This window comes from Ambystoma mexicanum, chromosome 3p (assembly GCF_040938575.1).
Source record: "Ambystoma mexicanum isolate Mex_15411 chromosome 3p, UKY_AmexF1_1, whole genome shotgun sequence".
Classification (NCBI taxonomy): Eukaryota; Metazoa; Chordata; class Amphibia; order Caudata; family Ambystomatidae; genus Ambystoma; species Ambystoma mexicanum.
Window position 1 is genome coordinate 411,272,929 of NC_090925.1, and position 70,817 is coordinate 411,343,745.

A 70,817-nucleotide genomic window follows, 5' to 3' on the forward strand; every position below is an offset into this window, starting at 1 on the left:
AGGTTACCTTTCTGATTAAAGTGATCTGTGCTTTTCTTAAAGTGGTGCAAGTAAACAAAAGCACGTCCACTGTCTTTTATGTACTTGCGCCACTATTGAGAATCTGCCCTGCTATGTTTAATAAAAACGAGTGGACCTGCACTTCCGTGTTTCTCTTGTCCAATCTGCTAAGGCCTTTACACAGTATTGGGTAGCTAGATTTAAAAAACGAATACATGGGAAGATTGTCAAAACCGTCCCAGCGATGGTATGTACATGTTTGCATTCCCTTGTCCATTTAGATACCTGCACATGCTCTGACAAAAGCATCAGATTGTTTGTGTATATGAGCCATTGTTTAAAGAAAGACCAACATCGGTCATGGTTGTCCAACTCCAGGCCGCGAGGGCAGGATCCAGTGCATAATTTGTGTGGGGTGTTTGCCAGGGATCAGTTCCTATTTCTGAGCCCCAGTGGTGTTTTTTATTTAAAATGATCATTGTGTTTAAAGATGCACTTAAACTTGCCATGTCAAGATATGACAGGTATGTTATTTTATGTCTATGTTGATTGGCATTTGTAAATAACACTTCTGCCATAGTGAGTACATCCGTCAACCACAATAAGCTGGCGGGAGTTTCAGCTTTAACCCCATATATGTTGACAGTGTTAGGGAGAATTTTCCAGAATGGCTAATTTCCCTTACCTATTGAGTCCATCAGCAGCTTTGCTGGATTTCGAGGATTTATTTTTTTCACCTGGTAAGAGTGTGAGCCTTTTATCCCACTCTTACATGTGTTTTGCTGACTGTTTTACATTTGTGTGTTCACAGACTGTGGAGTCTCACCTACTCCATAGGCATCATCATTTTACTGTGTGTCACACAGCACCTTTAGTGCAGTGACGCAGGGTTGTCTTTTTCAGACTTCCCACTTTAAACTCCATTTTCTGGGACTGACTACTGTCTCCCAGAACATGTAAAGTTGCCATTGACTTTATTAGACTTTTTAAATTCATACACTCAGTACAAACTATCTTACATAGAGTACTGGAAAGAGTTAATAGTTATCCATTTGTGTCTGTCTCTCATAGAGCATTATTTAGTTCCCCTTTTGGTTGGGGGCAGTGGTATCTACCATATTTTCCTACCGCGGTCTATGAAAATAGCCTTGGTACTATTTTAGGCTATCTTGGTAGCCTCGAACTTTAATCCGCTGGGTCTCATTTACTTTTATTTGGTTCCGGCTGGGTTTATTCACCATTTCTTTTAGTAAAGGTCTTTCTCGTGTTTTACTCTGCGCACCAAACCAGGTTTGGTTCCTTTGTTCACCGTCCTTCGGCGGGCTTCTGCACAGAAGCTGTCCTTAGGCACCTGAATGTCTGGGTTGACAGGATGTGAGGGAGGGGTTTGAGGAACCCTGCACAGGGTCTCCTTGGAGACCCAAGTCACACTCTTCTTTGATTGGCTAGGTGACTATCCTGCCAGGGCAGCCAACCTGCTGTGTGATTGACAGACAGGCTGTGTGAATGGGGGAAAACTGCATAAAAAGCATGTCTCTGGGACCTGGAAGGCAGAGTCGCCACTGGATTGAGAGAACCGAAGAGAAGCTGAAGGAAGAGGACTACTACCACGACTGAACCTCCCGGTGAAGCCCTGCTGCGGGCCCAAATCTCCTACACTTCGACGACAGAGAAGATCTGCAAGGAATCTTCTTCCCTTGAGCTGGTGGGACCAACCAGTGCACCAAACACCAAGCAAGGCCTCCCTCCTCTGGTCGAATTTTCTGTGCATCGCTGCAGTGAACCAGATAGCCAGGAGGACCGGACCCTGTTTGGGTTTTACCGAACACACCTTTTATTCATTGCTTTTCTCTGCTGCTGGTTTATTCCCTGGGCAGTGCAGGACCCTCCAGTCTTCCTACTTTGTGTGAGTCCGACAATCGCTTCAGGAACCGTGAGCCTGCAGGACCTGCCAGGAACTTCTGCCTCAGCTACAGCCTTCTTCTTCATTTAAGGTACTGTTCAAATCCGTTCGTTCATTCGTTCCGTCCGACTGCGGTGGAAGTGTTTGAAATCTTTCACCAAACCGAGGGCTTGTCCTTCTCAATTTTTTAAGTAACTTTTCTTCCAACCAACTTCGTTTCGAACTCTGGCCAAAGACTTAACCGCAAACTACTTTAGACTGTGTGATCCTCTGCAAAGACGCTGAACCATTAACATTGACCCAGCCCTATTGATTTGTATCCTAGTTGTAGTAAGCCTTTTCTAGATTGCCCTGCCTACTTGTGTGTTGGTGCTGCTTGATTTTGAATAACCTTTTCTTTTTCTCCCTTTTTAAATTAATGGATTGCCTTTTTTCTCACACTTCATTTTGAGCTCAACTCAAGATTGTGATTTTCTGCTGCTTTATAATAGTGAATTGTTTAATAACTGATAGTGTAAATAAATGTATATTCTTTTACTCAGAAACCTTGAGTCAGTGTTTGTTTGAGCCATAGTAATTGCTGTCCTTTGTGTAACTTCTGATACTGCCCACTTTGCTCTTGAGATAAGTCTGGCTGCTCAGCCATCGCTATCACTTTACTGTGTAGTCCAGGCTTGTACCAAAGGCGAATTTGTACTTACACTTGTAGTTTTAATTGTGTGTGGTGTTCCCAAAGGGTACTGCATATGATTCCGCCTAACACACAGCATGGGGAGAAGCTGTGGGTGGTGGAAACAGTGACGTGCCATGTGCGTGTTCAAATATATTTGAGCACCAGCACTCATTTCTTTTTTACAAATTAAGCACTGTTCACAGCGTATAATTCAATTTTCCATTAAGTCACTCATGAGGAGGTGCTGCAAGACACACGCTTTCCAAATCATCAACAACCTATACATGCCCTGTTCATGATACCCCCAATGAGCAAGGCACAATTTCTCTTTGAAATGCCAAAACCAAACAATAATCACCAGGACACCTACAAAATGTTGTTTGCTACCTATCCAAAGGTAAACTTAACCAAACAAATATATCTTTCTAGAATGCTAAAGAAATGCAATGTTGCACTGTAAATCCAATAATACCAAAGAAATAATTCTCTCTTTGCAAAACCCAAAGGTATAAGCAATGATAACCAATGGTAAATACTGCAAACTATTTTAGAAGTGTACTACTCAAAAATGCAATAATGCAAACCATTATGCAAGTATGAAACATAAGGATGAAAAGCCAGAGTATTCAAATTCAAGTAAAGCTAATACGCAGCAAATAAACATTTTGAATTTCTGCTTCTGAATTTGAGTAAGACATTCCCTGTCAATAGATGGGGCCTGTCAAGGTATGACAGACTCTTCCGGCTGCTTCCTCAGCTACTCCTTATCAGGACAGTCGGCATGCCAGCTTTGTTGATCAGCTGGTCAGTTGGTCAGCTTGACAATCTGTCAGCTTGCCAGTGTTCTTAAAGAAGGCTTGCATACCATTTTTAGACCTTTTTTTGATGGGAACAAAACCAGGAATCTACTTGCATTTCGTCTGATGGACATCCCTCAGAGTCTGGTATTCCTACTGCAATCCTATGAAGCAGGAACTTTGAAACCCTGCCTGTTAAGGTATGATGTATAATAATATTCACTAGTTACACCCCTCCAACTCCTCAAGTTGGTCACCAACTTCAGGTTTGTTAAACAATCCCAAGTTTAGAAGACATATCTGTCTGATGCAAATATAACTGCCTTCTGTCTGGAGTTAGGCAACAAGAGCTTTTTGTATCTTAAGGACATGCGCTTATCGTGTGCCTATAAAGATGCTTTTGGTGATTACGTGTTGTCATCTGCTATCACCAACAACTGTTTTTTCCCTGTATAAAAGACAAGGACATATTACATAGCTTCTCTTGTGCGCTACTCTAAAATCCTGTTTGGAAGGAATAAAAAACGAAATGGGGTTTTCTCTTGCTGCTTCACTCTACACGTTATAATTCTATGCAGAAAAAAATGAAGAATAAAGAAAATACTCTTAAAGCACATACCTCACTGCCAGTTGTTTTGCAAAGGTAAAGAAAACTCATTCAGGTTACCTTTCAGCATTGAACATGTTTCAGTATTATTAAAAATATAAGTCGTTCCTTATTAGGAAAAGCACGAAGAAGGCAGTTACTTAGAACTCAATTGTCAACTTTTCAATAAATCAGTCCAAGATTTCTACTTCAGAATTAAAATGTGTATTATTGTTATTTATTTTGCGATTCATATCTTCATCATCAAAATAAATCTATAGAGATTTCTTAAACAAAATTATGAGCAGCTCCTTGGCGAGTCCCTTTCTTAAATCAAAATTATCCTTGGCTGTCATTGATTACAGCAACACCTCACATTTCAACAGCACTGCTACACACGTGCTTCACCATCCTTTGGTGGATCCACACGAGGGTTGATAAGTTCATTATTAAAGCAAATATAGTAATCTGTCAAAATAAAACAAAATGAGAACAATAATCAAAAATAGAATTTTCCCTTGGCACCATAATCACAAATAATTTGGTTTGAGGACTTGGGTCTGGTGTTTGGGTTTGAATTTGCTTAGGTGTTTGGCTTTGAGCTGGCTTGGGCTGGGGATTAGGCTTTGGGTTCAGTTGGCTCGGGCAGCGGGTTTTGGGTTTGGGGTTTGGGTTGGTGTATGGGCTGGAGTTGGCTTGGGTTGGGGGTTTAGGTTGGAGTTGGATTGGATTGGGGATTTGGGTTTGGGCTGGAGTTGGAGTTGAATTGGGTTGTGGGTTGGGTTGGAGTTGGATTGGGTTGGGGTGTGGGTTGGATTTGGGATTGGTTGGGGTTTTGGGTTGGGGGTTTGTGTTTGAATGTGTTTGGGGGTTTGGGTTGAGTTGGACAGTTTGGGTGTGCATGAATTGGTGGATTACAGTCCCTTGGATTGGGGGTTTTGATTTGAGTTTGCCTGGGTTGGAGGTTTGGGTTTGAATTTGCTTGAGTTGGGGGTTTGTGTTTGCATTTGCTTGGGATGGGGGTTCGTTGTACTTGGCTTAGGGGTTTGGGTTTGAGTTGACATGGGGGGTTCGAGTTGGCTTGGCTTGGAAGTTCTAGTTGGCTTGGGGATTCAAGTTGGCTTGGCTTGGGAGTTGGAGTTGGCTTGGGGGTTTGGGTTGAAGTTTGGTGTGGGTTGAGAGTTTGGGTTTTAGTTGGGGGTTTGGGTTGGAATTGGGTTTGGGCTGGGGGATTGGAGTTGGGGTGGTTTTGGGCATTCAGATTTACTGGGGTTTGAGTTGACTTGGATGGGGGCTTGAGGTTTCAGTTGACATGGATGGGTGCTTTGGGTTTGAGTTGGCTTGGATGGGGGTTTTGCGTTTAAGTTGGGTGTTTGAATTTGGGTTGACTGGAAGGTTTAGGTGTTAGTTGGCTAGGAGGTTTGGGTCTGAATTGGCTTGGTGGTTTGAGTATGCTTGAGTTGGTGATTTTGATTGGCTTCAGCGGCATGGGTTGGGGGTTTGGTTTTGAGTTTGCTTGGATTGAGGTATGAGTTTGAATTTGCTTGGGGTTTGTGTTTGAGCTGCCTTGGGTTAGGGGTTTGGCTTTTGAGTTGGCATGGTACTGGGGTTTTGGCTTTGAGGTGGTTTTGGTTTAAGTTGGCTTGGGTTTGAGTTGGCCTGGGTTTTGGTTTGAGTTGGGAAGGGTTTGGGTTTGAGTTGGCTTGGGTTTTTGTTTGAATTGGATTGGATTTGAGTTGGCTTGGGTTTGGGCTTTATTTGGCTTGGGTTTGGGCTTTAGTTGGCTTGGGTTTGAGTTGGCTTGGGGTTGGGTTGGTTTAGTTTTGATTGGCTTGCGGCTCAGGGCTGGCTTGCAGGTTTGGGTTGGCTTGGGGGTTGAGTTGGCGTGGGGGATTGGGTTGGCTTGGGTTGGGGTTTTGTATTAGAGTTGGGTGTGGGTTGGAGGTTTGGGTTGGAGTTGGGTTTAAGATGTGTGTTTGGGTTTACTTGGGATTGAGTTGGCTTAGATGGGGCTTTGGGTTTGAGTAGGGGTTTGGATTAGAAATGACTAGTTGGTTTAGGTTTGAGTTGGCTAGGGTTTGGGTTTGAGTTGGCTTGGTGGTTTGATTTTGCTTGAGTTGGTGGTTTCGGTTGGCTTGGGTTTAGGTTTGAGTTGCTAGGATTTCAGTTGGTTTGTGTTTGGGTTTGAGGTGGCATGGGTTTGGGCTTGAGATGTCTTGGGTTTGGGTTTGAGTTGGTTCAGGTTTGAGTTGCTTTAGGGGTTTGGGTTTGATTGTCGGCTTGAGTTAGCTTGAGGGTTTGGGTTGGCTTCGGTTGGGTGTTTGCTTTGGAGTTTGGTGTGAGTTAGGGGTTTGGGTTTGAGTTGGGTGTGGGTTGGTGGTTTGGGTTTTCTTGGGTTGGCTTGGATGGGGGCTTTAGGTCTGAGTTGGCCTTGATGGGGCTTTGGGTTTTGGTTGGATTGGGCAGGGGGTTTGGGTTTGGGCTTGGGTTGGAGTTGGATTGGGTTTGTGGTTTGGGTTGGATTAGGGTTGGGGTTTTGGTTGGTGTTTGGGTTTCAATTGGGTTGGGGGAGTTGGTTTGGGTTGGGTAGTTTGGGTATGCTTGAGTTGGTGGTTTGGATTGGTTTGGGGCTTGGGTTGGAGGTTTGCATTTGAATTTGCATGGGTTGGGGTTTTGGGTTTGAATTTGTTTGTGTTGGGGGTTTGGGTTTGCCTAGCTTTGGGATTTAGGTTTGAGTTGGAATGGGGGTTTGAGGTGGCCTGGGTTGGGGGTTCCTGTTGGCTTGCGGGTTCAGATTGGAGTTTGTTGTGGGTTGGGGGTTTGTGTTAAGCTGGAGGTTTGGTTTGGAGTAGGGTGTGGGTTGGGGGAATGGATTTGAGTTGGGTTTGAGTTGGGTGTTTGGGTTGGGGGCTTTAGGTTTGAGTTGGCTTGGATGGGTCTTTGGGTTTGAGTTGGGGTTTGGATTTCAGTTGGCTAGTTGGTTTAAGTTTGAGTTGGCTTGGTGGTTTGAGTTTGCTTGAGTTGGTGGTTTGGATTGGCTTGGGTTGGGGGTATGAGGTTGCTTGGGTTGGAGGTTTGTGTTAGAATTTGCTTGGGGTTTGGCTTTGAGCTATATTGGGCTTGGTGTTTGAGTTTGAGCTGGCTTGGGTTGGGGGTTTAGCTATTGAGTTGGCTTGGTTTGGGGTTTTGGCTTTTGAGTTGGTTTTGGTTTAAGTTGGCTTGGGTTTGGTTTTGAGTTGGCCTGGGTTTGGTTTGAGTTGGGCTGGGTTGGGGATTGAGTTGGCTTGGGTTTGGGTTTGAATTGGCTTGGATTTGGGTTAGCTTGGGTTTGGGCTTGAGTTGGCCTGGGTTTGGGTTAGTTTAGGTTTGAGTTAGCTTGGGGCTCAGGGTTGGCTTGCAGGTTTGGTTTGGATTGGGCAGTTGAGTTGGCATGGGGGTTGGGTTGGGCGTTTGGATTGGGGTTTGGTGTGGGTTGGGGGTTTGGATTGGAGTTGGGTGTGGTTTGGGATGGAGTTGAGTTTCAGCTGGGCGTTTGAGTTTACTTGGGATTGAGTTGGCTTGGATGGGGTTTTGGGTTTGAGTTGGGGGTTTGGATTGGGGGCTTTAGGTTTGAGTTGGCTTAGATGGAGCTTTAGGTTTGAGTTGGGGTTTGGATTTCAGTTGGCTCGTTGGTTTAGGTTTGAGTTGGCTTGGTGTTTTGAGTTTGCTTGAGTTGGTGGTTTGGATTGGCTTGGGGGCTTGGGTGGGGGTATGCAGTTGCTTGGGTTGGAGGTTTGGGTTTTAATATGCTTGGGTTGGGGGTTGGGTTTGCTTAGCTTAGAGGTTTGGGGTTGTGATGGCTTGAGTTGGTGGTTTGGATTGGCTTGGGGCTGGGGTTGGGGATTTGGGTTTGAGTTGGCTTGGGGTTTTGGCTTTGAGCTGTCTTGGGCTTGGTGTTTGGGTTTGAGCTGACTTGAGTTGGGGATTTGGCTTTTGAGTTGGCTTGGCTTAGTGTTTTGTCTTTTGAGTTGGTGTTGGTTTAAGTTGGTTTGGGGTTGGGTATAGGTTGGCTTGGGTTTGGGTTTGAGAGGGCTTGGGTTTGGGTTTGAATTGACTTGGATTTGAGTTGGCTTGTGTTTGGGCTTGAGTTGGCTTGGGTTTGGGTTGGTTTAGGTTTGAGTTGGCGTGAGGGGTTGGGTTGGCTTGCTTTGGGGGTTTGGATTGGAGTTTGGTGTGGGTTGGGTGTTTGGATTGGAGTTGGGTGTGGGTTGGGGGTTTGGTTTGAAGTTGGGTTTGAGCTGGGCACCTGGGTTTACTTGGGATTGAGTTGGCTTGGATGGGGCATTGGGTTTGAGTTGGGGGTTTGGATTAGAGTTGGCTAGTAGGTTTAGGTTTGAGTTGGCTAGGGGTTTGGGTTTGAGTTGGCTTGGTGGTTTGAGTTTGCTTCAGTTGGTGGTTTGGGTTTCAGTTGGCTAGGATTTGGGTTTGAGTTGGTTCAGGTTTGAGTTGGCTTGGGGGTTTAGGTTTGCTTGTGGGCTTGAGTTGGCATGGTGGTTTGGGTTGGCTTGGGTTGGGGGTTTGCGTTGGAGTTTGGTGTGGGGTAGGGGTTTGGGTTTCAATTGGGTGTGGTTTGGCTGTTTTTGTTTACTTGGGTTTGCTTGGATGGGGGCTTTAGGTTTTAGATGGCTTGGATGGGGACTTTGGGTTTTGGTTGGATTGGGCTGGGGGTTTGGGGTTGGGCTTGGGTTGGAGTTGGATTGGGTTTGTGGTTTGGGTTGGGGTTTGAGTTTGAGTTGGGTTGGGGGGGTTGGTTTGAGTTGGGATGGGGAGTTTGGGAATGCTTGTGTTGGTGGTTTGGATTGGCTTGGGGGCTTGGGTTGGAGGTTTGGGTTTGAATTTGCTTGGTGTTAGGCAGAATCACATGCAGTACCCTTGGGGAACACTACATGCAATTAAGACTACAAGTGTCAGTACAATTTCACCTTTGGCACAAGCCTGTACTACACAGTAAAGTGGTAGCAGTGGCTGAGCAGCCAGACTTATCTCAAGACTTCAAGTGAGCAGTAGAACAAGTTACACCAAGGACCAACTAATACAGTGATTCAAATATACACTTACTCAAGGTTTCTTTGTAAAAGAATATACATTTATTTACACATTCAGTTGTAAAACAATCCACTAGTAAGATCAGCTCAGTATCACACACTAATATACTAGAATACACACCACCAATATGTTACTAAACATGTTCAGCTCTGATACACTTCAGGCTTCCCCGCGGGCCTCCTTGCAGAGTACGACTTCTTTACAGGCTCCTCTATGGACCAGATACAGGCTACCATGGCGTCTGTACAAACTTCTACAGACTCCAGGTCAGCTGACACGTCTTGTACATGGAAGACGTACGGCAAGACACGCTCCTCTTACGACTATAAAACCACCGTCTTCCAAGGGGCTCGTTGCTGCTAATTAGCGTTACAAGCTACACGCAGTTTCGTCCGTTATTTCTTCTTGTCTTCCTACACGATTCCTCATCTGAACTCCTGGTTTTGACCTTTGCCTGACTACTGTATTGCCTTGTCTCCTCCTTTTAATCCTGTTGTGCTCGTTTGGTTGTTTGACTCGGAACGTTAGTGGATCCGGCACCCTTCTGTCTCTTGTGGTACTTCATTCCAGGTTACCGCTTCTGCACTCGGAACCAAATTGCTGTCGACTATCTGGAACTTTTCTACAGCTACTCTGGATACATGTGTGCTCAGGTCCATACTTAATTGGCTATCCCCATCTCTGCTACTATTTATCTCCACGACTTTTTTGGATATTTGTCTTCTGTTGGATTCTGGGACATTGAGTGACTTTCCTGTGAGATTGTCATTAAGTGAATACAAACGCTTTCCTGAAAACTGCACCAACCCGGCACTAGTGCGACCCTCGTGCCGTCCGGGGCTACTTCCCTATACTAACATCCCTGTTTGTTATTTTCTCCTGTCGTTGTCTTTTGTTTCCTGGATTCCTTTCCTCAATATATCCTTATTCAGGTTAGTTGTTATCAATTCTATATATAGTTGGGACCAATATTGAATTAGACCATTTCCACTCATTTTTGTATTATTCCTTATAGAGCCACCCCGGGAAGCTCCACTCCAATACCTATCTAGGTAGTTGCCCATTTAATTCAACTGTTCTAATCACTTGCATTTACCTCAACACTGTCTAATATCTTTGTATTCCTTTGCAGCATTGGTATTGGCGGTGTGTGTTCTCCCCGCTCTTTTATTCAATTGACACCTCTGTCTGTCCCAACTGAAACAGCAGAGAGGTACATTGTGGAAAAGAGCCCCTCTTTGAGGAAGCCTGAGTCTTGTACTCAGGGGAGCTGGGATGGAAGGCTGAATATTAATTCTTGTACCACCATCATCTCCAAGGTCACTTCTCTGCATCTTCGGCCTATTTTGGAGTGGTGAGTAACAAGCTCCCCTGAAGTGGGAGCAAAATGTCACTTCAGTTACTCAAAAACGGGGTAAAAAGACCAGGTTATAAGAAATGCAGTCCAAAAACTTTCTTTGGCAGGGCAAAGGTTTTTAGTTAACTACAACCAGAAATTAAATTCAATAGGCCTGGGCCAAAGTCAATAGTTCAGGGTCTTTGATTAGGAGAGCACAGTTCTGGTAGATAACTGTTAAGTCTTTGCCACAGATTTTTAAAGAATTTGGCTAGGAGAAAAGTTTGACGAATTTTCAGGGAAGGACAAGCCTTCAAAGAGGGGAAAGAGCCACAAACTTTCACAATGCCCGAAAAGATTTTCGGACCACGTTTTCACAGTCCCTTTTCAATGAAGAAGAGCTGTAGCTGAGGCAGTTGTTCCTGGCAGTTCAAGCAGACCTCGCTGTTCCTGAGATTCAGTCATGGGGACAAGAAGGAGGACGTCGGGAGGTACCTGCACTGCCCAGGGAAGAGGCCACAAGCTTGGCTCAAACATCGCTTTAAGGTGTGAGTGCCTTAAAGACCAGAAACGGGTGTCCTTCCCACTGGCTATCCGGTTTTCCCCAGCACTCTGCAGAAAATTCGACCAGGTGGGGATAGTTTCCAGGTGGCTTCTGAGATGGTTGGTCCCACCAAAATCAATGGAAGAAGTTAACCTCGAAGGGCTTCTCCGTCGATGGAGTTTCAGGCAATTCAGACCTGCAGCAGGGCTTCACCGGTCGTCCAGGAGTTGCAGCAGTCCTCTTCCTTCCTCTCATCTTTGATCCTTTCGTTCCAGTGGTCGACTCTGCTTTCAAGTTGCAGAGACCTGCTTTTAAGCAGTTTTCCCCCATTCATTCCAGCCTGGCTGTCACTCACACAGCAGGGTGGCTGTCCTTGCCGGACAGCCAGCCAGCCAATCATGCCAGAGTGCATTCAGGTCTCCTAGGAGACTAAGCACAGGCGGTTTCCCTCACATCCTGTCCACCCCAGACACCCTGGCGCAAGAGGAGGGCTTCAGGACTGAAGCCTCCCAAAGGCCAACAAACAAAGGGACCAAACCTGATTTGGCGCGCAGAGACAAACACAAGAAGGACCTTTCCTAAAAAAAACAGCAAAAAAAGTCGACCAAAGTCTGTTTTTACAGATAGGTCTTGGGCGCCATATTGGAAAACATGGCTGACCCGATTTTCAGCTACTGTTGATCGCAGTCAGGAAAAATCATGGTAGTTTGATCTAAACCACTGCCACCAGCCATTTAAAGTAGGCAAGGGTAACATTTGACTGTTACATGAGTGTTTTGACTCAGGGGAAGCTAAGCAACCTCTCCAGCACTCTATAGGAAGATAGTGTGTGCTCGGTCAGTAAATTTAAAGAGACTGGTAAAGTCAATTTAACTTTACATGCTCTGGGAGACAGTAGTCGGTTCCAGAGAAGGTGTTTAAACCTTGGGGAGTCTGAAAGACACCCCTGTGCCACTGCACTCAAGGTGCTGTGTGACACACAGAAAAAGATGATGCCTATGGAGTTGTTTTAAAACTCCATAACCAAAGACCACAAAAGTAAAACACACTGAAAATTAAAAGTTCAAAGCCCGAAAATATAGCAAAAGAGCTGGAGGGCTTTAAGGTAGAGGGAATTTAGCACTTGTGTGAGAAATCTCCCTAACACTTGGGTTTGGGGTTTGGGTTTGAATTGGTTTGTGTTGGGGGTTTGGGTTTGGCAGGTTTAGGGGTTTGGGATTTAGTTTACATAGGGGTTTGAGTTTGATTTGCTGTGGGGGTTTGAGTTTGCTTGGGTTGGGGCTTCCAGTTGGCTTGGCTTGGGGTTTCAGGTTGGAATTTGGTGTGGGTTGGGGATTTGGATTAAGCTGGGGGTTTGGGTTGGAGTTGGCTTGATGGGGGCTTTAGATTTGAGTTGCCTTGGATGGGGCTTTGGGTTTGAGTTGGCTTCTATAGGTTTGAGTTGGGGTTTGGATTTCAGCTGGCTAGTTGGTTTAGGTTTGAGTTGGCTTGGTGGTTTCAGTTTGCTTCAGTTGGTGGTTTGGATTGGCTTGGGTTGGAGGTTTGAGGTTGCTTGGGTTGGAGGTGTGGGTTTGAATTTACTTGGGGTTTGGCTTTGAGCTGTCTTGGGCTTGGTGTTTGGGTTTCAGCTAGCTTGGGTTGAGGGTTAGGCTTTTGAGTTGGCTTGGGTTTGGGGTTTGGCTTTTGAATTCGCTTGGGTTGGAGTTTTGGCTTTTGAGTTGGTTTTGGTTTAAGTTGGCCTGGGTTTGGTTTTGAGTTGGCCTGGGCTTGAGTTTGAGCTGGGCTGGGTTTGGGTTTGAATTGGCTTGGATTTGGATTAGCTTGGGTTTGGGCTTGAGTTGGCCTGGGTTTGGGTTAGTTTAGGTTTTAGTTAGCTTGGGGCTCAGGGTTGGCTTGCAGGTTTGGTTTGGATTGGGCAGTTGAGTTGGCATGGGGGTTGGGTTGGGCGTTTGGATTGGGGTTTGGTGTGGATTGGGGGTTTGGATTGGAGTTGGGTGTGGTTTGGGATGGAGTTGAGTTTCAGCTGGGCGTTTGAGTTTACTTGGGATTGAGTTTGCTTGGATAGGGTTTTGGGTTTGAGTTGGGGGTTTGGATTGGGGGCTTTAGGTTTGAGTTGGCTTAGATGGCGCTTTAGGTTTGAGTTGGGGTTTGGATTTCAGTTGGCTCGTTGGTTTAGGTTTGAGTTGGCTTGGTGTTTTGAGTTTGCTTGAGTTGGTGGTTTGGATTGGCTTGGGGGCTTGGGTGGGGGTATGCAGTTGCTTGGGTTGGAGGTTTGGGTTTTAATATGCTTGGGTTGGGGGTTGGGTTTGCTTGGCTTAGAGGTTTGGGGTTGTGATGGCTTGAGTTGGTGGTTTGGATTGGCTTGGGGCTGGGGTTGGGGATTTGGGTTTGAGTTGGCTTGGGGTTTTGGCTTTGAGCTGTCTTGGGCTTGGTGTTTGGGTTTGAGCTGACTTGAGTTGGGGATTTGGCTTTTGAGTTGGCTTGGCTTAGTGTTTTGTCTTTTGAGTTGGTGTTGGTTTAAATTGGTTTGGGGTTGGGTATAGGTTGGCTTGGGTTTGGGTTTGAGATGGCTTGGGTTTGGGTTTGAATTGACTTGGATTTGAGTTGGCTAGTGTTTGGGCTTGAGTTGGCTTGGGTTTGGGTTGGTTTAGGTTTGAGTTGGCGTGGGGGGTTGGGTTGGCTTGCTTTGGGGGTTTGGGTTGGAGTTTGGTGTGGGTTGGGTGTTTGGATTGGAGTTGGGTGTGGGTTGGGGGTTTGGTTTGAAGTTGGGTTTGAGCTGGGCACCTGGGTTTACTTGGGATTGAGTTGGCTTGGATGGGGCATTGGGTTTGAGTTGGGGGTTTGGATTAGAGTTGGCTAGTAGGTTTAGGTTTGAGTTGGCTAGGGGTTTGGGTTTGAGTTGGCTTGGTGGTTTGAGTTTGCTTCAGTTGTTGGTTTGGGCTTCAGTTGGCTAGGATTTGGGTTTGAGTTGGTTCAGGTTTGAGTTGGCTTGGGGGTTTAGGTTTGCTTGTGGGCTTGAGTTGGCATGGTGGTTTGGGTTGGCTTGGGTTGGGGGTTTGCGTTGGAGTTTGGTGTGGGGTAGGGGTTTGGGTTTCAGTTGGGTGTGGTTTGGCTGTTTTGTTTTACTTGGGTTTGCTTGGATGGGGGCTTTAGGTTTTAGATGGCTTGGATGGGGACTTTGGGTTTTGGTTGGATTGGGCTGGGGGTTTGGGGTTGGGCTTGGGTTGGAGTTGGATTGGGTTTGTGGTTTGGGTTGGGGTTTGGGTTTGAGTTGGGTTGGGGGGGTTGGTTTGAGTTGGGATGGGGAGTTTGGGAATGCTTGTGTTGGTGGTTTGGATTGGCTTGGGGGCTTGGGTTGGAGGTTTGGGTTTGAATTTGCTTGGTGTTAGGCAGAATCACATGCAGTACCCTTGGGGAACACTACATGCAATTAAGACTACAAGTGTCAGTACAATTTCACCTTTGGCACAAGCCTGTACTACACAGTAAAGTGGTAGCAGTGGCTGAGCAGCCAGACTTATCTCAAGACTTCAAGTGAGCAGTAGAACAAGTTACACCAAGGGCCAACTAATACAGTGATTCAAATATACACTTACTCAAGGTTTCTTTGTAAAAGAATATACATGTATTTACACATTCAGTTGTAAAACAATCCACTAGTAAGATCAGCTCAGTATCACACATACTACAATACACACCACCAATATGTTACTGAACATGTTCAGCTCTGATACACTTCAGGCTTCCCCGTGGGCCTCCTTGCAGAGTACGACTTCTTTACAGGCTCCTCTATGGACCAGATACAGGCTACCATGGCGTCTGTACAAACTTCGACAGACTCCAGGTCAGCTGACACGTCTTGTACATGGAAGACGTACGGCAAGACACGCTCCTCTTACGACTATAAAACCACCGTCTTCCAAGGGGCTCGTTGCTGCTAATTAGCGTTACAAGCTACACGCAGTTTCGTCCGTTATTTCTTCTTGTCTTCCTACACGATTCCTCATCTGAACTCCTGGTTTTGACCTTTGCCTGACTACTGTATTGCCTTGTCTCCTCCTTTAATCCTGTTGTGCTCGTTTGGTTGTTTGACTCGGAACGTTAGTGGATCCGGCTCCCTTCTGTCTCTTGTGGTACTTCATTCCAGGTTACCGCTTCTGCACTCGGAACCAAATTGCTGTCGACTATCTGGAACTTTTCTACAGCTACTCTGGATACATGTGTGCTCAGGTACATACTTAATTGGCTATCCCCATCTCTGCTACTATTTATCTCCACGACTTGTTTGGATACTTGTCTTCTGTTGGATTCTGGGACATTGAGTGACTTTCCTGTGAGATTGTCCTTAAGTGCATACAAACGCTTTCCCGAAAACTGCACCAACCCGGCACTAGTGCGACCCTCGTGCCGTCCGGGGCTACTTCCCTATCCTAACATCCCTGTTTGTTATTTTCTCCTGTCGTTGTCTTTTGTTTCCTGGATTCCTTTCCTTAATATATCCTTATTCAGGTTAGTTGTTATCAATTCTATATATAGTTGGGACCAATATTGAATTAGACAATTTCCACTAATTTTTGTATTATTCCTTGTAGATCCACCCCGGGGAAGCTCCACTCCAATACCTATCTAGGTAGTTGCCCATTTAATTCAACTGTTCTAATCACTTGCATTTACCTCAACACTGTTACTCACCGGAATGGAGAGTACGTAAACAGGCCGGACCTCTATTGCTGGGGAGTTGCTTGAAGGAGCAAGGGTTGGAGCCTCCACCCAAGCCTCCTCTCTGTGAGGGAATGAACTCTTTAAACCGATATGACCACCTGCTGAACTGTACAGACAAGGGGACCGATCGATCAAAAGAGCGGGGAGAACACACCGCCTCGAACCCAGGCTGTAAAGGAAAGGATAACAAGTTAAACAATCTGCCAATACTGAAACTGGTTTTCCCAAGACTATTCCCCTTCAGTAGTACCTGGTTTAACTCCCCTTAAGCCAAAAGAACCGGAGCAACCTATGAAGTAAAGAGGCTTTAGAATATAGCTAAAGGTGTAACTCTCCAGTATTGAAAACCAAGAAAACTATACTTTACCACTGATGGAAATAGGATTGATGTAAAGAGTCCTGGGAAACAACGAAAGTATAAAATAAAAAAAAGGGAAGGTTAGTAAGGCAGCTATCCCCGAGCGGAACGAGGGTCGCACTGGTTTCGGGATGGTGCACCACAGAAAAGTTTTCAGAAAGATGCACTTTAGGAATGAAGCCAAAATCCACAGATAATGACAGTCTGATGAATGAGTCCAATTATAAAGTTGTTCTTACCAGAGTAGTCACTATCCAAGAGTCCAGGAAGCAGGCAAGGGGTCTGGTACACGGGCGGTCAAGAAACACAGCAGAATCAGTATCCAAGAGTTCAGGAAACAGGCAAGGGGTCTGGTACACGGGCGGTCAAGAAACACAGCAGAATCAGTATCCAAGAGTTCAGGAAGCAGGCAAGGGGTCTGGTACACGGGCGGTCAGAAAACAATTCAATCGAGGATTCAGAAGAAGGAGTCCGTGTGCAGGCAGGGTCGGTACACGGGAAAACAAGGACTTCAAAATTCAAGATACAGAGAGAGCACTTCGGAAAGTAAGCCGGTTGTAACTTTAAACAGAAGCAGCGTTCTGTATGCCTCTGTGGAATAAGTAACAACAAAGAGGCGTGCCGTTTGGGAATGAGGTTCCCGTCTCAACGCCGGGAACTACAACTCTTTAACAGGTTTTCTGGATAATGTAGTTCGTGTAGCAATTTTCCACGGCAGCTGCCAGCGCGATAAGAAGGGCGCATGCCGGCGCCGTAACCCTTTATGAAGGGCGATCACTTTCCTGTCCCTTATTCTGGCGTTACCTGGAACTCCCCAATTGTTCTTGCGTAAACGGGAGCAACGAGGCAGAACCCGGGGAACGTGGTGCGGCTGAGGGTGAGGTGTAACAGCATCCACCCCCAAAGGCAGCGCAGACCCCCTCCGAGCATGGAAATGGCGCAAGAGAGCCGGAGAATGTATATTGCATAAGGGCTCCCAGGACCTGTCCTCGGGACCGTAACCCTTCCAATCCACCAAATAAAAGGGGCGCCCCCTACGGAGACGAAAATCCAGGATGTCCGCCACTTCATATTCATCATCCCCATCCACCCGAACCGGAGGAGGGCGGTCGGGCAGCCGAACAGAAGGTGGACAAGGCTTCAGGAGACAGACGTGAAATACAGGATGTTGATTCCAAGAGGTAGGTAAAGAAAGGCGTACAGCCACCGGATTTATAATCTCAATAATGGGGAAAGGACCCACGAATTTAGGTAACAGCAAGCGTTTGCCAGGAATTCGCAAATTACGGGTGGACAACCAAACTTTCATGCCCACCTTATAAGTAGGCGCCGGTTTTCTGTGACGATCAGCATATTTCTTTGCCCTCGCCTGTGCTTGAAATAGATGTGAGCGAACCATACTACGGGTCGTCACCAGTTCCCTGACACAGTCCCGAGCCGCCGGGTTATCAATGGGAAGGGTAGGATCAAAAGGCAATGATCGTGGATGGTAACCATATAGGGCAAAAAATGGCGAGACCCCTGAGGCAGTATGCATGGAATTATTGTAAGCGAATTCAGCAGAAGGAAGCATCATCAACCAGGATGCTTGAAAACGAAGGCAGAGACACCAGAGAAATTGTTCAAGGGTGGCATTTACTCTTTCAGTTTTCCCGTCCGTCTGAGGATGATAAGCAGAACTGAACCGATCGTCAATACCCAATGAAGCAGTCAAAGCCCTCCAGAAACGTGATGTAAATTGAGAGCCACGATCCGAAATCAAGATAGCAGGCAATCCAAAGAACCGGAAAACGTTCTGGAGAAAAAGGGAAGCCAAAACAGGAGCAGAAGGCAGACCTGTACAGGGAATGAACAATGCCATCTTGGTGAAATAATCAATGACTACCCAGATAGTGTCAAGACCTTTCACAGGAGGTAGATCCACAATAAAGTCCATAGAAACCATGTACCATGGTTTGTGAGGCACAGGGAGAGGGCGTAACAGACCCACAGGTTTCGAACGGGAGACTTTGCATTGAGAACATACTGAACAGGATGCCAGATAGTCAATCACATCCCTTGACATAGTAGGCCACCAGGACCAACGGCGTAATGCCTCCTGCGTCTTTTGCTGACCCAGATAAGCCGCACATAGGGAATCATGAGACCAAGCCAGAGCACGCAATCGTGCCTGTCCTGGAGGCACAAACAAGCGTCCTTGGATGTAGGGTAGGCCTTGAACCACATCAAGATTGAGAGTTTCACATTCTTCCCTATGCGCGGAGACCCAATCCGAAATCAAAGTCTGCAGGCTAGGTTGAGGGGTGCAGGCACAAACAACGTTACCAGGTAACAAGAGAGGTTTGTCAGAGACATTGTTGTCAGAATGGAAGGCAATGCGTGACAAAGCGTCTGCACAAGAATTCAATCGGGCCGGTCGATATGTGATTGTGAAATAAAACTGGGAAAAGAAAAGATGCCAACGAGCCTGTCAGGCAGTAAGACATTTCATTGATTTAAATGCCAAAAGGCTCCGATGATCCGAAAAAACTGGGACCTGATGTCGAGCCCCCAAAAGATGGTGCCTCCATTCGGAAAAAGCGTCTTTTATGGCTAGGAGTTCTCGTTCTGTGATTGGATAATTGCGCTCATAAGGCGTCAATTTCCTTGAAAAGAATGCAATCGGATGGATTTCCCCCGAGTCTGGACATCTCTGGGATAGAACTGCCCCAATAGCCGAGCCAGAAGCATCGGCCTCCACCAAAAATGGGAGCAAGGGATTAGGGTGCTGTAACACTGGAGCGGAAGTGAAGGCTGCTTTAAGGGTATCAAAGGCTTTTTGTGCCTCCTGGTTCCATTGATAGGATTTCTTAGAGCTGGTCAAAGCCGTCAGCGGCGCTGATATAGAAGAAAAAGAACGGATGAAGCGCCTATAGAAGTTCGAGAACCCCAAAAAGGATTGCAAGGCTTTAATCGATGTAGGAACGGGCCAATCCAAGACAGCCTTAACCTTAGAGCGACTCATTCTTATACCCCTACTAGTTAGGTCGTAACCAAGAAACTCCACCTCAGTGGAGTTGAAGACATACTTTTCAGCTTTGACAAATAGGTGGTTTTCCCTCAACCGTTGCAAGACAATTTGCACGTGCCTCGTGTGTTCCTCTCTGGAGGGTGAATATATGAGGATATCGTCCAAATATACTACAACAAACTGATCCAAACAGTCATGGAATATATCATTCATGAATGCCTGGAAAGTGGCCGGGGCGTTACAGAGACCAAACGGCATAACCAAATATTCATACAATCCGTAGCGTGTTTTGAAGGCGGTCTTCCACTCGTCCCCTTTCCGAATTCGAACGAGGTTATATGCACCCCTAAGATCCAGCTTAGTAAAGACTACAGAAGAACCGAGCTGGTCTAAGAGCACTGAAATAAGCGGGAGGGGATATTGGTTTTTTACCGTCACCGCGTTTAATGCCCTATAATCTATACAGGGGCGGAGGTCGCCCTCCTTTTTAGGGACAAAAAAGAGCGGAGAAGCCGCAGGGGACCTGCAAGGCCTAATGAACCCAATGGCCAATGCCTTGTCAATGTACTCCTTCAATACCTTATCTTCTGGAACCGTAAGGGAATAGACCCTACCCGCCGGGACCTTAGCACCTGGCAGTAAGTCGATGGGGCAGTTGTAAGGCCTATGAGGTGGCAATTGGTCTGCCCCTCCCTTGTCAAACACATCACAAAAAGACTTGTATTCAGGAGGGATTTCGGTTTCGGGAGATTTAGTGATGGCTCCAATTATAGACATAGATGCTACCAAGGCTTGACAAGAAGACTCAGAGGACACACTAGTGTCTAAGAAACACTTTTCATTACACTCAGTGGAAGGAAACTGCATGGTTTTCCTCGTCCAATCGATGGCCGGATTATGATGTTGCAACCAAGGGATACCCAAGATGACCTGGAATTGAGGGGCTTTAATTAGATCGAAGGAGATCGACTCAGCATGTCCTTCCTCGGTTTGCATATGAATTAAGGAGGTATTTTGTGTAACTAGGCCAGAGACCAAGGATGTACCGTCCACAGCGTGAACAGCCTCGGGTTGGGCTTTAGAGACAATTGAAACATTCTTACTTGTGGCGTAATCGTAATCCATGTAATTCCCGGTGGCCCCGGAATCAATGATCGCCAAAGAAGAAAAAGTACTACCATCAGTGGTAAACACCACAGGAAGGCTAACATGACCAGAAACAGCACCATGAGAGTCCAAGGAAAGCACCCCCGGCGTAGGGACCCTGTCTATCGCCGGGTTCTGGCGTTTCCCGGCTTTTTGACAGGTCTCTTAGGGCAATCCTTCAAGAGGTGTTCAGCAGATCCGCAATACATACATAAATTATGTGATCTGCGATAATCTCGTTGTGCAGAAGTCAAAGGACCTCTTACTGCCCCGATTTGCATAGGTTCCGGAAGCGAAGTAGAAGGAGAAGACTGGTCCACGTGCAGAGTAACAGGGACTGGCGACTTGCGTTCACCCCTTCTTTCGGTTCTTCTAGCGTCTATTTGTAATACCAGGTCTAACAGTTCACCAAACGTGGTAGGAACCACTGGTACTGTGGCCAAAACGTCCTTTAATTCGTCTGACAACCCTTTGTAAAACACGGCTGATTTTTTCTCTTCCGGCCAATCAGTTTCAGCTGCCAACTGATTGAATTTAGTAAGGTATGAAAACAAAGAGGATGTGCCTTGACGCAGATTGAGGAACTCCAGGTCAGTAGCTTGGGATTTATAGCGGGTGTCAAATACTCTGTTCATGGCAGTGATGACAGCATCACAGTCATAAAGGACGTAGCTATTGGATTCCAGTAACGGATTAGCCCAAGCGGCTGCTGTACCCCCCAGATGAGAGAGAACAAAGGCTGCCTTAGTGGTAGAATTAGGAAAAGCAGTGGGCCGACAGAGAAAATGTAATTTGCACTGGTTGATAAACATGCGATAATGTTTAGGATCCCCAGAGAAACGTTCTGGGGGGGCCAGTGGGAATTGAGTAGCCATAAGCACCGGGGTAGTCGTAAAGCCAGAGGCAGAGGGTGTAGGACCGGTTGAACCTGATGCCGTAGGAGCAGACGTATCCACCCCGAGGGTGTGGGGGCTTGGAAAACTCTGCAAAGTGTCAATCCTTTGATGGATAGCACTATGTGCGACTGTCATATCAGAACGAAGTTCAGATACCAAGCGAACCAAGGTGGTTAAAGGATCAACTTCTTCCATGGCTTCTGTTTTTGTTACTCACCGGAATGGAGAGTACGTAAACAGGCCGGACCTCTATTGCTGGGGAGTTGCTTGAAGGAGCAAGGGTTGGAGCCTCCACCCAAGCCTCCTCTCTGTGAGGGAATGAACTCTTTAAACCGATATGACCACCTGCTGAACTGTACAGACAAGGGGACCGATCGATCAAAAGAGCGGGGAGAACACACCGCCTCGAACCCAGGCTGTAAAGGAAAGGATAACAAGTTAAACAATCTGCCAATACTGAAACTGGTTTTCCCAAGACTATTCCCCTTCAGTAGTACCTGGTTTAACTCCCCTTAAGCCAAAAGAACCGGAGCAACCTATGAAGTAAAGAGGCTTTAGTATATAGCTAAAGGTGTAACTCTCCAGTATTGAAAACCAAGAAAACTATACTTTACCACTGATGGAAATAGGATTGATGTAAAGAGTCCTGGGAAACACTGAAAGTATAAAATAAAAAAAAGGGAAGGTTAGTAAGGCAGCTATCCCCGAGCGGAACGAGGGTCGCACTGGTTTCGGGATGGTGCACCACAGCAAAGTTTTCAGAAAGATGCACTTTAGGAATGAAGCCAAAATCCACAGATAATGACAGTCTGATGAATGAGTCCAATTATAAAGTTGTTCTTACCAGAGTAGTCAATATCCAAGAGTCCAGGAAGCAGGCAAGGGGTCTGGTACATGGGCGGTCAAGAAACACAGCAGAATCAGTATCCAAGAGTTCAGGAAACAGGCAAGGGGTCTGGTACACGGGCGGTCAAGAAACACAGCAGAATCAGTATCCAAGAGTTCAGGAAGCAGGCAAGGGGTCTGGTACACGGGCGGTCAGAAAACAATTCAATCGAGGATTCAGAAGAAGGAGTCCGTGTGCAGGCAGGGTCGGTACACGGGAAAACAAGGACCTCAAAATTCAAGATACAGAGAGAGCACTTCGGAAAGTAAGCCGGTTGTAACTTTAAACAGAAGCAGCGTTCTGTATGCCGCTGTGGAATAAGTAACAACAAAGAGGCGTGCCGTTTGGGAATGAGGTTCCCGTCTCAAAGCCGGGAACTACAACTCTTTAACAGGTTTTCTGGATAATGTAGTTCGTGTAGCAATTTTCCACGGCAGCTGCCAGCGCGATAAGAAGGGCGTATGCCGGCGCCGTAACCTTTTATGAAGGGCGATCACTTTCCTGTCCCTTATTCTGGCATTACCTGGAACTCCCCAATTGTTCTTGCGTAAACGGGAGCAACGAGGCAGAACCCGGGGAACGTGGTGCGGCTGAGGGCGAGGTGTAACAAACACTGTCTAATATCTTTGTATTCCTTTGCAGCATTGGTATTGGCGGTGTGTGTTCTCCCCGCTCTTTTATTCAATTGACACCTCTGTCTGTCCCAACTGAAACAGCAGAGAGGTACATTGTGGAAAAGAGCCCCTCTTTGAGGAAGCCTGAGTTTTGTACTCAGGGGAGCTGGGATGGAAGGCTGAATATTAATTCTTGTACCACCATCATCTCCAAGGTCACTTCTCTGCATCTTCGGCCTATTTTGGAGTGGTGAGTAACAAGCTCCCCTGAAGTGGGAGCAAAATGGCACTTCAGTTACTCAAAAACGGGGTAAAAAGACCAGGTTATAAGAAATGCAGTCCAAAAACTTTCTTTGGCAGGGCAAAGGTTTTTAGTTAACTACAACCAGAAATTCAATTCAATAGGCCTGGGCCAAAGTCAATAGTTCAGGGTCTTTGTATAGGAGAGCACAGTTCTGGTAGATAACGGTTAAGTCTTTGCCACAGATTTTTAAAGAATTTGGCTAGGAGAAAAGTTTGACGAATGTTAAGGGAAGGACAAGCCTTCAAAGAGGGGAAAGAGCCACAAACTTTCACAATGCCCGAAAAGATTTTCGGACCACGTTTTCACAGTGCCTTTTCAATGAAGAAGAGCTGTAGCTGAGGCAGTTGTTCCTGGCAGTTCAAGCAGACCTCGCTGTTCCTGAGATTCAGTCATGGGGACAAGAAGGAGGACGTCGGGAGGTACATGCACTGCCCAGGGAAGAGGCCACAAGCTTGGCTCAAACATCGCTTTAAGGTGTGAGTGCCTTAAAGACCAGAAACGGGTGTCCTTCCCACTGGCTATCCGGTTTTCCACAGCACTCTGCAGAAAATTCGACCAGGTGGGGATGGTTTCCAGGTGGCTTGTGAGATGGTTGGTCCCACCAAACTCGATGGAAGAAGTTAACCTCGAAGGGCTTCTCTGTCGATGGAGTTTCAGGCAATTCAGACCTGCAGCAGGGCTTCACCGGTCGTCCAGGAGTTGCAGCAGTCCTCTTCCTTCCTCTCATCTTTGATCCTTTCGTTCCAGTGGTCGACTCTGCTTTTCAAGTTGCAGAGACCTGCTTTTAAGCAGTTTTCCCCCATTCATTCCAGCCTGGCTGTCACTCACACAGCAGGGTGGCTGTCCTTGCCGGACAGCCAGCCAGCCAATCATGCCAGAGTGCATTCAGGTCTCCTAGGAGACTAAGCACAGGCGGTTTCCCTCACATCCTGTCCACCCCAGACACCCTGGCGCAAGAGGAGGGCTTCAGGACTGAAGCCTCCCAAAGGCCAACAAACAAAGGGACCAAACCTGATTTGGCGCGCAGAGACAAACACAAGAAGGACCTTTCCTAAAAAAAACAGCAAAAAAAGTCGACCAAAGTCTGTTTTTACAGATAGGTCTTGGGCGCCATATTGGAAAACATGGCTGACCCGATTTTCAGCTACTGCTGATCGCAGTCAGGAAAAATCATGGTAGTTTGATCTAAACCACTGCCACCAGCCATTTAAAGTAGGCAAGGGTAACATTTGACTGTTTCATGAGTGTTTTGACTCAGGGGAAGCTAGGCAACCTCTCCAGCACTCTATAGGAAGATAGTGTGTGCTCGGTCAGTAAATTTAAAGAGACTGGTAAAGTCAATTTAACTTTACATGCTCTGGGAGACAGTAGTCGGTCCCAGAGAAGGTGTTTAAACCTTGGAGAGTCTGAAAGACACCCCTGTGCCACTGCACTCAAGGTGCTGTGTGACACACAGAAAAAGATGATGCCTATGGAGTTGTTTTAAAACTCCATAACCAAAGAACACAAAAGTAAAACACACTGAAAATTAAAAGTTCAAAGTCCGAAACTATAGCAAAAGAGCTGGAGGGCTTTAAGGTAGAGGGAATTTAGCACTTGTGTGAGAAATCGCCCTAACACTTGGGTTTGGGGTTTGGGTTTGAATTGGTTTGTGTTGGGGGTTTGGGTTTGCCAGGTTTAGGGGTTTGGGATTTAGTTGACATAGGGGTTTGAGTTTGATTTGCTGTGGGGGTTTGAGTTGGCTTGGGTTGGGGCTTCCAGTTGGCTTGGCTTGGGGTTTCAGGTTGGAGTTTGGTGTGGGTTGGGGATTTGGATTAAGCTGGGGGTTTGGGTTGGAGTTGGCTTCATGGGGGCTTTAGATTTGAGTTGCCTTGGATGGGGCTTTGGGTTTGAGTTGGCGTCTATAGGTTTGAGTTGGGGTTTGGATTTCAGCTGGCTAGTTGGTTTAGGTTTGAGTTGGCTTGGTGGTTTCAGTTTGCTTGAGTTGGTGGTTTGGATTGGCTTGGGTTGGAGGTTTGAGGTTGCTTGGGTTGGAGGTGTGGGTTTGAATTTACTTGGGGTTTGGCTTTGAGCTGTCTTGGGCTTGGTGTTTGGGTTTCAGCTAGCTTGGGTTGGGGGTTTGGCTTTTGAGTTGGCTTGGGTTTGGGGTTTGGCTTTTGAGTTCGCTTGGGTTGGAATTTTGGCTTTTGAGTTGGTTTTGGTTTAAGTTGGCCTGGGTTTGGTTTTGAGTTGGCCTGGGCTTGAGTTTGAGCTGGGCTGGGTTTGGGTTTGAGTTGGCTTGGGTTTGGGTTTGAGTTGCCTTGGGTTTGGGTTTGGGTTTGAGTTTGAATTGGCTTGGATTTGAGTTAGCTTGGGTTTGGGCTTGAGTTGGCTTAGGTTTGGTCTTGAGTTGGCTTGGGTTTGGGTTGGTTTAGGTTGGAGCTGGCTTGGGGCTTTGGGTTGGCTTGCAGGTTTGGGTTGGCTTGGGGGGTTGAGTTGGTGTGGGGGTTGGGTTGGCTTGGGTTGGGCATTGCGATTTGGGTTTGATGTGGTTTGGGGTTTTGGGTTTGAATTTGTTTGTGTTGGGGGTTTGGGTTTGCTTGGCTTAGGGGTTTTGGGTTTAGTTGTCTTAGGGGTTTGGGTTTGTGTTGGCATGGGCTTGCGTTGGGGGTTCCAGTTAGATTTGGGGGCTCAGGTTGGAGTTTGGTGTGGTTTGGGGGTTTAGGGGCTGGAGTTGGGTTTGAGTTGGGTGTTTGGGTTCACTTGGGTTTGAGTAGACTTGGATGGGGGCTTGAGGTTTGACTTGACTTGGATGGGTGCTTTGGGTTTGAGTTGGCTTGGATGGGGTCTTTGGGTTTCAGTTGGGTGTTTGGATTTCAGTTGACTAGTAGGTTAAGGTGTGAGCTGGCTACAGAGTTTGGGTTTGAGTTGGCTTGGTGGTTTGAGTATGCTTGAGTTGGTGATTTCGATTGGCTTCAGCGGCTTCGGTTGGGGGTTTGGTTTTGAGTTTGCTTGATTTGGGGGTTTGGGTTGGGGTTTGCGTTAGGTTGAGGGGTTTGGGTTGGATTAGGGTTTGGGTTGAGTAAAGGTTTTGGGTTGAGTTGTTTTTTTTGGTTTGAGTTGGTTTGGGTTTGAGTTGGCTTGGATTTGGGTTTGAATTGGTTTCGATTTGAGTTGGCTTGGGTTTGGGGTTGAGTTGGCTTGGTGGTTTGGGTTGGCTTGGGGCTTTGGGTTGGCTTGCAGGTTTGGGTTGGCTTGGGGGGGGTTGAGTTGGCATGGGTGATTGGGTTGGTTTGGGTTGGGGGTTTGGATTGGAGTCGGGTGTGGGTTTGGGTTTGGGTTGGAGTTGGGTTTGAGCTGGGCATGTGAGTTTACTTGGGATTGAGTTGGCTTGGATGGGGCTTTGGGTTTGAGTTGTGGGTTTGGATTAGAGTTGGCTGTTAGGTTTAGGTTTAAGTTGGCTAGGGGTTTGGGGATCAGTTAGCTTGGTGGTTTGAGTTTTCTTCAGTTGGTTGTTTGGGTTTGAGTTGGCTTTAATTAGGGGTTGAGTTGGAGCTGGCTTGGGTTTGGGTTTGAATTGGCTTGGATTTGAGTTGGCTTGCAGGTTTCGGTTGGCTTGGGGGTTGACTTGGCTTGGGGGTTTTGGTTGGCTTGGGTTGGGGGTTTGCATTGGATTTTGGTGTGGGCTAAGGGTTTGGGTTTTAGTTGTGTGTGGGTTGGCGGTTTGGGTTTACATGGGTTTGCTTGTGTGGGGGATTTAAGTTTCAGTTGGCTTGTATGGGGGCTTTGGGTTTTGGTTGGATTGGGCTAGGGGTTTGGGCTTGGCTTGGGCTTGGGTTGGAGTTGGATTGTGCTTGTGTTCTGGGTTGGATTAGGGTTGGGGGTTTGGGTTGGGGTTTGGGTTTGAGTTGGGTTGGGGGGTTGGTTTGAGTTTGGTTGTGGAGTTTTGGTATGCTTGGGTTGCTGGTTCAGATGGGCTTGAGGGCTTTGGTTGGAGGTTTGGGTTTGGATTATAATTGGCTAGTATGTTTAGGTTTGAGTTGGCTAGGGGTTAGGGTTTGAGTTGGCTTTGGTTTGGGTTTAAGTTGGCTAGGATTTGGGTCTTAGATAGTTCGAGTTTGTGTTGGCTTGGGGGTTTAGGTTTTCTTGCGTGCTTGAGTTGGCTCAGGGGTTTGGGTTGGCTTGGTGGTTTGAGTTGGCTTGGGTTGGGGGGTTGGCTTGGGTTGGGGTTTAGCTTTTGGATTGGCTTGGGTTCTGGGTTGGCTTGGGTGTTTGGGTTTGAGTTGGCTTGGGCGTTGGCCTTTGAATTTGGTCGGGGGGGTCTGGGCTTGGCTTTGGGTTTGCTTGGGGATTTGGGTCTGCTTTTGGGTTTACTTTTGTGTTTGGGACTGGCTTACTTAGGGTTTTGGGTTAGCTTGGGGGTTTGGTGTTGACTTTTGAGTTGGCTTGGGTTTGGAGTTGGCTTTTGGGTTGTCTTCGGTCTAGGGGTTAGCTTTTGGGTTTGACTTTGGGTTTGCTTAGGTTTGCCTGGGGTTTTGAGTTGGCTTGGGGATTTGAGGTTTGGGTCAGCTTGGGGGCTTGGGTTGGGTGTTTGTGTTTGCTTGGGTTGTGGTTTGAGTTTGCTTGGGTTTGGGTTTGAGTTGGCTTGGGTTTGAGTTGGCGTGGGTTTGGGTTTCAGCTGGCTTGGATTTGAGTTGTCTTGGTTTGAGTTGGCTTGGGTTTGAGTTAGCCTGGGAGTTGGCTTGGGGTTGGGGGTTTGGGGTTTGAGTTTGATTTGGCTTTAGTTTTGGGGTTTATTTTGAGCTGGCTTGGCTTGGGAGTTTTGGGTTTGCAAAGCTGCTGAGGGACTCAGTAGGTAAGCTAAATAAGCCATTTTGGAGATTTCTCCCTAACACAGGGTTTGGGTTGGCTTGGGGATTTGGGTTGTCTTGGGATTTGGGATGGCTCAGGGGTTTGTGTTAGCTTGGTGGTTTGAGTTGGCTTTGTGGTTTGAGTTGGCTTGTGGGTTTGAGTTGGCTTGGGAGTTTGAGTTGGCTTGGGTTGGGGGTTTGCCTTTTGGGTTGTCTTCAGTGTGGGGGCTGGCTTTTGTGTTTGCCTGGGGGTTTGCTTTGGCTTTGCTAAAGTTTGCCTGGGGTTTTCAGTTGGCTTGGGGCTTTGGGTCATCCGGGGGCTTTGGTTGGGGGTTTGGGTTTGCTTGGGTTGGGGTTTGAGTTTACTTGGGTTGGCATTTGGGTTTGAGTTTGCTTGGGTTTAGGTTTCAGTTGGCTTGGGTTTGGGTTTAAGCTGGATTGGGTTTGAGTTGGCTTGGGTTTGAGTTGGCTAGGTCCTCTTGGGTTGGGGGTTTGGGTTTGAACTGGGTTGGGTTGGGGGTATGGGTTTATGTTGGTGTGGGCTCGGGATTTGGGTTTTATTTGGCTTTGGTTAGGGATTTTATTTTGAGTTGGCTTGACTTGGGGTTTAGGTTTGCTTCAGTTGGGGGTTTGGGTTTGTGCTGGCTTGGATTAGGTGTTTGGGTTTGAATTAGCTTGGGTTAGGGGTTTGGGTTTGAAATGGCTTGGGCCAGGGGTTTGGGCTTGAGTTGAATTTTGTTGGGGGTTTGAGCTGGCTTTGGTTGGGGTTTGTATTTTGAGTTGGCATGGGTTGTTGGTTTGACTTTTGAGTGGTTTGGGTTTAAGTTGGCTTGGGTTTGAGTTGGCTTGGGTTTGGGTTGGCTTGGGTTTTAGTTTGTGTTGCTGTGGGTTGGCGTGGGCTTTTGTGTGAGTTGACTTGTGTTTGGGGTTGAGTTGGCTTGGGTTTGGGCTTGGGTTTTGGTTTGAGTTGGCTTGGGATTGAGTTGTCTTGGGGTTTTGGGTTGGCTCAGGGGTTCGGGTTGGCTCAAGGGTTTGGGTTCGCTTGCTGGTTTGAGTTGGCTTGTGGGTTTGTGTTGGCTTGTGGATTTGAATTGGCTTGTGGGTTTGAGTTAGCTTGGGGCTTTGCGTTGGCTTGGGGGGTTGAGTTGGCTTGAGTTTGGGGTTGGCTTTTGAGTTGGCTTGGGTTGGGGGATTAGCTTTTGGGTTGGCTTGAGGTTTTGGCTTTGGGTTTTGGTTTGGCTTGGTTGTTTGGGTTTGACTTGGCTTGGGGTTTGGGTTTTAGTTAGCTTGGGGTTTGGATTTGTGTTGGCTTGAGTGTTGGCTTTAGGGTTTGGTTGTGGGGTTTGGGCTTGGCTTTGGGTTTGCTTGGGGATTTGGGACTGCTTTTGGGTTTGCTTTTGTGTATGGGTCTGGCTTACTTGGGGTTTTGGTTTTGGGTTGGCTTGGGGGTTTGGGTTTGACTTGGCTTGGGGTATGGGTTTTAGTTGGTGTGGAGTTTAGGTTTGAGTTGGCTTGGTGTATGGGTTGGCTTGGGATTTGAGTTTGAGTTGGCTTGGGTGTGGAGTTTGGGTTTGAGATAGCTTGAGATGGGGTTTGGCTTGGCTTGGAGTTTTGCTTTTGGGTTGGCTTAAGGGCTTGGGTTGGGAGTTTGAGTTTTACTTGGGTTGGGGGTTTAGGTTCGAGTTGGCTTTGGTTCGGGTATTTGTTTTAGTTGGCTTTGGTTTGTGGTGTAAGTTTGAATTGGCTTGTGGTGGGGCACGGGTTTAAGTTGGTTTTGGTTGGGGTTGGAGTTTGGGTTTGAGTTGGGTTGGGGGTTTGGTTTAGGGTTTGAGTTAGGTTGGGGGTTTGGGTTGGGTTGGGTTGAGTAAGGGGTTTGGGTTGGGGGTTTGTGTTGTGTGGGGTTGGCGGTTTGGGTTGTGGTTTGGGTTGGAGGTTTTGGGGTTGGGGGTTTAGATTTGAGTTGGCTTGGGTGTTTGTGTGTTAGGCTTTGGCTTGGCTTGGGTTAGTGGTTTGGCTTTTGAGTCGGCTTGGGTCAAGGGTTTGGCTTTAGAGTTGGCTTGGGTTGGGGGTTGATTTTTGAGTTGGCTTTGAGGTTTGGGTTTGCTTGGGTGTTTGGGTTTGAATTTGTTTGGGGGTTTGGCTTTGAGTTTTCTTGGGGGTTGGCACTTGAGTTGGCTTGGTTTGGCGGTTTGGCTTTTGATTTGGCTTGGTTTGGGGGTTTGGATTTTGAGTTGGCTTCGGGATTTGGCTTTGGGATTTGGGTTGGCTCGGGGGTTTGGGTTTAACTTGAGTTGGGGCTTAGGTTTGAGTTTGCTTGATTGTTTGGGTTTGAGTTGGCTTGGGGTTTGGGTTGGCCTGGTGGCTTGGGTTGGGGGTTTGAGTTTTACGTGGGTTGGGGGTTTGGGTTTTGTTTTGAGTTTGCTTGATTGTTTAGGTCTGAGTTGGCTTGGGGTGCGTGTTTGAGTTGGCTTGGTGTTTGGGCTTGTGTTGGCTTGGGTTAGGGTTTTGGCTTTGAGTTGGCTTGGCTTTGGGGTTTAGCTTTTGAGTTGGCATTGGGTTTTGGGTGTCTTTGGGTGTTTGGGTTTTAATGTGTTTGGGGGTTTGGTTTTGGGTTGGCTTTGGAGTTTGGCTTCTGAGTTGGCTTGGGTTGAGGGTTTGGCTTTTGAGTTGGCTTGAGTTCCGGTTTTGGTTTTGAGTTGGCTTGATTTGGGGGCTCTGATTTCTTGGGGTTTTGGCTTTGGGGTTTGGGTTTGCTTGGGATGGGTTTTTGGGTTTTACTTGGGTTGGGGGTTTGGGTTTGAATTAGCTTGATGTGTTGGGTTTGAATTGGCTTGAGGTTTGAGTTGGCTTGAGGTTTGGGTTTGAGTTAGCTTGGAGTTGTATATGGATTGGGTTTGTGTTTGAGTTGGCTTGGGTTGGGGTTTTGGCTTTGGGTTTGCAGGATGGTTTGGGTTTTCCATGTTGGTTTGCCTGTTGTTTTGGGTTTGCTTGGGGGTTTGAGTTGGCGTGAGTTGGGGGTTTGGCTTTGAGTTTTGGCTTTGGGTTTTGGGTTTACTTGGGGGCTTGCATTGGGGTTTGAGTTGTACTTGGGTTGGGGGTTTAGGTTTGAGTTGGCTTTGGTTGGGCTATGGGTTTGAGTTGGGTTTGTGGGTTAGGTTTGAGTTGGCTTGGGGGTGGTGTATGCGTTTGAATTGGCTTGTGTTTGGGTTTCAGTTGAGTTGGGGCTTGAGTTGCAGATTTGAGTTTGAATTGGGGATTTGGGTTGGGGGTTTGTGTTGGGTTGGGGGTTTTGGGTTGGGTTAGGGTTGGTTTGGGTTTTGGATTGGTGGGTTGTGGGGCTGGATGTTTGGTTTTCAATTTGCATGGGTTGGGTGTTAGGATTTAAGTTGGCTTGGGTTGGGGGTTTGGCTTTGGGTTTGCTTGGGGATTTGGGTTTGAATGTGTTTGGTGGATTGGCTTTGAGTTGGCTTTAGAGTTCAGCTTTTGAGATGGCTTGGGTTGGGAGTTGGGGTTTTGAGTTGGCTTGGTTTTTTCGCTTTGGATTGGCTTTGGTTTGGGAGTTTTAGTTGAGTTGGGGGTTTGTTTTTGAGTTTGCGTTGGGTTGGGGTTTGTGTTTGAGTTGAGTTGGGGTGGTTTGTATTGCGAGTTTGGGATTAAGTTAGGTGGGGGTTTTGGTTGAGGGTTTGAGCTGGGTTGGGGGTTTGTACTGGGTTGGTGGTTTGGGTTTTAGTTGGCTTGGGTTTGGCTTTGAGTTGGCTGGGGATTTGGCTTTTGAGTTGACTTGGGGGTTTGGCTTTTGAGTTGGCTTGGGTTTGGGGTTAAGCTTTTGAGTTAGCTTGGGGTTTTGGCTTTGGGTTTGTGTTGGGGGTTGGATTTTACTTGAGTTGGGGATTTGGGTTTGAGTTTGCTTGATTGTTTAGGTTTGAGTTGGCTTTGGGTTTAGGTATGTGTTGGCTTTGTGTGTGGGTGTGAGTTGGCCTGGGCTGGGGTGTGAGTTTCCTTGGGTTGGGGTTTGGGTTTGAGTTGGCTTGGGTTGGGGGTTTGGCTTGGGTTAGGGTTTTACCCCATGAGTTGGATTTGGGTTTGGAGTTTGTCTTTGGGTTTGCTTCAGGGTTTGGGTTTGAATTTGTTTGGGGATTTGGCTTGGGGGTTTGTGTGTTAGGCTTTGGGTTAGCTTGGGTTAGTGGTTTGGCTTTTGAGTTGGCTTAGGTTGGGGGTTTGGCTTTAGAGTTGGCTTGGGTTGGGTTTTGACTTTTGAGTTGGCTTTGGGGTTTGGCTTTGGGTTTTCTTGGGTGTTTGGGTTTGAATTTGTTTGGGGGTTTGGCTTTAAGTTTTCTTGGGGGTCGGCGCTTGAGTTGGCTTGGATTGGCTTTTGATTTGGCTTGGTATGGGAGTTTGGATGTAGAGTTGGCTTGGAATTTGGATTTGGGTTGGCTTGGGTTGGCTTGGGTTGCGGGTTTGGCTTTGAGTTGGCTTGGCTTTGGTGTTAAGCTTTTGAGTTTGCATTTGGTTTTGGGTATCCTTGGTTTGGGTTTTAATGTGTTTAGGGGTTTGGCTTTGGGTTGGCTTTGGGGTTTGGCGTTTGAGTTGGCTTAGGTTGGAGTTTGGCTTCTGAATTGGCTTGGGTTGAGGGTTTGGCTTTTGAGTTGGCTTGGGATTTGGATTTGGGTTGGCTTGGGTCAGGGTTTGGGTTTTACTTGAGTTGGGGCTTAGGTTTGAGTTTGCTTGATTGTTTGGGTTTGAGTTGGCTTGGGGTTTGGGTTTGAGTTGGCTTGGTGGCTTGGGTTGCGGGTTTGAGTTTTACTTGGTTGAGGGTTTAGGTTTGAGTTGGCTTGGGTTGGGTTGGGGTAAGGGTTTGAGGTGGCTTGTGTTGGGGTTTAGGTTTGAGTTGGCTTGGGTTGGGGTATGGGTTTGAGTTTGGTCGGCTTTGAGTTGGCTGGGGGTTTGGCTTCTGAGTTGCCTTGTGTTGGGGGTTTGGATTAGCTTGGGGGTTTGGTTTTGGATTTTGGGTTTGGGTTAGGTTTTACTTGGGTTGGGGGTTTGGGTTTCGTTTTGAGTTTGCTTGATTGTTTAGGTCTGAGTTGGCTTGGGGTGTGTGTTTGAGTTGGCTTGGTGTTTGGGTTTGTGTTGGCTTGGGTTGCGGGTTTGGCTTTGAGTCGGCTTGGCTTTGGTGTTTAGCTTTGAGTTTGAATTTGGTTTTGGGTGTCCTTGGTTTGGGTTTTAATGTGTTTGGGGGTTTGGTTTTGGGTTGGCTTTGGGGTTTGGCTTTTGAGTTGGCTTAGGTTGGAGTTTGGCTTCTGAGTTAGCTTGGGTTGAGGGTTTGGCTTTTGAGTTGGCTTGGGATTTGAATTTGGGTTGGCTTGGGTCAGGGTTTGGGTTTTACTTGAGTTGGGGGTTAGGTTTTTGTTTGCTTGATTGTTTGGGTTTGAGTTGGCTTGGGGTTTGGGTTTGAGTTGGCTTGGTGGCTTGGGTTGGGGGTTTGAGTTTTACTTAGGTTGAGGGTTTAGGTTTGAGTTGGCTTGGGTTGGGGTAAGGGTTTGAGGTGGCTTGTGTTGGGGTTTAGGGTTGAGTTGGCTTGGGTTGGGGTATGGGTTTGAGTTTGGTCTGCTTTGAGTTGGCTGGGGGTTTGGCTTCTGAGTTGTCTTGTGTTGGGGGTTTTGATTAGCTTGGGGTTTTGGCTTTGGATTTTGGTTTGGGGTCAGGTTTTACTTGGGTTCAGGGTTTGGGTTTCCTTTTGAGTTTGCTTCATTGTTTAGGTCAGAGTTGGCTTGGTGTTTGGGTTTATGTTGGCTTGGCTTTGGGGCTTTAGCTTTTGAGTTGGCATTGGGTTTTAGGTGTCCTTGGTTGTTTGGGTTTTAATATGTTTGGGGGTTTGGCTTTGGGTTGGCCTTGGGGCTTGGCTTTTAAGTTGGCTTAGGTTGGAGTTTGGCTTCTTAGTTGGCTTGGGTTGAGGGTTTGGCTTTTGAGTTGGCTTTAGTTCGGGTTTTGGCTTTTGAGTTGGCTTGATTTGGGGGTGTTAGGCAGAAACCTGTGCAGTTCCCTCTGGGTCCACGGCAAAATATTTAAGACTACAGGTGTTTGGCAGTAAACCCACTTGGTAGCAGTCTGTACCACACAGATTCACTTGGTAGCTGTGGCTGAGCAGTCAGACTTCCCTCAAGAAGAGTTAGGCAGTATACAGAGTATTCACAATAGGTCAAAAGAGCACAGTAGAACAAGTAAACACTGACCAAAGCTTGGTGTAAAAGAGATATAATTATTTATTTAAAAACCACATCTAGAAAAACACACAGGCACTAATGTTAAGCAGTTCAAAAACACAGTCGCTAAAAGATATACACTCCCTTAAAAGAATATTAGACAATTCTTAAGTAAAGCCCCACTTATTTTCAGACAGCGGTGAGCGCTTAACGCAGATGGCACTCTAATAATTTGTTTTAAAAGGGAGAGAAAAGCAGAGTATAATTTGAAACAGATCCCAACACTTTCACAAGAGCAAAACAAGGGAGGAAGGCAAGTAAAACCGTGAAGTTAGAGTTCAGTAGGCCGGATCCACTTTAAGAGGATCAGAACGAAATGTGTCCAAGGTCACACGGTTGAAGTGCACAAGAGTCTTGCAAAGGTTCAAAAAGAGTTGGGCCAAAAGAAAGGGACCAGTTAGAAGGTCAAGGCGGCCAGCCCAGTCCAGAAGGTTAAGAGATTATTATTACCTTGCAGCAATCTTAAGAAAGGGAGGCCTGGCGGACACGGTACCTTAAAGTGGTGAGAATACTCCAGCGGGGGAAGTTTTTCCTGGCAGCGGATGCAAGTCGGTGCTTCGTCCGGGGAAGAGAGGATCTCGTCAGGGAGGAAGACAGGAGTCTGTTGCACTGCCAGGGAAGAAACAATCCGCGGAGTTCTCAGGTAAAAGGAGCGGTCCTTTTATTTGCGGTCCAGTGGTAAGTGGCTATCCGGTTGCCGGGGTGCTTGGCACGGGCAGTTCGACCACAAGACGTCCTGGGATGCGAGGAAAAGAACGTAAACTGGTTGTGCCCACCAGTCAGGGGAAGAAGCCTCTCCAGCCGGGAGATCTTCTCTGTCGTCGGGAAGTGGTGAGTCGGTCCCGCAGGGCTGCACCGGTGGTGTCATCGTGGTAGGTTGGCTCAGCTTCTCCCTCATCAGATTCTCAGGTCCTGTGGTGACTTCTGAAGTTCCAGTCCCCAAAGCCCTGCTTTTATGCAGCACACCCCCATTCACTCAGCCTAGCTGTCAATCAAACATGCCACGTGGTGAGCTGGCCAGCTCACCACCTGGGCCAATTACACAAGAGTGTGACTTGAGTTACCAAGGTAACTCAGTCCAGGGTGCCTAAACCCCCTCCCACACCCCCTGTGGTACCCAGACAGAGTGGCACCACTTTTGGAGGCTTCTGTGGAGAAGCCCGCCAAAAAGTGGAACAAAGGGCTCGACTTGGGTTGGAGTCACAGAAGAGAACACAAACGCCATTTTAGAATCGAGTCCTGGCAAAAAATACCAACCGCCGAATTAATATTAAATAAATAAACCGGCGGTATGTTCGAGGCTATGAGAATTAAATAATTAAAGTTGGTAGCCTCGAACAATGGGAAAATCCCATAGGGATATATTCGCGGTCGAATATAAAAAGTAGCATCCACTGCCACCAGCCAAAACTCGATCAGGTCGGACGGAGACGTGCCCCCTCGACTAACAGACCCCGGGGCAATCGAATTGCCCCGACCAGTACATCCACAATATGATGGTTTGTACTGGTTTCTGTTCATAATTTGGGACTAGTAAAGCCAATGGTGACTTTACATGCCCTGGGAGACAGTAGTCAGTCCCAGGGTATGGAGTCTATGGTGGGGTGTCACTATGACACCCCTGTGTTACTGCACGGAGGGTGCTGTGTAACACACATAGTAAAAACATATGAGACCCTATGGAGTAAAGGACCCCATAGCCCATAAAACACATTAACAGTCAAAGGAACACCATAAATCATGTCCAAGAGTGGGAGAAAATGAGTCTCACTCTTGGCAGGAGAAGAAAACAAACTCCAGAAATCCAGCAAAGCTGCTGGGGGACTCACTAGGTTAGGAAACGCAGCCTAAAGAGAGAATTCTCCCTAACAAGGGGCTTTCATTTGCTTGGGGTTTTGGCTTTGGGGTTTGGGTTTGCTTGGGATGGGTGGGTGGGTTTTACTTAGGTGGGGGGGTTTGGCTTTGAGTTAGCTTGATTTGTTGGGTTTGAATTGGCTTGGGGTTTGAGTTGGCTTGAGGTTTGTGTTTGAGTTGGCTTGGGTTGGGGGTTTGGCTTTGGGGTTGTAGGAGGGTTTGGGTTTGCATTTGGGTTTGCTTGGTGTTTTGGGTTTGCTTGGGGGTTTGAGTTGGCTTGAGTTGGGGGTTTGGCTTGGCTGGGAGTTTCGGCTTTGGGTTTTGGGTTGACTTGGGGGGCTTGGGTTGGGGTTTGACTTGTACTTGGGTTGGGGGTTTAGGTTTGAGTTGGCTTTGGTTGGAGTATGGGTTTGAGTTGGGTTTGTGGGTTAAGTTTGAGTTGGCTTGGGTTGGCGTATGCGTTTGAGTTGGCTTGGGTTTGGGTTTAAATTGGGTTGGGGTTTGGGTTGCAGATTTGAGTTTGAATTGGGGATTTGGGTTGGGGGTTCGTGTTGGGTTTGGGGTTTTGGGTTGAGGTTGGGTTGGGTTTTGGATTGGTGGGTTGTGGGGCTGGAGGTTTGGGTTTGAGTTTGCTTGGGTTGGGGGTTAGGATTTAAGTTGGATTGGGTTGGGGTTTGGCTTTTGAGTTGGCTTTAGGGTTGGGGTTTGGCTTTGGGTTTGCTTGGGGGTTTGGCTTAAGGTTTGCTTGGGGATTTGGGTTTGAATGTGTTTGGGGGATTGGCTTTGGGTTGGCTTGGGAGTTTGGCTTTTGAGATGGCTTGGGCTGAGGGTTTGGGTTTTGAATTGGCTTGGTGTTTTCACTTTGGCATTTGGGTTGGCTTCGGTTGGGGTTTGGGGGTTTCAGTTGAGTTGGGGGTTTGGTTTTGAGTTTGCGTTTGGTTGGGGTTTGAGTTGGGTTGGGGTGGTTTGTGTTGGGGGTTTGGGATTGAGTTAGGTTGGGAGTTTTGGTTGAGGGTTTGAGTTGGGTTGGGGGTTTGTACTGGGTTGGTGGTTTGGGTTTTAGTTGGCCTGGGTTTGGCTTTGAGTTGGCTGGGGATTTGGCTTTTGAGTTGGCTTGGGTTGGGGGTTTGGCTTTTGAGTTGGCTCGGGGTTAGGCTTTCGAGTTGGCTTGGGGTTTTGTCTTTGGGTTTGTGTTGGGGTTTGGATTCTACTTGAGTTGGGCATTTGGGTTTGAGTTTGCTTGATTGTTTAGGTTTCAGTTGGCTTTGGGTTTAGGTATGTGTTGGCTTTGTGTGTGGGTGTGAGTTGGCCTGGGCTGCGGTTTGAGTTGCCTTCGGTTGGTGTTTGGGTTTGGTTTGGCTTGGGTTGGAGGTTTGGCTTGGGTTGGGGGTTTACCCCCTGAGTTGGATTTGGGTTTGGAGTTTGTCTTTTGGTTTGCTTGAGGGTTTGGGTTTGAATTTGTTTGGGGGTTTGGCTTGGGTGTTTGTGTGTTAGGCTCTGTGTTGGCTTGGGTTAGTGGTTTGGCTTTTGAATCGGCTAAGGTTGGGGGTTTGGCTTTAGGGTTGGCTTGGGTTTTGACTTTTGAGTTGGCTTTGGGGTTTGGCTTTGGGTTTTCTTGGGTGTTTGGGTTTGAATTTGTTTGGGGGTTTGGCTTTGAGTTTTCTTGCGGGGTCTGCGCTTAATTGGTTTGGAGGTTTGGCTTTTGATTTGGCTTGGTTTGGGGGTTTAGATTTAGAGTTGGCTTGGGATTTGGATTTGGGATTTGGGTTGGCTTGGGTTGGGGGTTTGGGTTTAACTTGAGTTGGGGCTTTGAGTTTGCTTGATTGGGTTTAAGTTGGCTTGGGGTTTGGATTTGAGTTGGCTTGAAAGCTTGGGTTGGGGGTTTAGGTTTGAGTTGGCTTGGGTTGGGGTAAGAGTTTGAGGTGGCTTGTGTTGGGGTTTAGGTTTGAGTTGGCTTGGATTGGGGTATGGATTTGAGATTGCTCAGCTTTGAGTTGGCTGGGGGTTTGGCTTTTGAGTTGCCTTGTGTTGGGGGTTTGGATTAGCTTGGGGTTTTGGCTTTCGGTTTTGGGTTGGGGTTAGGTTTTACTTGAGTTGGGGGTTTGGGTTTGCTTTTAAGTTTGCTTGATTGTTTAGGTCTCAGTTGGCTTGGGGTGTGTGTTTGAGTTGACTTGGTGTTTGGGTTTGTGTTGGCTTGGGTTGGCGGTTTGGCTTTGAGTTGGCTTGGCTTTGGGGTTTAGCTTTTGAGTTGACATTGGGTTTTGGGTGTCCTTGGGTGTTTGGGTTTTAATGTGTTTGGTGGTTTGGCTTTAAGGTGGGTTGAGGGTTTGGCTTTTGAGTTGGCTTGAGTTCGGGTTTTGGCTTTTGAGTTGGCTTGACTTGGGGGTTTCGATTTGCTTGGGGTATTGGCTTTGGGGTTTGGGTTTGCTTGGGATGGGTGGTTGAGTATTGCTTGGATTGGGTGCTTGGGTTTGAGTTAGATTGATTTGTTGGGTCTAAGTTGGCTAGGGGTTTGAGTTGGCTTGAGGTTTAGGTTTGAGTTAGCTTGGAGTTTTATGTAGCTTGGGTTTGTGTTTGAGTTGGCTTGCGTTGGGGCTTTGGCTTTGGGTTTGTAGGAGGGTTTGGGTTTGCATTTGGGTTTGCTTGGTCTTTTGGGTTTGCTTGGGGGTTTGAGTTGGCTTGAGTTGGGGGTTTGGATTGGCTTGGAGTTTTGGCTTTGGGTTTTGGGTTGACTTGGGGGTTTGGGTTGGGGGTTGAGTTGTACTTGGGTTGGGAGTTTAGGTTTGAGTTGACTTTGGTTGGGTTATGGGTTTGAGTTGGGTGTGTGGGTTAGATTTGAGTTGGCTTGGGTTGGGGTATGCATTTGAGTTGGCTTGGGTTTCAGTTGGGCTGTGCTTTGGGTTGAAGATTTGTGTTGGGTTGGGGGTTTTGGGTTGGGTTGCAGGTTTGGGTGGTTCTGGGGTTTGGGTTGAGTTGGAGTTGAGTTGGTTTTGGGTTGGTGGGTTGTGGGGCTGAAGGTTTGGGTTTGAGTTTGCCTGGGTTGGGGTTTAGGATTTAGGTTGGCTTGGGTGTTAGGGGTTTGGCTTTTGAATTGGCTTTAGGTTTGGGGTTTGGCTTTGGGTTTGCTTGGGGGTTTGGCTTTGGGTTTGCTCGGGGGGTTAGGTTTCAATGTGTTTGGGGGTTTGGCTTTCTGTTGGCTTGGACGTTTGGCCTTTGAGATGTCTTGGGTTTTGACTGATTGATATTTTATTCCTATCCTGCTCATACACAAGTGTTTCAGAGTGCGACAAGGCAATGGAGGGGAAAAGGGGAGAACAAAACAGCGATCTTAGTAGGCCCAGTGACATTGAGAACGTGCATGTGCATGGGAGAGGGGGAGGGGAAAAGTACATGGAAGTGGGAGACGTGGAAAGTGTGAAACAGAGGAGAAACAGATAAATAATAATAAATACGTAAATAATAAAGGCAACAAACAGGGGTAGTTCAGCCAGCAATTTGCAAGTGCTAGGTTTAAGGCAGTCAGCTGACAGGGTAGGTCTGATATGTGCAGGAAGAAAAAAGGGGGGTTCTATGGGTACAGATACAGACCCCAGTGCAAGGGGTGGCCCGCAGGCAGTGCGGGAGGGTGGCAGGGTGAGCAGGTACCTGGGCCCGGAGGACTGAGGGTGGCCAGGTGCACAGTGTCAAGAGAGAACAGATCAGCAGGGGAGAGGGGGAGCGAAGGCAGAAGAAAATATGAAGGTCTTGAGATGCTTACGGAACCAGAGATGGTTCTCCTCAAGTTTTAGAGTGGCAGGGAGGCTGTCCCAGAGGGAGGCCCCAGCCGAAGACAGAGATCTACCCCAGCTTGTTTCTTTGAAAAATGACTGACCCTGAGGGAGTTAGAGCTAGAGGAGCGAAGAGCTTGAGAGGGGAGGTATTTGCGGAGGGATAGCTGAAGGTATTTTGGACCCAGGCCCCAGAAAGCCCTGGTTTTGAATTTAATCCTTGCATCCACTGGGAGCCAGAGATTTCAGAGCTAGAGAGATACGATTCCAGGGCTTGAGGCCAAGGACAAGTCTTGCAGTCCTGTTCTGGATTACTTGCAGAGGGTGGAGAGTAGAGGCAGGTAGATTTAGAAAGAGGCTGTTACACTAGTCCAACCTAGAAATAACCAGAGCTTGGGATACCATGAGCTTCTGGGGGAAGGAGTGGAAAGGCAGAATACCTCTGAGGAGGTGCAGTAGGAGGTTTGACTTTTTAGAGACCTCAGAGATGTGGGCAGAGAAGGAAAGGGTGGAGTCAAAGATGACTCTGAGGTTCTTAGTCTTGCAGGTGGGAGTATGAGGCGAGCCAAGCGAAGCTGGCCAGGGAGAGAGCAGAAAGGATGGTGAAGGTGTGCCAATGAGGAGGATCTCTGTCTTGCTGGCATTCAGACAAAGATCACTGGCCGCACACCAATCGAATGACAGTTAGGCAATCAGAGATGAGGGAGGGAGAGGAGGTGCCAGAGGGCAGCCTGAAAGTGTCGTGAGTGTAGCGCTCGAATTTGAGCAGAAAATGGCAATGCAGTGGGCGAGAGTTGCCAGGTATTGGTTGAAAAGCCAGGGCGAGAGGTTAAACCCCTGTGGAACACCACAGGTAGAGAGGAAGATAGAAGATAGGAAGGACCCAAGATGGACCTGGGAGGGTCAATGAGAGAGGAAATAGGTCAGCCAGGACAGAGCCTGATCAGTGATGCCCAGGTTTTCACTGAGACATTTGAGCAGGATGGTATGGTTGACCGGCTTTGGGATTTGGGTTGGGAGTTTGGTTTTTACTTGGGTTGGGGTTTGGATTTCAGTTTGCTTGATTTGTTGCGTTTGAGTTGGCTTGGGATTTTGAGGTTGAGTGTAACGCTTACATTAGTTCTCCGCGGCAGCGTAATGCCTTTTCAGGAAGAGGACCTGTTATCTGGGCTCTGATTCTGTGGAAAGAACAATTATAAGAACACGACTAATTCACAAACAGAAACTGTGATGCAGTGTACCTTTGAAGAAACCCTCCCTTCTCACCTGTGCTTATGTTTTGTGGAGCTCTCCATCCTGTATTCTACAGGGGCGCGTTGGCTAGGTAACTTTTAACCTGAGGGTGCCGTGGAGTCGGCAGATTCTTAACTGAGTGATGTCCAACCCTCTTCTAGAGGTAGCTTGGGTAAGTCTTTTGGGTAAGATATAATTATAAAGAGTTCATCAGATTCCGAGTTGTCCCTACGTTGGAGAGATCTCTCTTAATAAAGTTTTCTTTAATATTTGCAGATTCTTGGTTCCCTAAAAAGGGGCAGATGCTGCAGCATGGCTGCAACTATAATCGTTTTGAGGAAACATTAAATGACGTTGGTTCGTTGAAAACGGAGTAATAGCTGCTTTCAGGGAAAGGTGCGGTAAGAAATAAGCGAAGAAAAGCCTTGCTGAGACTTCAGGTAAGCACAAGCGTAACTTCTTCTTTCTTTCCTTTTTACAAGTTAATTCATTCACTAAATACCTTTGTTTTGCAGGTCTTCGGAGAAACTGTGGATGAAAATACCTTCGGGTGATGCAGAGAATAACCTTTGGAAGAAGGACTGTGACCGTGAACAAAGGCTGCTGACTGAAGAAATGCTGCGGGTGCGACGGAACTTCTGACAGAAGATGCAGAGACTACGAATATCACTGCGGACTGAGGAAAATTTGAAAAAAGCTTCGGTTTGGTAAGTCTTTACAATTCTACTGGTATTCTATGGATTTCCTGTGGAAATGAATCTCTTTGAACTTGTTTTCTTCTATTGACAGGTTCTGTCAGGAGATCGCTGTAAGCGTTACCCGCTGTTACACCCCTACATTCACCTCATCACACTCCCCAGTGTCTGCCCCGTGCCTCTCCGGTCTTCTGTGTTAACAAGGACAGTTGGGAAGCTCTATGTAAAACCAGAAAGTGGTTGCTCTTCATAAGGGGCTATGGCGCTGTCATGCACCTTTTTTCTCACGCTGGCAGCTGCCATGGAGAATAGCTGCAATAAACTACATTTCCCAGAAAACCTGACATGGGTTGTAGTTTCGGGCATTAATACGGGAGCCTCGTTTTCGATTATGTTCCGCCTCCTTGTTGTATTTAACCTACGGTGGTTTTTCAGAACACCGCTTCTGTTTATAGTTGCAGCCGGCATTTTCTGAAGTGCTACTTTCTGTGCCTTAATTCCGGAAGTCTCCCGTTTTCTCCGTGTACCGACCTTGCCTGCACACGGACTCCTAAATCTTGATTCTGACTTGGTATTGTTTGCTGTCCGCCCGTGTACCGACCTTGCTGCACACGGACTTCTAGTTCTTGATCCTGCCTTGATTTTGTTTGCTGTCTGCTCATGTACCAGACCCTTTGCCTGCTCCTGGACACCTGGATTGTGATTTGGTTTTGTTTGCTGTCCGCTCGTGTACCAGACCTTTTGCCTGCTCCTGGATCCCTGGTTTAAGACTTTGCTACTGCTTCTTCCTGTATGAATACCATCTCTCACTTGTTCACGGACTCTTGAGCCCATTCCTCACAGTGCTTGCTTTCTCCTGGGGAATAACACTGGTAAGGCCAATTCTTCATTTTGGAATCCTGTTTTTTCATCGAACTGTTACCTCATCTTTGAATAACACTGCTTCATTTCTAAAGTGCATTTCGAACGCTTTGCTGTGGTGCACCATCCCGAAACCAGTGCGACCCTTGTTCCGTGCGGGGATAGCTACCCTACTAACCTTCCTTTTTTTTTGTTTTATACTTTCGTTGTTGCCCAGGGTTCTTTGCACTATTCTTACCTTCACCAGTGGTAAAGTATTATTCCTTGATTACCATCATTGGGCAGTTTTCACATTTAGCTAGTACCTAAAGTCTCTTCTGCTTTATAGGTTGCTCCAGGTCCTTTTTGTGGCATAAGGGTTACTCACTCAGGTATTCTATTAAGGGTAATAGTTTTGGGGAAAGCCAGGGTTGATTCCGCTAGAACATTCATCTCTTGTCTTTTCTTTACAGCTGGGTCCGTGGCGGTGTGTCTCCCCGCTCTTTTGATTGATCGGTCCCCTTGTCTGTACAGTTCAGCAGGTGGTCATATCAGTTTAAAGAGTTCATTCCCTCACAGAGAGGAGGCTCTGGTGGAGGCTCCACCCCGAGCTCTTCAAGCAAATACCCAGCTCAAGAGGACCGGTCTGTTTTTACGCAGTCCCCATACCGGTGAGTAACACCCGCTGTCAGTGGAGAAGATGCGAAGCGAGTGCTCCAGCAGAGTTAGTGCTTAAGTAGCTCCTTCTGCCACAGGTGTAGCATGCACTGCGAAATAACTATGGATTTAGCGGCGGCCATGTTGAGGGTAGGGAAGGCAATGTAAGTGTAATGAGCCTGTGGGTCCAATGCTAAGGTAAATGCCTTTTTGCGCCAGGCTTGAAGCCACTGTAGACCCACTGATTAATATGATTGTTCTTTGCCTCCCTAGTGTTTCTAAATGGGATCTGTATTCCTTTTCTGGAATCATGACAGTTTTCCTCCTCCAAGATCCATCCCAAGTATAAACCCTCCGGTCCTGGCTTACTTGGGTGGTTCGGATGAAACTTTTGGAGTAGTCTGAGGGCATGAAAGTTTGAGCTAGGTTCCCAAGTCCTATCATCTATAAGGAAGAACAATTTCTTTTTTAACTATCTTAGAATCTAACATTTCCTTTACAATCACATCTAGTTTACCTTTGATGATTTGGGGTTTTGGTGGTGGCTGTAAACGGGTCGCTGGATTCAGTGGTTTGATCAAGGAGACATGAAAACTGGGTGGATTTGCATGAGAGGAGGTAACTTTAGTCTTAATGCTGCGGGATTGACAATAGTCTCCACCAGAAATGGGCCTAGAAATCTGGGTTGGAATTTACGGGGGCCTTTAAGTGCAATGTACTTGGAAGACAACCAAATCTTGTCTCCGACGTTACACTCTGGTGACTCTCATTGAAGTCTATCTGCAAATTTCTTTTGGTCCTCCTTTGCTGTAGCCAAATGTGGTAGAACTTCTTCCTGTACTCTGGTAATGTTGTCATGATATATGATATGATATGATATGATATGGCATTTTTTAATACACCTATACACAAGTGGAGACTCTGTACTGCTGGCCCCTCTAATGGATCTGTGGGATTCAAAGTGGAGGTCCAAGGATGTAAACCGTTCAGAGCGTAGAAGGGAGTATAGCCCGTGGAAGTATGTTCTGAGTTATTATAAGCATACTCTGCGATCGAAAGGACATCCACCCAAGAACAATCTATATGGGAAGGAGACATTGAAGATATTGTTAAACGGTCTGATTGGTTCTTTCTGTTTGACCATCAGTCTGTGGGTGGTGACTGGTAGATAGATGCTCTTCAATCTTGGCCAATTCACAACATTTTCTCCAGAATTGGGATACAAATTGGCCCCCTCTATTTGAGATCACAGTAGATTGAAATCCATGAAGACGTACAATTTGTTCGAGGAAGACCTTTGCCAAGACTGAGGAAGTTGGAAGTCCCTTAAGTGCTTTGAAATGCACCATCTTGGAAAATAAGTCCACCACGACCAGAATAGTGTTATATCCCTGACAAGGTGGTAGCTCTGTAATGAAGTCCATAGAAATGGTATGCCATGGCACTGGTGGGACGGGTAACGGTTGCAGCAGTCCTGCTGGCTTCTGCTTTGAACTTTTATTCTGAGCACAAATTCCACAAGATTGAATATAGTCTTTGATGTCCTTGTGCCATGTTTGCCACCAGAAATGTCTGTTGATCTTGTCCGTGGTTTTAGCGATTCCAGGGTGACCCTCCAAAGTGGCTCCATGGTAATCTGCCATAACTTCCTTTTGTAACTCCAGATGGTGTAGGTAAAGTCGACCCTGGAAATAAGGTAAACTTTCTTGAAGACTAAATTTAGGTCCTCTTGAAGCCCAAGCATGTAATTCTCAAGTGGTTATGTTAAGTAGGATTTGTGCCTTCAAATCTTCTTTGGGGGATCCAGTGACTCCCAGCATCTTTTCTTCGGGGATTATATTTACAGGTTCTGTGGTGCCTTGAATCTCTTGTCTTTCTCCAGTCCTTGACAGGGCATCCGGTTTGCCATTATATACCCGGGGGCGATAAGTGACAACAAAATCGTATTCTAAAAAAATAATGCCCAACAGATTTGTCGTGATGACTGAGCTTTGGCATTGCGCAAATATTGCAGGTTTCAATGATCTGTTAAAACAGTAACTGTACTTCGGGCCCCTAACATGTGGTGTCTCCATTCTTTCAACTCTTGTTTTATTGCTAATAATTCCTTGTCTGTGATGCTATAGTTCAATTCAGCAGTTGAGAACTTCTTGGACCAAAAGGCCACTGTATGCAGTTGTCTGGTTTCGGGGTGTTTCTGGGATAGTACTGCTCCCATTGCAGCACTGGACACATCGGTTTCCACTACAAAAGGTAACTCTGGCTTTGGGTGTCTCAACACAGGAGCTGTGGTAAATTGTTTCTTCAATGTCTGGAAGGCCTCTTCTGCTTCTTTGGTCCAGGAGAAGGTTTTGTGTTTTCGTAGCAATGAAGTTATCGGGTGGACCAGTTGTGAAAATCCTGCAATAAGACATCTGTAAAAATTTGCAAATCCTAAAAACCTTGGGCCTCCTTTCACTGAGGTAGGGGACGGCCAATTGAGAACTGCTTCTACTTTTCTGTTATCCATTTGGATTCCCTTAGGTGACAATATGAATCCCAGAAACTCCACTGAGGTTGTATGAAAGGAACATTTTTCTAACTTAATAAAGAGCTTGTGTTGTTGTAGTTTCTGGAGGACTTCTTTTACATGGGTTATGTGTTCTTGGACCGACATTGAGTGCATAAGAATGTCGTCCAGGTACACTAAGGTTCAGACGTCGAGTAATTCACATAAAACATTGTTCATAAAATTCTGGAAAGCTGCTGGGGTATTACATAGGCCAAAGGGCATGACTTGATATTCGTATAATCTGTATTTTGTTCAGAAGGCAGTCTTCCATCATCGCCTTCTTTGATTCTTACTGAGTGGTAGGCTCCTCTAAGGTCTAATTTAGTAAAATTCTTGGCATCCTTAACTTGATCCATCAGTACTGGGATGAGTGGAAGGGGGTACCTTTTCTTGACAGTGATCTGGTTGAGGGCACAGTAGTCTATGCAGGTACGAAGGTCCCCTTCCTTCTTGGGCACAGAAAATAGAGGAGATGCTATGGGGGACTTATGGGGCCGAATGAACCCTTTGGCCAGGTAATTATCTAAATAGGTCTTCAAATAAATATTTTCTTGTTCAGTTAGGGCGCAGATTCTGCTGAATGGGGTTTTTGAGCCAGGAATCAAATCAATTTGGCAATCATATGGTCGATGAGGTGGGAGCATGTTAGCCTGCTCTTCTTCGAATACCTCTTGAAAGTCTCAATATTCCAGGGGAAGGGTTCCTATCACCCCTAAGGTATGTGTGCTGCATGAAATCTCTGGTAACTCTTTCTTCGGGGTTCCACCTTGAACATAGCAGGAAGTCCTGCATTCCTCAGAGAAAACAATGGTCTTGGCTCGCCAATCAATCCATGGGTTGTGTTTCTCTAGCAATGGAATTCCTAAAATCACCTTAAACTGTGGGGCGCAAATTAGGTCAAAAGATATCTTTTCCCAATGTCCTTCCTGGCAAAGCAAGGTGCAAATTTAGTACACTTCGTCACTGGTCCAGATATTAATTGTGTTCCATCTACTGTGGTGACCTTTTCTACCACAGCCTTTGGATGTATACTAATACCCATCTTGCCTGCTACTTCGTAATCCATATAGTTTCCAATCGCACCACTGCCCACATATGTTTCCAGAGCATACACCTTGGGCGGTTAAAGGTCGCTACCTAGGATGACCAGAACAACGAAATGAGAGATCTGAATTTCTTGGACGGTTAAAGGTCGCCACTTAGGATGACCCGAAAAACGAAATGAGAGATCTGAATTTCTTTCTTTTGGCTCGACAAGTCAACCTCTATAATTGTCGGGCGTTGGGGTTTTCCTGTTGTTTACTTTCTGTGATTTTTCTATCCCCCTTGTCTACTGCTCCCACTGGCTTCCGTGGTGGTATCACTGGACAGTTTTTTAATTGATGACCCGTGGAGCCACAAAAGAGACATACATTCTGCTGTCTTCTTCTGTCTCATCTTTCTTTAGAGATGGGACCTTGACTTCCCCCTAACTGCATGGGCTCAGGGTGACTTTCAGTCATTGAACGAGTTCCAGAGTCTCTTGAATGAACATAAAATTATTTAACCTCTGATTTAGCCTGATCAGAGTGCCGATTCTGTAATCGATGATCCGACTGGATGGTTAGGTCTATGAATTTGTCACAACCTGTAGGAGGATTCACGACTTGTGCTAAAATATCCTTAAGTTCTCCTCTCAGTCCTCGATGAAAGAGTGTGGCTCTCTTCTCCTGAGGCCAATTTGTTTCGGCTACTAATCGATATAAAGAGGCTATATAAGCTGATAATTCCTGGTTACCTTGGCGTAAAGAAAGCAACTCGTTGTCTAAGGCCTGACCCTAAGCAGGATGAGCAAAAAGTTATTCTAATTCTTGCTGAAAATGAGGATAATTCCTCATTAATGGGTCATCTCTATTCACCAAGGGTATGGACCAATCTGCAGCATGCCACCTTGGCCTGGACGGAAGGAAAGACCCCAGGACTACATAGAAAGTGAAAATGACATTGATTAGTAATAAATACTGCAAAATGCTATGGGTCCCTGTAGACCTCTCTGGGGCTGCTGGGGGAATATTTCTGGGCAAGACTACTTGTAGAGGAGGGCTTGAAGGGGGAATTTGACCCTGTGAAACCCCACCAGGAAGTGGTTCCTGCCCTGCTTGGGACTGTAGCAACTGGCGACCCAATTCCTCAGTGCGCTCTCTGTTAACCACAAACTCTCTCCTAAGAGAGTTGGTTTCAGATCTAGCTACATGAACCTCTGCCCTTAGCTCTCCCAGAAGCTGGGATAAATTATCTATTCCTGTGTCCTCCATTATGCTCAGGTGGAGAAATTTAAGTACAGCTTCGTGTTCTGTAACTCTTGCCTTAAGTCTCTGTGGGAGCGTAATGCCTTTTCAGGAAGGGGACCTGTTATCTGGGCTCTGATTCTGTGGAAACAACAATTATAACAACACAACTAATGTAATCACCATTCACAAACAGAAACTGTGATGCAGTGTACCTTTGAATAAACCCTCCCTTCTCACCTGTGCTTATGTTTTGTGGAGCTCTTCATCCTGTATTCTACAGGGGCGCGTTGAGTAGGTAACTTTTAACCTAAGGGGGCTGTGGAGTCGGCAGATTCTTAACTGAATGATGTCCAAACCTCTTCTAGAGGTATCTTGGGTAAAACATAATTATAAACAGTTCATCAGATTCTGAGTTGTCCCTACAATGGAGATATCTCTCTTGCTAAAGTTTTATTTAATATTTGCAGGTTCTTGGTTCCCTAAAAAGGGGCAGATGCTACGGTATGGCTGCAACTATACTCGTTTTGAGGAAACATTAAATTATGTCAGTTTGTCAAAAACAGAGTTATAGCTGCCTTCAGAGACAAGTGCGGTAAGAAATAAGTGAATAAAAGCCTTGCTGAGACTTCAGGTAAGCACATGCGTAACTTCTTTTTTCTTTCCTTTTTACAAGTTCATTCATTCACTAAATACCTTTTGTTTTGCAGGTCTTCGGAGAAACTGTGGATGAAAATACCTTCGGACGATTCAGAGACTGCTGAGGTAAAAACGGAAGAAGGCACTGCAACCGCAAACGAAGGCTGCTGAGTGAAGAAATGCTGTGGCTGCGATGGAACTTCTGACAGCAGATGCGGAAACTACGAATATTATTGAGGAAAAACTTGGAAAAAGCTTTGGTTCAGTAAGTCTTTACAATTCTGTTGATATTCTGTGGATTTGCTGTGGAAATTAATCTCTTTGAACTTGTTTCTTCTATTGACAGGTTCTGTCAGGAGATCGCTGGAAGCATTACCCGCTGTCAGTGGAGAATACGCGAAGCGAGCGCTCCAGTGGAGACAGTGCTTAAGTAGCTCCCTCTGCCACAGGTGTAGCATGCACTGCGAATTAACTATGTACTTAGCGGCGGCCATGTTGAGGGTATGGAAGGCAATGCAAGTGGAATGAGCCTGTGGGTGCAATACTAAGAATGAGGCAAATGCCTTTTGTGCCAGGCTTGAAGCCACTGTTGACCCACTGATTGATGAGAATTTCTTTGCCTAGTGTTTCTAAATGGGATCTGTATTCCTTTTCTGGGATCATGACATTGAGTTTGCTTGGGTTTGGGTTTTATTTGGCTTGGGTTGGGTTTTGGCTCTGAGTTGGCTTGGGTTGGGAGTTTGGCTTTGGGTTTGCTTGAGGGTTTGGGTTTGCTTGGGGTTTTGGGTCTGCTTGGGGGTTTGAGTTGGCTTCAGTTGGTGGTTTGGATTATCTTGGAGTTTTGACTTTGGGTTTTGGGCTTGCTTGGGGGCTTCAGTTTTGGGATTTGAGTTTTACTTAGGTTGGGGGTTTAGGTATGAGTTGCCTTTGGATGGCCTATGGTTTTCAGTTGGCTTGGGTTGGTGGTTTAAGATTGAGTTGGCTTGTGTTGGGGTATGTGTTTGAGTTGGCTTGGGGTTTGGCTTTGAGTTGGGTTGGGAGCTTTTGTTTTGTTTGTTGGTTTGAGTTGGGGTTTGGGTTGGGGTTTGTGTTGTGATAGGGGTTTGTGTGGGGTTGTGGGTTTGGGTGGGTTAAGGGGTTTGGCATGGGTAGGGGGTTTGGGTTAGGTTGGGGTTTGAGTTTGCCTGTGTTGGGTGTTAGGCTTTGAGTTGGCTCGGGTCAGTGCTTTGGCTTTTGAGTTGCATTGGGTTGTGGGTTTGGCTTTTCAGTTGGCTTTGGGTTTGGGGTTTGGCTTTGCCTGGGGGTTTGGGTTTTAATGTTTTTGGGGGTTTGGCTTTGAGTTGGCTTGCAAGTTTGGCTTTTGAGTTGGCTTGGGTTGGCATTTGGCATTTGAATTGGCATTGGTTGGTGGTTTGGCTTTTGAGTGGGCTTGGGTTGGGGGTTTGGCTTTTGAGTTTGCTTGGGGTTTTCGCTTTGGGTGTTGGGGTGGCTTTGGGTCGAAGTTTGGGTTTTACTTGAGTTGGGGGTTTGTGTTTGCTTGATTGTTTGGGTTTGAATTGGCTTGGGGTTTAAGTTTGAGTTGGCTTGTGTTTGGATTATGTGTCTGAGTTGCCTTGGGTTGGGGTTTGGCTTTGAGTTGGGTTGAGGGTTTGGATTTGGTTGGGGGCTTGAGTTGGGGTTTGGGTTCAGTTGGGGTTTTTGTTGGGATGGGGGCTTGGATTGGTTAATGGGTTTGGGATGGGTAGTGGGTTTGGGTTGGGTTGGGGTTTGAGTTTGCCTGGGTCAGGTGTTAGGCTTTGAGTGCGCTTTGGTCAGTGGTTTGGCTTTTGAGTTGGATTGGGTTGTGGGTTTGGCTTTTGAGCTGGCTTTGGGTTTGGGGTTTGACTGTGAGTTTGTTTGGTAGTTTGGCTTTGGGTTTGCTTCAGGGTTTGGGTTTGAATGTTTTTGGGGGTTTGGCTTTGAGTTTGCTTGCAGGTTTGACTTTTTAGTTGGATTTGGTTGGGCATTTGGCATTTAAACTGACATTGGTTGGTGGTTTGGCTCTTGAGTGGGCTTCTGGGTTTGGTTCTTGCTTTTGCTTGGGGTTTTCGCTTTGGGTTTTGGGGTGGCTTGGGGTCGGAGTTTGGGTTTTACTTTGACTTTACTTTATTTTATTTGTAATGCGCATCCATGAACCCTGATGCGTGAGGGTGCAGACAAACATGAAGAACGTAGAGAAGATAGCCACCGTAAATGCGGAAGGCTTGATAGCTAGAGAAACAGTTTAGCAACTCCCTAGCCTGATCAATGGAATAAGAAGGTCTTGCGATCTTTCTTGAAGAGGAAAAGGGAAGAGTGAGTTGAAGGGAGGAGGGCAGTGAGTTCCATGTCAATCCAACAGCACTGAGAAAGGCACCAGTCTGTGCCTTCTTGGTTTTGCATCTTGGCAGGAATAGATAATTCTGATTGCTTGACCTTAGGCTTCTACATCTAGATTACTCCCTAATGTGGTCTTGCAGGTAGGATGGCAAAATGCCCAGTCTGCATTTAAAGGTTATGGCTGCAAGTCTAAACGTGATATGAGCCTCAACTGGGAGCTAATGCAGAGAGCGTCTAGCATCAGTGACGTGAGCTGGATGGGCAAGCCCAGTAACGCCTCTTACTGCACCATTTTGTACTACTTGGAGCCGGTTAATGGCTGTTTTTCTAACGCCTGCAAGAATACTACTACAATAGTTGATTTTCGCTCCCATTATGGCTCGTGCAATTGCTTCAGCGCTAGCTTGTGAGATGTACGGCCGAAGATGTGCCAGTAATTTGACGTACTACGTAGCCGCTGATACTGTGTTTCCCACATGGGCTTTCATATTTAATAGCTGATCGAAAGTGACACAGAGAATTTTTACTTTAGGTTGAGGTGCAATAGCCACCTCCCCAAGTTCAAAAAGGTTGTAGGTTGGATCTAGTTTAGCCAGAGTCACTGGCGAGCCCACAATCATAAGCTCTGTCTTCCCTCTGTTTAGTGAAAGATTATTGTGGATCATCCAGGTCTCTATGATGGTGAAGATTCTACTGAGTTCAAGTTCATCTTAACTATGAGAACCTGTGAGGGAGATAACACACTGGGTGTCATCGCTGTAGTTGGAGAATATGACTCCTTCCTGTTTCAGATGGGTAAAGAACGGGGCCATGAAGATATTGTAAATGTATGGAGAAGTGCTGGCCCCCTGTGGGACCCTATACTGGATTAGGATGGGGGGGCATGGCTTCGTTGACACAAACTCTACTTATCCTGTTTGCAAGAAAGGAGTCAACCCAACGCACTGCAGAGTGAGAGAAGTTTGCAACTTCTGCGAGTCGATCTGCGAGTATAGCATGATCTTCAAGATCGAATGCTGCTGATGGATCCAGAGAGATGAGAAGAGATGTGATGCCCTGATCTATATGACCCAATGACCTGGACTTCAGCTCCGGCAATAAAGTTTCTGTGCCGAAACCCTGTCTGAATCCAGATTGAAGGGGATTTAGAATAGGATGTTCATTAAGATGCTGGGCTATCTGCAAATAGGCAACACGATCTCGAATTTTGAGGAGGAAGGGGGTATTAGTTATGGGTCTGTAATTTAGTGGCTCATCTTGGGCCTGACCTGGTGTTTTAAGTGTAGCGGTGATCCATGCTTGCTTCAAATCATCTGGGACGATGTCTAGATTGAGGGATGCATTAGTACATTTCATGAATCCCCACCAAAAGTAAAGGTGGACAAGTTTTAATAATGAGGGAGGAGCAAGGATCCCTCCTAAATTTGGTGGCTTTGAGTTGTGTAATGACCTTCTTAAGTTTCTCCATTGAGATAGGGCAGAAGTTGAAGACAGAGATGGCAGAGTCTCTAGCAAAAGATTTAGGCTCACTCGTGCTGAAGTTCTCAGCCCAAAGTGGGATTTTTTGGCAGTATTGCCCTCTCAAATACCCCTAGGTTTTTGTAAAATGGCCTTTGGATTTGCAAGTTGGGGGTCGGTTGGGGGTTTGGGTTTGCGTTTGCTTGATTGTTTGGGTTTGAGTTGGCTTGAGGTTTGGGTTTGAGTTGGCTTGGGGTTTGGGTTTGAGTTGGCTTGGGGGTTTGGCTTTTAGTTAGCTTTGGTTTAGGGTTTGGCTTTGCTTGAGGGTTTAGATTTGCATTTGGGTTTGCCGGTGGTTTTGGGTTTGCTTGGGGGTTTGAGTTGGCTTGAGTTGGGGCTTGGATTGGCTTTGAGTTTTGAAATAGGGTTTTGGGTTGACTTGGGGGCTTGAGTTGGGGGTTTTGGTGTGAGTTGGCTTGTGTTGGGGTAAGGGTTTGAGTTTGATTTGGTTGGGGGTTTAGGTTTGACATGGCTTTGGTTTGGGTTTGAGTTGGCTTGGGTTGAGGTTTGGGTTTGAGTTGGGTTGGGGGTTTGGGATGGGGGTTTTAGCTGGGTTGGGGGTTTGTGTTGGGTTGGGAGTTTGGTTTGGGTAAGGGGTTTGGGGTGGGTAGGGGCTTTGGGTTGGCTTGGGTTTTGGCTTTGGTATTTGGGTTGGCTTGGGGTTTGGGTTTTACTTGCATTGGGGTTTGGGTTTCAGTTTGCTTGATTTGTTGGGTTTCAGTTGGCTTGGTGTTTGAGTTTGCTTGGGATGGGGGGTTTATTTGCTTGGGGTTTGGGTTTCAGTTGGCTTGGGTTGGGGGTTTGGCTTTGAGTTGGGTTGGGGGTTTGGCTTTGGGTTTGCGTGAGGGTTTCAGTTTGGGTTTGCTTGGGGGCTTGGGTTGGGGATTTGAGTTTTACTTAAGTTGGGAGTCTAGGTATGAGTTGACTTTGGTTGGGCTATCGGTTTCAGTTGGCTTTGGTTGGTGGTTTACACTTGAGTTAGCTTGGGTTGGGGTATGTGTTTGTGTTGGCTTTGAGGTGGGGGTTTGGTTTGTGTTGTGGGTTGGGGTTTGAGTTTGCCTGAGTTGGGTGTTAGGCTTTGAGTTGGCTTGTGTCAGTGGTTTGGCTTTTGAATTGGATTGGGTAGGGGGTTTGGCTTTTGAGTTGGCTTTGGGTTTGGGGTATGGCTTTGGGTTTGTTTGGGGGTTTGGGTTTGAATGTTTTTGGGGTTTGGGTTTGGCTTTTGAGTTGGCTTTGGTTGGCTTTTGGCATTTGAATTAGCATTGGTTTGTGGTTTGGCTTTTGACTGGGCTTGACTTGGGGGTTTGAATTTTGAGTTTGCTGGGGTATTCACTTTGAGTGTTGGGGTGGCTTGGGGTTGGAGTTTGGGTTTTACTTGAGTTGCTGGTTTGGGTTTGCGTTTGCTTGATTGTTTGGGTTTGAGTTGGCTTGGGGTTTGGGTTTGAGCTGGCTTGGATTGAGGTTTGAGTTTTCTTGGGTTTGTGTTTGGTTTTGAGTTGGCTTGGGGGTTCGGCTTTTAGTTGGTTTGGGTTGAGGGTTTGGCTTTGGGTTTGCATGAGGGTTTAGGTGTACATTTGGGTTTGCCTGGGGTTTTGGGTTTGCTTGGGCGTTTGAGTTGGCTTGTGTTGGGGATTTGGGTTGGCTTGGAGTTTTGGCTTTGGGTTTTGGGTTGGCTTGGGGGCTTGGGTTGGGGTTTGAGTTTTAGTTGGGTGGGGGGTTTGGGTTTGAGTTGGCCTGGTTGGGGTATTGGTCTGAGTTGGCTTGGGTTGGTAGTTTAGGTTCAAGTTGGCTTTGGTTGGGTATGGGTTTGAGTTGGCTTGGGTCGGGGTTTGGTTTTGAATTGGGTTGGGGGTTTGGATTGGGAGTTTGAGTGGGTTTTGTGTGGGGTTTGGGTTTAGTATTGAGTTGGAGTTTGTGTTGGGTTAGGTGTTTGTGTTGGATTGGAGTTTGTATTGTGTAAGGGGTTTGGGATGGGTAGGGGTTTTGGGTTGGGGGTTTGGTTTGGTCTGGGTTGGGGTCTTGGGTTGGGTCGTTTGGGTTTTGATGGGGTTTGGTTGATGGTTTGGTTGGGTGTTGGGGGTTGGGTTGGGGAGTGGATAGGGGATTGGGGTGGAGTTAGCTTGGGGGGTTTGGGTTGGCTTGGGTTTGGAGTTTGGGTTTGAATTTGCTTGGTTGTTTGTCTTTGAGCTAGTTTGGGCCGGGGTTTGGGTTTGAGTTGGCTCGGGGTATTCAGTTGGTTTGGGGTTTTGAATTGGCTTGGGTGTTGAGTTGCCTTGGGGTTTTCAGTTAGCTTGGGGTTTTCAGTTGGCTTGGGGTTTTCAGTTGACTCTGGCTGGGGGTTTGGGTTTGAGTTGGGTTGGCTTGAGTTTGGGGTTTGGGCTTGAGTTGACTTGGGTCGGTGGTTTGGGTTTTACTTGGGTTGGTGGTTTGAGTTTGCTTGATTGTTTGGCTCTGAGTTCGCTTAGGGTTTGGGTTTGAGTTTGCTTGGGTTGGGAGTTTAGATTTGCTTGGGTTGGGAGCTTGGGTCTGAGTTTACTTGGGTGTTTGGATTTGAGCTTGCTTGCATTGGGGTTTGGCTTGAGTTGGTTTGGGGGTTGGGGTTTGAGCAGTTTGTGTTGGGGTTTGGGCAGCTTGAGAGTTTGGGTTTGAGTGGGGAGGGTTGGGGGTTTGGGTTTGAGCAGGTTGGGTTGGGGGTTTGAGTGGGTTTGGTTGGGGTTTGCGCAGGTTGGGCTAGGGGTTGGTTTTCAGTTGGCTTGGGCTAAGGGTTTGGCTTTGTGCTGGGGGTTTGGTTTTAGTCGGTTTGGGTTTTGTTGTAGGGTTTGCTTGTGGGCTTAAGCTGGGGGTTTGTGCTTTAGTTGGCTTGGGTTGGAGGTTTGGATTTTTCTTGGGTTGGGGGTTTGGTTTTGAGTTGGCTCAGGTTGTGGTGTCGTGTATTCCCTTGGAACTACCCGGCTAGCTAAGAAATGCTGGTTCTCTCTGAAAGACTCCCCACATAGCAGCTTGGAAGAATCTGGCCCCTTACTAATTTGACTTAGAATCCTGGTAGACAACTCCACTGTTGCCCAAGTGCTCACCCCTTTCTGTGCCTGCTACAATGTTATATATAATTAAAGCTCCCGGTTTTATGGTATTTATTTTTACATTTCCATCTGTATTTATCATTATTAATTTTTTGGTCTTTTTTTATCTGTATTTATTTACCCGCATTTATTATTTTTCTTTACTGAAATTAAGTTTTACTAGTATTTTTCCACATTTTAATCAAATTAAATGTTGATATGTTGAAGATGCATTTTCAAATTTAATATACATTTGAGAATGACCAATAAACTGCTGAATCCCATTATGGCGATAATGCTGAGAAACAACTGCTTTCTCTTTACATTGGAAATCACCAGGGAGAATAAAATGGTCACGGGTTTTACTTTGCGAATCACCTTTAATGTTTTAGGATGAGGTATAGATGTGGTATAGATTAAGCAGCTGAAGTGCATAAATAGGGCTTTCAGTTGCTAATGTGGTGCTAAAAGTTCTGAAAGTACACATGTTTAACCTTCAGATTGACAATGGTCATATCAACCATTCATTCACCAATCACTGCTGATCTGCAGATGAAAGGTCTACACGTTATAAACCAGTGCAGAAAACAAATGGTGAATTAAAGTATTTGACAAGCCCTCAAGAGGCCCTGCACAGAATGCAGCTCTGCCTACAAACGAAAGTCACTTTCTTTGATTACGTTTTCCAAGTTGCCAGTTTGCGTGGCCTTGGTAAAGATCTGACTAACAGTATGTGAACACATCCTTTTATGTTTTTTTGATGGCTTTTAAACATAAATACAGACAGGAAAACAATTCATTTCCATCTGTAGTTATGTGTAAAAATCTGTAAAAACGGCAAACCGGGAGCTCTATATATAATTAAGAAATTTGGGTTTGTGGATTGTTAGTTTACCTCTTGGAACTTGCTGTAAGTGCCACTCCTCACTCAGCATGTAAGCACACTGATTCATCCCCAAATGGGATTATAAATATACTAACACATTATAAATGTACTGACATAACATAACAATGGGACCTGTCAGTTGCGTGACAGGTACCTTAAAGGGATGGTCTAGTAAAAAATGTTATTTAAAAAATAGATAGGCCACATAAAAAAAAATACACTAGCATCCTCCGTTTTAAAACTTCCTATGTAAAGTTTTGAGCTATTCAAGCTCAAAATTCGAAAAAGCAAGCACAGTGGGGCCGCCATTTTGTGAAATGGAGGCCCTCCTGTGCTGGCTTTTGCGGCACTAATGCAGGAAAAGCCAGCCAGCTGTAGTAAACAAAGTCTACCGCTGGGTGGCTTTCCCTTCATTAGTGCCGGGACTCGGAGGACGCGGATCGGAGACCAGAGCAGGAAAGCTGCAGCTGAATCTCGGTAAGTGCTATACAAAAAATAAGCACTAGCTGCGTTTTTTTTTCTAAGTTTTCCGGGCTGGAGGAGCCCGGAAAACTTAGAAATAAAACCGCAGCTTTAAAAACGTTGTATTTATGTTTGCGGTCGCTTTTGAAACGACCGCAAACATAAATAAAACGTTATTGTGTTGGAAAACGCTGCGGTTTTAAAACCGCAGCGTTTTCCAACACAACCGCGTGTGTTTCTGCCTGCTGTGGCTATCACTTTGGGTCTCCGGAAAGCCACAGCAGGCAGAAACACACGCGGTTGTGTTTACATGCCGCGTAGTGTTACTACCTGCAGCTGATTTCCCATTTGGGGCTCTCGGGCTCCCCGTGGGGAGCCCGAGAGCCCCAAATGGAAAAGCAGATTCAGGCAGACACAACGCGGTTGTTTTCCTCAATGCCGCGTTGTGTCTGCCTGAATCTGCTTTTCCATTCGGGGCTCTCGGGCTCCCTGCCGCGTTGTGTCTGCCTGAATCTGCTTTTCCATTCGGGGCTCTCGGGCTCCCCGTGGGGAGCCCGAGAGCCCCGAATGGAAAAGCAGATTCAGGCAGACACAGCGCGGTTGTGTTGGAAAACGCTGCGGTTTTAAAACCGCAGCGTTTTCCAATACAATAACGTTTTATTTATGTTTGCAGTCGCTTCAAAAGCGACCGCAAACATAAATACAACGTTTTTAAAGCTGCGGTTTTATTTCTAAGTTTTCCGGGCTCCTCCAGCCCGGAAAACCTAGAAAAAAAAACGTAGCTAGTGCTTATTTTTTGTATAGCACTTACCGAGATTCAGCTGCAGCTTTCCTGCTCTGGTCTCCGGTCCGCGTCCTCCGAGTCCCGGCACTAATGAAGGGAAAGCCACCCAGCGGTAGACTTTGTTTACTACAGCTGGCTGGCTTTTCCTTCATTAGTGCCGCAAAAGCAAAAGCCAGCACAGGAGGTCCTCCATTTCACAAAATGGCGGCGCCCCTGTGCTTGCTTTTTCGAAATTTGAGCTTGAATAACTCAAAATTTTACATAGGAAGTTTTAAAACGGAGGATGCTAGTATATTTTTTTTTATGTGGCCTATCTATTTTTTTAAATAAAAATTTTTACTAGACCATCCCTTTAAAGGGATACCCCATAAGTACATGTGTATGTTTAAGAGCAGAGCAAAACAAATGTTAAACAGAATGAATGGCGTAGCATAAAGTATATCAGCATAACATTTCCACAAAATGAACATGGAGTCAAATGATTGCACAGACTATTAATATGTAAAATAATAAATTTTGTTATAAACATACTATGGGCCTCATTACACCGGCACCTTTTTCTGGTCTGGCATACTGTGAGTCGTGATGCTGCAAACACTGTCACCTCAAGTGACTTACCATATCCGGCAACACTGTGACCGGAATCTGCGGCAAGACGCGTCAGCTGAGCCTAAGACACCAGCTTGGCATTAGTAAGTGCAAATTCCGAGCTCCACGCACACAGAAATACCAGCATAGATATGCCGATAACACTGTGAACACTGTGCTGGAAACACCGACATCGTGGACCAGGCATTAACTGGAGTCAGGTGTGCAGAAAGTTCAGCCCAGGTGGCTCCAATGAGCACAGCAAAAGCACAAAAGGACCACTCCCACACCACACACCCCTGCCCACACCACCAAGCTAGCCTTAGCAGTAGCAGTAGCAGTACTGGAGCTGGATGCTGGGTGCCCTGCATGTAGGCCTACTACTTGAGAAGGCAGGGAGGCAGAGGATGCGGCAGAGGCACTTGAGGAGAAGGATGACCATCATGGCCCAGCAGGTTGCAGCCCGCAGGCAGCCACCAATACCACGCATAAGGGCCACACACTTCAGCCTGAACCAAAGCCAGATCCACACCCTGTACTGGTTTTACAGGGAAGACCATCACTTCCCTAGTGGACCTGATCCATGACATCCTGGTCAGCCTCATACAGATCCGTACAGCTGTCCCCCCCCCTTGCTCAAGGTAGTGTCTGTGCTACACTTCCTAGCCACGGGCACCTACCAACACTCTGTGGTTGAACTGCATGGGCTATCGGAACCCTGTTTCTCGTGTGTTCTGTTTCAGATGCACTCCTGCGTCACGCTGGAGATCACATCAGCCTACTAAGGACAGCTGACCAGGTCAATGCCACTAAAATCGCCTTTCATGCCCTTGCAGGCATACCCGAATGTGATAGGTGCATTGGACTGCACACACGTGGAGCTGATGGCCAAGCATGCTGTTGAGGCCGTGTACCGGAACAGAAAACACTACCACTCACTCAATATGCAGATGGTATGTGATGCCCACCACCTCATCACCCACTGGTGTGCCAGATTTCCTGGTTCAACCCAAGACTCCATGGTGCTGTGGAACTCCACGCTGCCAGGGTACATGGCATGTAACAGTGGAGAACATACCTGGCAGTGGGGCGGGTGTAACTACCAGAGCATGTGCACTGTTGAATTTGGGGGAGGCAGAAAATACCATGGCGTACCTGGCTGTTGGGTGAGTGTATCTACCAGAGCATGCGCACTGTTCAATGGGGGTATGTACAACACCTATCAGCAGTGGATGTGTGCAATGCAATGTGCAACACAGTAATAGCATGCCTGAGTACAAGGCCTTGACAGGCGTGTCTCAATTGACCAAACTGCTCATGTGCATGCATAACAACATCAAATCCGTACAGCAACATCAAAAGCACTGCATGTACCAGAATGCATCACACCAATGTCCCAAAATGCAGCACAAACACAATCAGCAAAACCCACACCACCTGATGCACAGACTAATAACACGTATGCATCAGAACACCCAACCTAGATACCACTAGTGTCCCGCACACCAAGTAGCCAGGGCCTCTGCCTGTTTGAAGTGCACATACACAAATGCATGTGACCTGAAGTTGAAATTATTACCCACACATATCTGATTGTGACACATGCCCATCATAGGAATATTGCATTTGAACACAATAATAACACGTACCGTGTGTTGTAGTGAAAGAGTCAGAGGTCATGGTGGCTTTGAATGGGCCATGTCAAAGTGACTGTACACCACACACCCACCACGCATTTTGACAAGGCGTATTTGCGTCATGTCAATCATTAGACCGTCATCGCCTTCTCATCCATCCAATTCCTCGTATGTTATCTCTCTGTGTATATGTTAACATCCATCATTTTGCTATTATCAGTGAAGCTGTTCAACCACTCACATGCAGCACGTCATGTACCTCATGATGAAAGTACGCCTTCAGGCATGTACAGATTTAAATTAAATTTAAAAGCACATATCAACGCAGATTTACGTTCTTACCCATGTCAACCATGCCTACAAGGTCTGCGGCACCCAGCAGGGCAGACTGGCTTTGTCAGGCCAAAGACTATTTTCCTGGTTGTTACACAATGCCACCTGGTGCTGGCACCCACACACTTACACCTGAACAAGCCACAATTGCATTTAGCACTTGTCATTACATTGAGATTGATGACTGCAGACATATATCCATGACATCACCCTGATCCTACTCGAAATGGCCCATGGAATGCATGGACATCCCATCACATTTACAATGCACATTTCAACTATCCAAAATAAGACATATGCTAAGTAACCAGGAATTACCATGTGTAATTTTGTATTGTTTAGTGAACACTATACAGACTGTATCAACATGATATGGGCACAAGTATGACATTCTCCACTTTCTGTTGCTCCCATGCAGGTGATGCTGGATAGCCCCTGATGCCATGGCTAATGACCCCCGTGAGGCAACCACACAACCAGCACGAGCAGGGATACAACAGTGCCCAAATCCGTACTCGTTGTACAATAGAACAGGCATTTGGCCTGTTAAAGGCAAGGTTCCGCTACCTGAGCAGATTGGGGGCACACTTATGTACAGCTCTGTGAAGGTGGGAAAGATAGTCCTTGCCTGTGCAATGTTGCACAACATGTGTATCAGGCGCAACATCCCATTGCTCCCCGACATGGACATGCACCCACCAGAGGCGGAGGAGGATGACAGTGATGATGAACTGGCAATTGCACATCGCTGTGATGGCATAGATGGCCGTGTTGCACAAGAGGAACTTATTCACCACTATTTCTGATTACTTCACACACAAACACATATGGCACAGGACAGCTAGTGCACTGGGCACTGCACAGTAAATAAATCACTCACACTGAAGAAGCAATGTCCAGTCATGATTTCTATGCAACACCAACTGTAATTTGTGCAATGATACTATTTACAAATGTGGAACAAAATAACTGGCAATGCTATCCCTCCCTCTGCCCCCTCCCCAACTTCCCCTCTCACTGCCCCTCCCCAACTGTCGCAACACAACTCCTGTCATGTTCTGCAAGGATGACTTGCACAAGTCACAGACAGGACACATTTGTGTCCATGGCCTATTTTCGTCCCCTTTTTTCATTTCAGGCGTGTGGCTGTGTACTGAGCGGGCCACCCACATTGAGCGCCGCCTTGGGCTGCTCTGCACTGAACTAACAGGCCTACTTGTGGATGGTGCCTGGGGGAGTGCCGTGGGCATCGGTCTGGGAAGGCCTGGAGGAACGTGGCCATTGTCTCGGTTATAGATGGCATTACACTGTTCCCCTCCTGTACCCTCCTGGACATCTGTACTATAGCACGTGTACAGCAGCCAAGTGCACGGACATTATGACATCCACTAGCCTGGACGATATCATGCATCAGCTGCACCTCCTGGAGGTGCTGCTGCAACAGGGCTGTTCATGCATCCTGGCATTGATCCATGCGGCTGAGTCTGCCATCACTTTCCCTCACAGTGGGGAAGGGTGGGCGTTGTGGGCTAATTGGGCCAATGAGGCTGAAGAGCAAGGGCTCATCAGTGCTGTGGTTGTTGGTCTCCCCCATGTCCACTGCACTGTCATCAGCTATGTCTTCTACAAAGCACACATGTGCACATGCTTGTGGCTGCAGTGGTGGTGGTGGTGGTCCTGCTGCAGCTGGGGCTGCCAGGGTGGGTGCAGCTTGTGGGACTGGAGGTGGCTGAATGGGTTGAGCCTGTGGGACTGGAGGTGGCTGAATGGGTTGAGCCGGTGGGACCAGTGGTTTCTGAATGGGTTAAGCCTGTGGGACTGAAGGTGGCTGAATGGGTTGAGCTGGTGGGACCATCGGTGACTGAATGGGTTGAGCCGGTGGGACCGGTGGTGGCTGAATGTGTTGAGCCAGTGGGACAGTTGGTGGCTCGACGGGTGCAGCTGGGGTTGCAGTGTAAGATGTGCCTGTTGAGGCTGTGGAGTCCTGCGTGGAGGTGGTGGTCCGTTGTGTCGTGCGGCATTGATGGCTGGTGCCCCTTGAGGTGCTTGGATGGGTCTCTTCATTGTCAGATGATGTCAGTGAAGAGTGTGGATTGATGAGTCATAGATTCATGCATTATCTTGTTTGTGCCTGTGCTGTGTCAGGGACATGGCGGGGTACATGGCATGGTGTACACATGCTTGTGTCATGTGTACTGTGCGGGTGGATGTGTGATATCTGTGCATGGTAGGGTGGTGTGGCGGAGATACTGTTGTGGTGAACTGACAATTGCTGGGTAGGGTGTTAGGGGTGTGGCCTACATGCTGTGTGATGTTGGGTGGGGAAGAGCTGTGCCATGGATGGGGTTGCCGTGTGCCTGCTGTCTGTAGCAATTGCAGGGATAGGTGGCAATTTGTGCTCATGGGTTGGGCTGGCTGGGATGAGGGAGTCACATGTTTGCTTTGTGTGTGACGCTGCTCATTTGTGGGTGTTGAAAGAGCTTAGCAATGATGTGACTTAGTGCCAGAGGAAGCACGGTGGGCACACACACATTTATCTGTGGCAGGTGGATTTGTGTCTGAGTGGCAGCAGAAGCATGTTCCGTTGGCAGCACAGCGTGCTTGGGCTGTGTTCTAGGTGCATTAGTGGTATGAGTGATGTTTTGGGGTTGTATGTCGGTGTGTGCACCCAGGTTGCATGTCTCTGGGGGGGCAGCAGGGCTTTATTGGTGTTGTCCACAATGTACTTGACATTTATGACATATGTTGCTGTAGTAGTTGGTGCAGGGTGTACAGGGAGGTTGATGTTACATTGGGGTTATGAGTACTCACCAGCCTCTTCAGGTGTCCTGACTCCGGCCTCCGCAACACCGACCCCTTCTATCGCCTCAAGGTGCAGCACATTGCTGCACGTCTCCTGCCAGGGCAGCAGGTGCATTGGGGATTCACTCCTGCCACCTGTGGCCATACCCTGTCTGCGCTGAGCCGAGAGGGGGTTGCGCAACCTCAAGCGCAGGTCGTCCCACCTCTTGTGGCAGTCTCGCACAGTGCGGGGGATTGTGCCACCTGCTGAGACTTTCTGGGCAACCTCTTCCCAGATGGTCTTCTTCCACAGCTGGGCCTGCTTGCGCTGGTCATTTGCAAAAAGCTCATCAGCATGCTGGACTATGGTGTTCGACAACATGTTAAGCTCTGCCTTGATGAAGCATGGCTTGCGCCTCCGGATCTCACAGACTCTTGATGCCATGTTAAGGGTGGAGTTTCTGTGGTCAGGAGTGGGATATGTCACCTGTGCTTTCAGGATTGCAATGGATTGTGTTTTAGAAATGACCACCGGATGATTTCCTGTTCCGGGGAACACTATATTTCCGGCAATGGCATTTGCGGCACTGTTGTTACCTGTGCCTCCGGAACCATGTTGCCAGATTCTGAGTCGCCGGCACCGAGGACGACGGTGTTGTCATTTTGGGAGGGTTTTGTTGCTATTTCCAGCATGCCGGTGCTGACGTTTTTGGCATGCCGGGAATGCGCGTACACGCCAACACTGAATCAGCCGGGGTTTCCGGCATCATGGGTTGCCGGACACAGTGGCACAGTGCCGGAAAATCTAATTTCTTACTGGCAACCTTGTAATAAGACCCTATATCTCTTAGCTCACTTCTTTAATCCAACAAACCTTGATCAATCCCGTCCCGGGTTCATGTTGGATTTTCATGATACATCGATGAGTAAGAGGTTGTGTGAGTGGGCACTGCTAATTGTTGTGTGTTCGTTCTTCATTTAAGTGATCTAAAGTAGGTCTGTGGTCCTATCACTAATGAAACCTCACATGTACAGTGAGGTATGGAAATACTAGTGGACAGATGGATCCTAAATTTGATGTCCAAGGAAGTTGGAAGGATCTTGTGTGTAATTCAATGCAAAATATTCCTATCAATTCAGTTCACATACTCTAACAATAAATTTCAGTTCATCAAACATTTCTCATATTGAATCTTCTTGACGACTAGTATAGTTCAAAAGAAGTTCTTTATTTTCAGAGATACATATGGATCATGGTTTTTCCAATGCATTTCGCTCTTCAGGGACTCAATTCGACAAAAATAAACAAATAGGATCATATATGTAACTTTCTGTTTTAAAAAAAATGGTCATGTCTAAATTGTAACTTGATTACGGTATTTTTGGAAAAGTTCTTTTACCTGAACGCTGTGTCATGGTGAAGTAGTGGGGGAGGGCTGTCTCTGTCTTCTCTAGTTCTGGTAAGCTTCTGGCTTACTTGGTGAGGATCCTCAATTCTCATCCTGTAATGGTATTGAGGGTGTATTCTTCTCAATTTGTTTCATTTTTCTAATTTCTAAACATTGTTGTACAAATTCAATAAAAATTGGGAACCATGGTAGAAATGTCCCAACCTGTTCTTGGCTTGTAAAGCATTCACTCTTGTGAATGTTAGTATTGACCTGCAACCAAGTCATTTTGTTAATAAATAAATGGGGGCTCATCTAGTAAATTGTTAGGGACTATTGTTTTAATCTGTGTCCTTTCACTTACCACGTTGTCTTTCATGATACCCCTCATTAATATTCACGACATAAATTTACATACGATTCTAAATGTATGCACATTTTTCCTCATGAATATTAATATGGAATATCCTGAAAACAGGCCAGGTTTCCGCCTTCAAGGCTTCGAGTTGGACAACCAGCAGACAGTCGCACAATTCCATTCAGTAAACTAGGACAGCCAATTGTGGCACACTCACTGTGAACCCACGGCTTCCAGGCATAGGGAAGGAGCTAGCTCGGAGGAGCTATGCGGAGGGGCTGATTGGGGAGTGTGTTATTTTGAATGGAGATGGTTTGGGAGCGAGCTAAGGTTTGAAAGAAGCTATGGCAGTGCCATCTGCTTCCATGACAATTGCCACTCCGCCCCCCTCCATCCCCCCTTTCTTTAGCTCAGGTGTGTGCAGACAGGCCCACGTGCATGAGACAGCAGAGGATCTGTGGCATGTGATGAAAGTGCATGGGAGATCCTGTGTGCACGTGCCAGCCACATAGATAACTAGGTCGACCTGCTGGCGTGTCACAGGTTTTAATGCTGGTGGGTTGGAGGGGGGAGGGCTCAGACTTTTATCCTGCAATGGTTGATAAAATTTGCATCATGAATTCAAACACTTGCTGTTTATTAAGTAAGCTTACGTCAGTCCGTGAGCATACACACTGCACTGCATTCAAAAAGGTCGAGGGACGGTTATTGTCATCGCGGAAATATTGTTGAAGTAACTGCATTGGCGACATTTAAAAGTAAATGAATAAATGGATCGATTTTGATCAAAATAAAAAATGTACATTGCAGGTCTTTTGTCGGTTCATATTTTGCTTGCATCAAAAACGCCAGCCTCAGCATTCCCATGAACCGCACCCATACGGGGGCGCAACGGGAAGGGGACTAGACGGTGGCAGGGGGAGTGGCAAGAAGGGCAAGTGGGCGTCCCCTATAAAACAAAACAAGGCAATGCTGCCTTTGGCGTTTTTGCCGCCGTAAAAAATAAACGGACACTTTCAGTTTCACCTCGAACCAAAAGTTGCTGCTTTGATGTGAAAAAACGCACGTGCAAAGTAAACGGTTTCTCTCGGCCAACTGAGGTAACACAGAGGGTATCGAGAGCATGTCTATATTAACTAAGTAGTATTTTCCGAACTAACTACGTGAATTCTCATTGAGAGGATCTTTTTTTCGTTACCTAATTAGGAATAATAATCCACGCGCAGTATATAAATTATATTAACCAAATAATGTGGTGAATTACTTTTTCGTTGTGTTTGTTTGTTAAATCCCTTTGCATTTGCTTTGCGTGCATGGTTTATGTGATAATCCAAATGTGGACTTTGATAATAATTTAAATAATCCATGTTTAATTATGGGAACACAATCACGTATTTGACACTGTAACTCACTTAACATGTAGACATTGGTTAATTGTGTGAAGAGTTGGGCCACTTTACAAGGATTTACTTATAGAATCCGGGCCTTCGGGAAGACATGGCAAGTCTGGTTGGATCGCCCTATAAAGTTGCACATCAAAGCTATTGGTCCAGTGGATTGTTTAATTTTTTCGTCGTGTTCACCTGCATTCACTGTTTTCACAGTGTTATACACTCCTTGATTTTCAGTTGCTGATGCCGAACACACTCTAACTGCAGGTTCGACATTTTTCCAACAGGACTTTGGATTGGAGAGACTTCCTCCGGCTGCATTAAATCAGCAGTATTCTAGTGTACAAAAACAATCTCATCCTCAATGCCAGAGGTATTGCTAATGTCCATAAAGTCCAAAGCTTCTTTGTCAACCTGGCCTGTAAAGTGCAGTTCATTGCAGGCTGCTCTTAGCCTTTTCTGCTTTTCCACCGTGCATCTTGTAGGCTGCAGGTTATACTCTGATTCACAGACATGATTTGTTCTTCTGGATCCACCAGGTCACATCGATTGCCTTCAATTGTCATTGTCATATCTGAAACTCCTCCCACCGGTAGGGCTCCTTTCGCCGTTACAAGCAATGCTTTTTTGTTTTTTTAGTAAAGCTACCATTTTACTGTCGATTCTGGCATCTAATTGCTTTAGTTTGTTACTGCTCCCCGCACCACCAATTGTTGAATACTCATAACAGTTATAGAATGATCTTATGTCGATTCCCATAGACTGGGAGCGCGGGCGTTCTTTAAGAAAAGACTTTCTTTCAGCCATTATGCCAAGCACTTTTTTGTGGGCCAGAGATTCAGCATTACTCTGAGTTACCACCTTGCTGGATACATTGGCTGGCATTCCTGATTTCAGGCTATATTGAGAAAAAGACATTTTAACTAACAGATTCACAAGTTCACAATGAGCAATAACATGATATGAAACTAATACACAGCACTCTTGTTTTTCAGTCAAACTTCTTGCTCCGCAGAACAATATGTAAGAGTAAGTGTGAGGTGATTGCCGTCCTGGGAACGCCCGATAGCTTGAGGAGCTGCCTTAGTCTGTCTCCCCCCCCCCCAGTGACCAGCAAATAGGTTATAGTAAAAAAGAAGTTCCCTCCACTCTGGAAGTATAATGAGTAATGCGTGACTCAGTACACCCGAGAACTGCTCGCCATATTAATATGCCGGGATCAAAAAGAACACCTTTGCAGTCTCCCAGCAGCTGAACTTGTAACGGATCGCATTGGCACTTCCCCCCGCCTTTGTGCCAATGTTGCTTCGTGTTACAGTCTTTATCTCTAATTTTGGTGAGCAGACAGTCTCAGCCCTTCAGCACTTCCGTAGATAGAAATGGTAACTGGGAGTAGCAAACGGCTATATTCGAGCCTCCCAGCCCAAATGGCCACAACCAGTATTTCCACAAAGCCCTTCACTCCTGCAGGGCTTAACTCCGCAAGGGCGACACAGGAAGCTTTTTATCCTACTTCCTGGAGGGGCAGGATCAAAGTTCTTAAAGGAGCAGCAACGCTGGTATCAGGCTCCACGCTGTATCAAGCTGAAATACAGCCACAAACAGTATTTCCACAAAGCCTTTCACTCCTGCAGGGCTTAACTCTGCAAGGGCGACACAGGAAGCTTTTTATCCTACTTCCTGGAGGGGCAGGATCAAAGTTCTTAAAGGAGCAGCAACGCTGGTATCAGGCTCCACGCTGTATCAAGCTGAAATACAGCCACAAACGTTATTTCCACAAAGCCCTTCACTCCTGCAGGGCTTAACGCCGCAAGGGCGACACAGGAAGCTTTTTATCCTACTTCCTGGAGGGGGCCGGATCAAAGTTCTTAAAGGAGCAGCAACGCCGGTCTCAGGCTCCACACTGTATCAAGCTGAAATACAGCCACAAACAGTATTTCCACAAAGCCTTTCACTCCTGCAGGGCTTAACGCCGCAAGGGCGACACAGGAAGCTTTTTATCGTACTTCCTGGAGGGGGCGGGATCAAAGTTCTTAAAGGAGCAGCAACGCTGGTATCAGGCTCCACGCTGTATCAAGCTGAAATACAGCCACAAACAGTATTTCCACAAAGCCCTTCAATTTATTTGGATTTTTGTAGAGCACTAGACACAACATGAGTCCCTTCAGAGAACCAGGTCTGGAAACCAGTTGGGGCGGCATGGGGGGGGGGGGAGCAATGTGGGGGAGTGGGTAAAGGAAAAATATTCAAAGTGGGGAGGCAAGGAAAAAAAAGGAAAACAAAAACGGAAGAAGGAAAAGTGTCATTCACAACCGAGAACTTACGTGCCTTCCCGATAGCCAGGGCAAGCTACAGGAGCTAAAATTGTTGTTTTGATTGAGTTGAGCGGTCTTCCAAGAATAAATGGATCCATTTTAGTCTAGTTTGATTGGTGCCCATATGATCTAGAACACTGGTCTTCCGATGTTTTGGACTACGACTCCAATTAGCCGTAGAAAGTAGGACAGTGGTGTGCAATCATGGGAGTCATAGTCCAAAACATCTGGAGAGCTACAGGTTCTAGACCGCGATGCAGAAGGTGGGACGTGAGAATCAAAAGCCACTGAAAATTTGAGTAATATCATGGCATTTATTTTTTTGCTTCTAGTACTTTAAAACGTTCGTCCATGATATCAAACAAGGTAGATTGCCTGTTTCTTTCAAAAGTAGTGAGTGCATTTGGACACAGTCCCAAAATTAAATAAAAACAAATGTTCTAAAATATTTCAATTCTGTTGTCGAAGTGCTGTATAAAGGTAGTTGTATAGCAAACCCAGATACTTGCACCTATCACTGAAGCGCACTCAAGAGTTAATGAAGAGTACCCAAGTAATCAATCACGCTAACCGGGTGGCATGTGAAGACATCAATAGTGGTAATTCTGCTATGCCGTGCGCTATTGAAACTCCAAGCCCCCGCCTGCTCTAATGTGCGTACTGGATCAGGTATCGTACAAACTCGTGCACGCCTCATTTCCAGTGCGAGCGAATCCCAATGACCACAATCAAACCTTTACACCCATTGTGTAGTCTAATTCTTTTAAGATAAGTGAGGAGATGGGATGCGAGAAATCTCACCATCTACTTACAGGCAAACTAATGAACACCCCTGGTAGTGCAAGCACGACTTGGGATCGGAGGAATGAGAAGGAGTTGGGTAACTGAAGACAAGGCAGTGGCCATGGACCTGGGACAGCTCGCAAGGAAACCCACAGCACTGCATCTATTCTGGTCTTAGAATGTGTCACTTCATCCTCTCCTCTGCACATACAACTCTGGAGGAGAGAACTCATGTTCTTTCTTACCCAGGTCTTCAGTTCGAACAAAGACTGGGGACATCTGCTCGGCTATGCTTAATGGGGGCCCATGTGGAGTAGGGTGGTGATGTCATCAAGAAGGTTTCAACTATAGGAATCATTCCACAACATCCTACACAGAAGGCACTGGACTGCAATTTGTAGGATATACTTTGTCTACAGCTGTCAAGTCGATGGTGGAGAGTTTGTGGGCAAAGAGGACTAGATCTGGAGGTTTGGTGGCACTGTCACCAGGTAATACCCTTCTTGGCAGAATAGTGAATATATTAAAAACTTTACTAGACTGTTCTTTTCTATTTATTTGCAATGTATAACGCATCAGATGCTATGGTATTCACTTCAGGGGAAGGCGGAAACAAGGGGGCAAGAGAATAGCAAAATATAGACCAAATATCAACACTATTTGAAATGTATGTTAGGGGCTAAAACAATGCAACATACAAAAACACAACAAGCATTTGTTCGGGGCCCCTAATCAGAATAGTCTACCCACTGATATAAAGGGAATATGCTTTAACCACTTTGCTCCTAGGCGGTTCTTCCACGGTGATGCTTTGGAAACAGGAAACTGCACCCAGTGACCTAATAATGTCACCCCTCACGCCACCTGACTCGCGAGACGCCACCTGGTACAGCTGTACTCCGCCTCTGTGCCTCTCTGTATCCTACCCTCTGCTGCATATATGTTATGTTGTTACCTCTGTAAAATGCTCTGTTATGCATTTGTATTGTTGTATACATCTGTAAAGCACTCTGTTATGCATCTGTATAGTTGTATACCTCTGTTAAGCGCTCTGTTATGCATCTGTACTGTTGTATACCTGTTAAGCGGTCCGTTATGCATCTGTATTTTTGTACACCTCTGTAAAGCACTCCGTTATGCATCTGTGTTGTCGTATACCTTTGTTAAGCAGTCCATTATGCATCTGTACTGTTGTATACCTCTGCAAAGCGCTCTGTTATGCATCTGTATTGTTGTATACCTCTGTAATGCAATTTTACTATTGTATACCTCTATAAAGCTCTTCGTTACGCATCTGTACTGTTGTATACCTGTTAAGCGGTCCGTTATGCATCTGTATTGTTGTACACCTCTGTAAAGCACTCCGTTATGCATCTGTGTTGTTGTATACCTTTGTTAAGCAGTCCGTTATGCATCTTTATTGTTGTTTACCTCTGTAAAGCGCTCTGTTATGCATTTGTATTGTTTTATACCTCTGTAAAGCGCTCTGTTATGCATCTGTATTGTTGTATACCTCTGTACTGTTGTATACCTCTGTTAAGCGCTCTGTTATGCATCTGTATTCTTGTATAACCATGTTAATCGCTCCGTTATGCATCTGTACTGTTGTATATCTCTGTAAAATGCTCTGTTATGCATTTGTATTGCTGTATACATCTGTTAAGCACTCTGTTATGCATCTGTATAGTAATATACCTCTGTTAAGCACTCTGTTATGCATCTGT